This window comes from Rhagoletis pomonella, unplaced genomic scaffold (genome assembly GCF_013731165.1).
Source record: "Rhagoletis pomonella isolate Grant_MI unplaced genomic scaffold, Rhpom_1.0 Rhpom_scaffold_00015, whole genome shotgun sequence".
In the NCBI taxonomy this organism is placed as follows: domain Eukaryota; kingdom Metazoa; phylum Arthropoda; class Insecta; order Diptera; family Tephritidae; genus Rhagoletis; species Rhagoletis pomonella.
The window spans coordinates 6679244-6731493 of record NW_023458569.1 but is presented as its reverse complement, the minus strand read 5'-3'; the positions used below and the strand labels follow the sequence as shown (position 1 = coordinate 6731493).

The 52250-nt window shown below is 39.3% G+C and overlaps 1 protein-coding gene across 1 annotated transcript; it reads right to left on the bottom strand.

Moving 5' to 3' along the window:
* Positions 1 to 37792: 37792 nt before the first annotated feature.
* LOC118749360 (putative nuclease HARBI1) lies at positions 37793 to 38996 on the bottom strand. Its single transcript, XM_036484154.1, has 2 exons — positions 38391 to 38996; positions 37793 to 38317 (listed from the first exon to the last, which is right to left on the bottom strand). The coding sequence occupies exons 1-2, from the start codon at positions 38394 to 38396 to the stop codon at positions 37793 to 37795; spliced, it is 531 nt and encodes a 176-aa protein (XP_036340047.1). The 5' UTR covers positions 38397 to 38996.
* Positions 38997 to 52250: the final 13254 nt, after the last annotated feature.

Here is a 52250-nt window from a genome sequence, read left to right as displayed (position 1 = left end):
GAGCAATGGCGCAAAATGTGAGCGTCGCCGCAAAGGTAACATCAGTTGGCGTTCTTTTGTTGCGCAATGGCATGAAAGCTGTTCTTATTATGACTAAATTTTTTGGTGTTTCGATTTTGGCGTCTACTAACTGCAGCGGGGATATTTGAGCTATGATAGTTGGCAATAAATGCGTGTCGCTTGAAATATTCCTATTTTCAATTACATTGATGGTGACAAGACGATTGTTTAGAAACGATTCAATTGTTTCAAACATCGGGATGCTAACGTCAATACCTAAGTGGTGCTCCCATGCCTGATGTGTATCCTTTGGTAGTTTTGTGGACAAAATATACGCGATCCAGTGATTGCACTCAGACACTGGTATTTTCAAACGTTAAATTCATTAATGCAGACATTAGCAACATTTAGAAAGGATCTGATGTCATCGGAGTGTTCTTTAGTGAGTGACGGCAAGCTGAAGAGCTTATTCATATGATGCATGAACAGCAAACGGGTATTGTCATAATAATAATAATAGATTGGCGCTTACACATATGTTAGTGTTTGGCCGAGCTTCTACTTCGACTTGTGGCGTGCGCTTTGATGTTGTCACACAAAGCGGAGGGACCTACAGTTTTACTCCGACTCCGAACGGCGATTGTATTTTAATGAGAAGCTATTTTTCATGGCAGAAATACACTCGGAGGTTTGCCATTGCCTGCCGAGGGACGACCGCTGTTAAGAAAAAACCTTTTTACTATATTTTTTTGGGATGTCGCTTTGACCAGGGCTTGAGCCCAGGTGTTGATGAATGAAAGCGCGCCCTGCTTACCACTACACCACAGCGGCCGGGTATTGTCATATCGCTTTACAATTAAGCTCCAAGCGGTTGGGTAATTATTTTCAGTTAACGCCATTTGTTGAACATCGCAGTCCTTGTCTGAGGGCAGAGCTTGCTTTAAAAAAATTTAATTTTTGAATCGCGTTCAGATGTGCATTTGTGTGAATTACGCGTTCAAACGCATCCTGAAAAGCCGGCCATTCTACATACTTTACTGCAAACGATGGCAATGGCAGTTTGGGCAACTCAATTGAGGGGGGCTTGTGTGAAATTTGGCCCGACCCTGATGGCTTGGGTAACAACTCGTCATGTGCATCTAGAAGTACACAACGATAATCAAAATAAGCTTCTTCAAACTGCGACGCGATCTTTTCTGTGAAATATTTCAACTGACGCTCGGAATCTTGACATACAAGCAGTTTGTGAGCCTCACTAAACTCCCTTTGTAACAACTCTGATTTTTTCAGACGCACCTGACAATATGATTTGGTTTTTATAGTGGTTGCGTCCTTTCTAAAGTTTCTAAAAAATTGTCTAATGTATTCAAAACGATCTGCTTGCATCGTAGCTAAAGAGTCTACATTCGCTGTTTCATTATCCCAGCTGTTTCATTATCCCTTCACCAGCCTTTCCCATTTTGCCTATTTCACTAAATAAACGATATCCCTAACTCAAGAAGTGTAGCGCACCAAATATTTATACTCAATAAAGCAACAAAATTTAGTGGTAACACACTCACCTTATAGAACTAAACTGTCGAATGGCGCTGCTTCTATGCTGGTAGCGAGGTGATGGTTGTCGCGCTCCGTACGCTCGGGTTGAAGTTCTTGGCTGTAGTATATGCTGCTGTGGATCTCCTCAGCTCTCTTGCGTTGATTGTGTCGTTACTTATTTATCACCGATTTGTCCATGCACGTTTCACACCTGCCGTTTCTTGTTTAGTGACTTTGTCTTCACCTCTGGAATTTCAACGCTTTTCGCACTTGCCGTTTTTCTCTTTTAGTGACTTTGACTTCACCTCTCCAACGCTTGTATGTAATGTATTTGGTTCTTTGTAGTTTTTTCCTTTTAACAGGATCCCCTCATAGGCCACCAAAAATTATGTGCAGTTTGCATAGTTAATGGGCTCCTGTCACTATCGAAAATGTTTATTTTATTTAAAGCGAAGGCTTTATAGACGTAGTTTATAGACGCTGCTTTAAATTATTGGCAATTCAATTTATTTAGATTTACGTTGTGCTAGTTGTACAGAAATTTGTTTACATTCAATATTATTTTTATCACCGCGTATATGCACTTGGCACAACCGAACCTCGCCAAAGTTGATAGATAACTTCTAAACTGCAACTTAAAAAATGCTTCTTCGATCATCGGCAAGAGTTTCATGCGTTTCTTCCACTTGTTTCGTTTCACCTCCGTATTGGTCCCTTCGCATCCTCTCTGCTCTTTCGAAACTGAACACTAACAACTGTGTCAAGTTTGGAAGAAATTGGTGCAGCGGTTACCAAGATATACACATGTAACCATAAGTGGGCGTACGCCCATTTTCCAAAAATTTATAATAATCTCATTTTTCGTGAAAAAATTATTGCAAATATCAATTTTGAGTTAATTATTTTCAGTAGTTACTAAAATATCGAAGTTTTCGTATTTCTGAAAATTTGCCCAATACCAACCGTCCTACGCCCGAAAGAAGTGCACGTACAAAGTTTCGTTAAGATATCTCAATTTTTACTCGAGTTATCGAGTGCACAGGTGGACGGACATACGGACGGACGGGCAGACATTCACCGCTTAATCGATTTCTCTTTTCATTCTGACCATTTGTGTATACATTTGTCTATATCTCTTCATATGGATATCTCTGTTCTCTCTCATCTTACCGAAAAGCTATTTCTAAGATACTTATGATTGACACAACCTAAATATCTATTCTAAACTTAAAACTTTATTTTAACAAGAATGAGTTTTGACTTAGACTAAGACTATGAACCAAAGTGATTAACAATTCTTTCCGATATAAATAGGGCTTTAAAACAGAAATTTGTACTATCGTTAGGATTGCATGTGGCGGGATTTGAACCCGCGGTCTCGGTGTTTTACGTCAGTACCTCAACCTCTACGCGTAAAAATAATAAGGGTATTCATTAAAACTTATAAATGCATTATAAACAGTATAAACTTATAATTGTGTAAACCTTATAAATTACCTGTCAAAATTTATATGGAAACTCGTTTACACATTTCTGATAAATTTCTCCAGCGATTTCACTGAATACACTTGATAAACTGGAGCTGTCTCAACTCTAGCTGTGCGATTATCGCCTGTAAAAAAATCGCCTCATGTAAAGGCATCTTAACAGGGTGCTTAAATTTATTAAGCTGAGCCACATAAAACTTTTGCTTCGCTTTACGTGACAGATTCGCTTTGACAGATAAGATGAATTGTATAAAAATGCACAAAGCATGCCACATAGATCGATGAAGCTGCAGCGCGAAGCGAAAAGATGGCCAACTCAATCAGCCGGTTTAATATCTATTTTCTTTCGTCCAAATTCGAGTTTTCATGTAGAAACATAAAACTTAATTACATTGCTGATATTTTTAAAGCAAAATATATAAAATCCTCAGCAATTTTGACGTGTAAAAAAGCAGTACAAAATTGTTTTCTTGGAGTTCATTGTGGCATACCTTTTGCGTCTGGCGCTTTGCTGGCAAAGTTATAAATGTCACGCAAAGCTACAAAGTTTTGTCTGGCATCAGCTTAAGAATATCTGCTTGATAAAGATATCGATTTTGATGAATACCATTATTATATTTACTTACTTACAATAGCAATACATTCACACTTTTTAACTTCGCGCGAAATGCGTATTATAATACAACGTTCACGTCCGACATTTTGCTCAAAATTAATTGTTATAATTATTGTCAGGACGCCTACGCCACGGAGATAATTATCAGCGTTTTCGACAACTAACCCTGGGATTCAGTAATTCAGTCTCATCTCAAGTCACTAAATTTGAGATTAGCAATTAGTGACTATTTTTGTGACTTGAGATGATTTGGCTATTCAGTAGGAGAGAGTCAAAAAAAGTTCACCAAAAATGTGTGGTGAAAACAAACACAGACAGTCAACTGATAGCCTTTATGTATGCCTTTTGCCGCGCCGCCCGAAGAGTCGCAATGGCCGAGTGGTCAAAGCATTAGGCTGCCGGTTGAGAGGGTCCGGGTTCGAGTACTCCTCGGGCGTAGGGGATTTTTTATATACAGTATATTTTGCTTAGCTGCATATCCTTCTTTGCACGAAAAACTTGTGCACTTAACCGAAAAAGGCACTTAAGCGAATTTTCTTTACTACTTCAATGAGGAAGGTATACAAATCCCTATGAAACCAAATAATGGAGAAGCACTTACCACGTAGAAATTACTGCAAGCGAAATTTTTACCGAATAGTATCTAATTATCTATATAACTACAAAAATTGATAGCCATTTTCGTTGTTCCACGAGATGAGCAAAATAAATAAAAGATTGTAAAATTAGGTAATTGTAGGGTCAGTGCAGGTAAACGTAATACTTTCTTTGATAATTGATACTAGTTGCACAATTTTTAAGGCAGGTATCGCCAATGTGCAGGTATGTTGAATGCATCTATCGGAGCAGTTTCCTTATAAATGTTTAAAATAATGCCTCTGATGCACATTTTGGGGTAGGTATCTTAAATGTGCACTTAAGCATAAAGGCAGCAAAGCAAAATATACTGTATTTTTATTTAGTATTTTTTTTATTAGTTTTATTTTTTTAATAATCTGTAGATTTTAATGTTAAAAAAAATAATTTTTTTTTTCAATGGATTTGTATGATATAGCATTTTGGTTTATTTCCTAACGAATTTCTTATTGAACAAATTTCCTCGCTTCATATTCGCGTTTTTTTTTAATAAATAGAAAGCAATTAACTTTTTCTCCATATTTTTATTTTTGAGACCCGCTCTTAGCCAGGTGACAAATCAGTGACTTTTTTTTGAGACCAGAGACGTGAGACAGCGTACTGAATACCAAATAGTCTCAAAATCCAAGTTCACCACCAAAATTCACTATTAGTGACTAGAGACCGCTTACTGAATGCCAGGGTAATACGTATTTCTTTATTGTCTTGAAAGACTAGGTTTACACAGAGAAACTTTTATTGCTCGTTTTCGGCAATTTCTCTTTTGGTGTTGCCCTTCGCGTTCACACAGAGAAATTCTTTTGTACTGTGCTGCTAGCACACTAGAATACTCAGACGAACGAGAGCACAAAGCGTGTTGCCCGAGCACGAGCAACTCGGTGCACTTCCCCCTTCCTCGTCTCCCCCTCTCCCACAAGTAAGGAGTTGCCGCGACAAAAGTTTCTCCGTCTGAACCTAGACATAGCATTGTCTAATGTAAGCGCGCCGTTAGAAATGAAAGACACAAGATCACGTAAGAACAAGAGAGTGAAAAAAGTCGATTATTTGAGCGGGTTCTACGCCATCTTGTTTCACTGCAAAACGAGCGAAAAGTAAACAAAGCAAAGAAAACAACGAAAACCAAAATTGGCCAAAATTATTGTCAGCCACTTTAAACGCACAATTTAGGTAGAATGATGCATTAAAATGCTTTAAAATGTGTTGAATTAATTCTTCTTTACTTAAATAAAAGTGTAAAATAGTGGTCCTTGTGATGTAAACAAACGCTCAGCTGACGAACCCGCTTTCTTTATTCAGCTTTATTTCAGTCTATGATAAAAATCTTACAGACTAGATTACACAGATTACAAAAATAAGTATTATACGATAATAGTGTTAACATAACAGTACATGAATCTAAGTAAAACGATTCAAGCGTGGACTTAAATAAGGATCTTGATGATGAAAATTCAATATGTATCAACCTTCTTAGAGATGTTATACAATTCCGACAACGTTCTAAATATAGGCGCTAACGAATAGAAGTTTGCCTTAACTGCACTAAGATAATAGGGCGGTTGAGATCGTAAAGTTCTGTGAAGAACATTGAAATTTATCAGCTCAAGTAGTTCAGGGCAATCGATGTTTCCACAGACCTAATCAAAGAGAAACATAGGGAGTTGAACAATTCTTCTTTTTTCTAATGACTGCAAATTTATTAGCTGACAGCGGGCCGCATAGGGTGCAAGCGGGTCGGAAAAATTAGTTTTGAACGTACTAACGAGTTAAAAAGAATTTTCCTAGTGTAAATGACCTTAAAGTCCCTCGCATATCGTCGTAAAAAAGCTAAGTTACTATACGCCTTTGGGAGCAAGTAGCATACATGGTTTACAAAAGGAAAAGCCGAATCAAAAAGTACATCCAGATCAACATGCTGCATTTAGAGGACATAAGACGGACAAGTTACATATTTTACGAAACAATTTGAGATCATCGGCGTAGAGAAGATATCTGCAATGTTTGAAGCAAGCTCAGATAACATTAATGAACAAAATAAATAAAAGAGGGCTTCCTTGAGGAACACCTGACGAAGCAACAAAGGACTTGGATTCATAATTTTCAAATTCTACAAAAAGAGTTCTATCCCTAAGGTAAGAATTCAACCATGACAGAAAAACAGAATGAAAGCCCATATACTGCAGTTGTTTTAGCAAGATAGCATGTGAAACTTTATCAAACGCTTTCAAAAAGTCAGTGTAAATAGTATCGACCTGACAACCGCCTTAAATGCTGATACACAGTAGTGGTATTCATCTAAACCGATAACTTTATCAAGCAGATAATCTTATAAGTTTACGCACTCTGTTACATGAACGACCCACGCTCTCTTTTCGTTTACAATTGCGACAATAGTTGTGTTTTCTTTGGTTATAGAGCTCAGTATCACTAACTTTATACTACTAGCACGGGTATAAAGAAATTATAGAAACTACCTCACTAAATTGGAAACAATTATATTTACGAGATAATATCTATTTAAATAAATATACATATAACATAAAGGCGATTAATTTGAACCAAGTTAGAAGAAACAATGGCAGAATGTCTGTTTGTGTATGATTCATTTGTCACGGCTACCAAAACTTTGCGGCCAAATTATCAGTGAAACAAAACAAACAGACGGGATAATAGTTGAACCAGATCTCTATCAGGATCATATCGTTGTTGTTGAATTTGCGTGCAAAATTTGTATGCGGATCCCGATTATTGTCGAAGAAAACATAGCGAAAGTTGCGACAGAGTTGCATTGGCTTCAGTTTATCAAGTTTATTCAGTGAAATCGCTGGATATTATTATTATTATTAGTACGTCGGGTATACTCGCGCTGCGACCTAAAAGATCTATTGTGCTAAACCCTGATTGTAGTCACTCCAACCTTAGGCTATTCAAGAAATTAAGCACATTGGAGGGTGCCGTGTTCCAAATCTTGGATGGAGAAGACAATCGTTCCCCAAGGTGCATCAGTCTGCTATTCATGATACGCGGGCAGTCACACAGAATGTGCTCCGAGGTTTCCTCCGCCAGCCCACAGAACCTGCAGTCCGTCTCTACAGAAAGCCCCATTTTGTTTAGATGGTACCTTAACTTGCAGTGTCCTGTCAGGTAGCCTGTAATAGTCCTAAGACCCTCCCGGCTGAGTTCACGGAGTCTTTCTGAGTTCCTCTTGGAAGGAGTTATGAATTTCTTTGATTGTCTCATTCCCTTTGACTTACGCCAGTGGGCAGCAATCTGAGATTCCTCCCAACTCCTAAGTAGTTCTGCAGTGTATCCTATAGATGTACCACAGAAAGGCTCGGGACCATGCATTCGCGTTTGGGCCCCACGTTTTGCGAGATAGTCAGCCCTTTCGTTGCCTTCAAACCCTTCATGCCCAGGGACCCACCACAGCGTAACTCTATTATGGGCTCCTAGGCTATTCAGAAGAGTTTTACAACTGTCCACAAGCCCTGATGTCGTTTTAAATGAGTCTAAGGCCCCGTTTGTCCTTCTCCGAAGACATTCTCGAACACAGACTTCGATTGCGAAGATCTCCGCCTGGAATATGGTTGGGTATGAGCCCATTGGCAGACTTTTCTGGAACCTTGGTCCAAGCACGCCTGCCCCAGTACTCCCGTCTTCCATCTTTGATCCATCGGTATACCATACTTGGGACCCTTTGTCAATCATAGATATTATCGCTTTACAGCAGTCCCTTTCAGGAATTCTGACCTTGTAGGGCTTATCAAAGGATAATTTCGGTAGCATGATATCTGTGAGCTTGATAGCGGGATCATCAAGAAAAGGCTTGAGAACCTCCAAGTGACCCCAAAGATCTCCACTCTTCATGCTGGTTACATTGGGCAGCCGTATGGAGCTCCAGCAGGCCTCCTTTTCTATCAGAATAGATAGAGGAGGAATGCCTGTAATTATACCGAGGGCATCCGTTGGACAGGTGCGCATAGCTCCTGTGATGGCCACACAGATCAAGCGGTGTAGCTTGCTCAAGGTGGCACACGCACTTGCTTTCTTCGCTTTTGGCCACCAGGCCAGTGCCGCATATGTGACAACAGGTTTCACGACCGTATTGAAAGACCAATACGTTAGTTTGGGTGATATTCCCCAAGTTTTACCATGGAGTCTCTGGCAGGCATAAAACGCCCTTGTAGCCTTGTTGGTAGTGTTAAGGAGATGTGAGTTCCAATTGAGCCTTTTGTCCTGAGTTACCCCTAGATACTTCGCCTCTTCTGAGAACTCAATTTCTGTCCCTGCCAAAGTGGGTTTAGTCAAGTTGACTTTCCTTCTATTGGTAAATGGGACAACGGTGGACTTCTGCGGGTTTATTGACAATCCCTTTGAAGCACACCAGTCTTCCGTTAGACTGAGCGCAGCTTGCAATCTGGAACAAATTGTGTCCTCATGCCAGCCGACAACGTAGATGACTAGGTCATCTGCATCTCCATATGCCTTGAATCCATTGCCATTTAGCTTTTCAAGAAGTTCGTCAACAACCAGTGTCCAAAGTAGGGGCGATAAGACTCCCCCTTGAGGACAGCCACGGGTGGCATTTACTGCTTGCCTGTTGTCTCCTAGTTCCGCTATTATGGTTCTGGACCTCAACATGCTTATGATCCAATTCGTTAGAAGGACAGGAATATCCTTTCGTATCATAGCTGTCGATATTGCTTCATAAGACGTATTGTCGAAAGCACCTGATATGTCCAGGAAGGCACACAAAGCTATCTGTTTATACCGCAATGCCTTTTCAATGACTTGAGTTAGGCTATGTATTGCAGTAATAGTAGATTTGCCTGTCTGGTATGCGTGCTGACTCTGACACAGAGGCTTATTCCTGAGAAAGTTATCCCTTATGTGAAAGTCAATAAGTTTTTCTAATGTCTTTACTAGAAAGGAACTGAGGCTAATTGGCCTATACGCCTTTGGGAGTTGTGCTGAGTTTTTCCCCACTTTGGGTATAAAGACCACTTTGACTTCACTCCATGTTGTTGGTATGTGAGCAAGTAAGAGACTTGCTCTCAGCAATCTGACTAGTGGCCCAGATATTAAGCCCAAGCTCTGCTGCAGCAGGCATGGGTAGATACCATCTGGACCAGGGGATTTATATGCACTAAAGGTTGAAATGGCCCACGATATCTTTTCCACACTGACGATTCTTCCTGCTAGGCTTCTAGTCCTCCTGTTTGCGCACACAGCGTTCGCCGTGTTTGTCGAAGGACATGTGCCTTGTGGAATACATCCCGGGAAGTGGGTTTCTAGCAGAAGCCTGCTGGTTTCTTCCGGGGTGCCAGTGTAGGTACCATCTGGTCTTTTCAAAGTGCATAGGACTTTCAGATGATCTAGTTTAAGGGCCTTCTGAAGGCGATGCACCTCTGGAAGAGAGGAAATACTTCCGCAGTGCTCACGCCACGTAGCCCTTTTAGACCTTCTGAGCTCACAGTTGTAAGCGGTTAGGGCTGACTTGTAGGCGGTCCAGTCACCTGTTGACTTTGCCCTATTGAAAAGTTTCCTGGCTCTTTTCCTTAGTTTTCCGAGAGAATCGCTCCACCAAGGGACATCCCTTTGAGACTCCTTGGTTCTCAGTGGGCAGCTCTCTTCAAAACCTTGTTTAAGAACATCTTGGAACTTTCTCGCCTCGTCCTCAAGTTCATAGACGGATGAAATTGGTGCGGTAGAACCATTCACTTCCCGCTCTATGTGGAGGCGAAAGAGTTCCCAGTTTGTTTTTCTGGGATTTCTGTAAACATGGTTTGTTACTCTTTGGGCTTCTATATCGAATCTAATATGCCGGTGGTCCGACATAGATACCTCATTTGAGACATGCCAGTTTGAGATAAAGGTCGACAAGCTAGTTGAGGAAATTGTCAAGTCTAGAACCTCCCCTCTTATAGCATTGACAAAGGTCGGCTCATTACCCCGGTTAAGAATAAATAAGTTGTTCTTAGTGATAAATTCAAGAAATGACTCACCTCTAGAATTGGTGTCCGAGCTGCCCCAAACACAGTGATGGGCATTGGCGTCACAGCTCATTACTAGTTTCAGCTTTCTCCTTCTGCAGTACTCCTCTAGGGCTATTACTTCCCTTGTGGGCATCTCACAGCTGTCGCCTGGGAGGTAAGCTGAAGCGAGAACGACCTCTTGTTCTCCCATTTGAGTGGGCACTTTAGTCCATACAGCAGCTAAGTCCTGTTGTGTCAACTCTGAAATGGGAACAAAAGTCATGTTATTACGTAGTAATATGGCCGCTCTGGGCCTGCAGTGTGTGGTATCGTAAATTATCTTACCATCACAGTCGTTTAGGCCTTTAATAGCCCCGGCGAAAACCCACGGTTCTTGGATGAATGCGACATCCAAGAGTTCTGTTTTGAACCTCCTGCATAAGACGTCAGAGGCCGCCTTTGCATGATGGAGGTTCACTTGCAGGCACTTGATGTGCCTAGGCTTATCGCTTGGGGGGTTTGCCATTTTTCGGCCTTGAAGCCCGCTTGGCCATCTTTTTCCCCCTATTGGTGGCCATCAGGGTCTTCTCCTCCATTGAAATCTCCCCTCGACCTTGTCTCCGATTCGCATTTAGCGGAGGACGCAAGGGATTTTGGACGAAAGGGGCCTTTGATTTCTCTGGGCTGGAAGGTACCCTCTTTTCCGTGCCAGGAGTGTCTTCTGAGCAGCAGGGCCGCTCTATGGACTCCTGGACAGGTGCTTTTTCCTTCTCCGCTGCCCCTGACTGCTCTGAAGGTAACCTTTGCAGTCGCTTGGGTACGTCCTTGGAACCGCAAGGTCCCTCTTTGAAGCACGCACTTTGTGCAGTGGAGGAGGAACTGGCTATAGCAGGCTGTGCACCCTTCGGGTCTGACGACTCAGTCGTCTTCCCTTTTTTATGGATGCGCACCCTGCCATATCCATAATTGGCTAGGTATCCCAGCCTGTCGAGTGTCTCCGCTGAGTGCGGGTCAACCGCTAGAGTGAGCTCAGTGGTGGGTCCCTTCTGTACCCTGTTGAGCACCCTCCAGCTACCTACCCGCAGCCCTTCGTTCTGACCCTCGACAAGGCCAAGGATACTGTCCACTGGAGTGGTTGATGGCTCCGGAAAGTACCCAACGTATACACTGGGTTTGGGCACGTCAGTGGCATTCATTGCCACAATTTCCGCGCCCTTCCAATGCTTCAGGGTTTGGGATACCTTGCGCAGCCATTCCAGCGTTACAGCGTCTCCGCAGCCAATGGACATCCATCCCGGACGGAAGGTGCAACCGCTAAACTTGGGCTTCACAGAGCCCTTTCGCTGCCGCCTCACCTCCTCCAGGATGGCCGTCTGAATGGCCTGTAGTTGGTCTAAGGACCAAAGTGCCTTAGGGTACCCTTTGGGGAGTAACCCTAACTTAACCCCATTACCAATGTCCGCCTGACAGGTCGGCGCCTTTGTGACATCGGCAAAAGTTGCCTTAACACTAGGTACCTTTGGTCCCACATGGGCCCTTTTGTCAGCTGGACCTGGTTTCCGTTTGGAAAATCGCTGGATAAATTTATCAGTAATGTGTAAATGTGTTTCCATACAAATTCTGACAGTTCATTTAGAAGTTTTACACAATTATAAGTTTATACGGTTTACAATGCATTTATAAGGTTTGATGAATACCCTTAATGTGCAAACCACATGTGTATAAGTATATGTATTTATATGTACATATTTACAAGATCCAACAATAACTTTGTATGTATTTTCTTGAATTTGTATATTTTCGTTTTGATTGGCAGTTTTATGCGGTTTTTTGAATTTTATGTAAATGTATATATATGTGTATGGAATATTTTATCAGCTATAACTTCGAAACGATAAGCCACATGAACTTGAAATTTGGTATACAGGCATATCTGCGGAAGGTGCTTATAGAAAGGTATATATGAAGGAGTTTGTAGAAGGGGGCGTGGCACATCCGAAAATAACGCTAAATTAGTGACTGTGGAACGACCACAAACGAAACCATGTTGCTGGGGCTCAACTATACTTTTACAAACGAAAGAAAGTGTATCCTTAACCACCTTTTCTAACAGCTTAGAGGAAGCCGTTAGTTTGGAAATGGGCTTATAATTAGATATATCGTTTCGGCGCCCCGATTTAAATATCGGAGTGATGGATGCCACCTTCCACCGACTGATAAAAAGACCTGTAGAAAGAGAGAGATTAAAGATTTTATATAAAGGAACACAGATGGAAGACCAGCACTGTTTCAAGAAATATACACAAAGACCATCATTGTCACATTTAAGGGACGACTTTATGAAAGAAATTGCATTTATACTGTCAAGCTCCGATATGGAGAGCGATCCAAAGTCTAGCCTTTGAGCTGGACAGATGGGAGGGAATGTATTACCAGATATATCATCACAGAAATTAAATTTGAAGAAAACCGCGAAGATGTCGACTGTATCAGCTAAAGATTGAGAACTATTGCTATTAAAATTCATCCAGGTTGGTATGTTTGAACAACTTTTTTTGGAGCGAATGAAATTCCAAAAAGCTTTCGGATTTTCTCTTAGCTCAAATTCAAACCTACTAATGTATTGATTATAAAGAAATTCATCAAGGACATTGAACTGTTTCATGAAAGACACATACTTATCTTTCAAAATATTGTCATTTCTATTAGCATTTTACAATTTGTGGTATTTATTCATTTTGTTTTTTAAATTTTTAAGATTCGGGTGTGCCAAGGCAATTTGTGCATTCTGGGCCTAAGGATAGAAAGATAATTAGAAATTATATTTGATATTATCTGCAAAAAGGTTTCGTAACACTCACTAACATCTACTACACACATCACTAACATGGTACAACCCAAAGCAAGGAGATCTGCATTCCTAAATTCGTAAGACACCGGTTTCTTGGGTTCCACTGTAATACCCTCAAAGAAATTCAGTGTTAAGCTAAGCGGATTATGGTGATTATCGGTCTTACCGATTGGCGAATCACATTCACAAAAATCGCAAATTAAATTTTCATCCACAAAAACAAGATCCAGTATTTTAAACAGCATATTAAAAATAGTACATATTAATTTGGATAAAATTCAAATTAAAAAAACTATCCAACAGGTGGATTTCATGAGCTCTATTAACTTTAGTTGGAGTCAAGATACCCTTATGTTGTAGATCAGACCAGCTAATGTCTGATAGATTAAAATCCCCTAGAATACAAAAATTACATTTATCATTACTATCACAGAGGCTAACAATATTTTTTATGTGATCATTATATAAACAATCGGGACTATTAGGTGGAATGTAGGATACACAAATGAAGAGTTTACCAAAGGAGCCAAAAATGCGAACACATAATTGATCCAGAAGAGAATCTTGGTTAAAAAGTTGAAGCAGCGTAGAACTTAGACTGCGTTTTACAGCTATCAAAACTCCGCCGCCTTTTAAGCGACCAGTTTACATCGCATCTCTATCCTTGCGATATGTCTGGAACAGGCTCGGATCCTCGTCAAAGAAATCGTTATTGAGCCAAGTTTCGACCAAAACGTAAACATCATATTCGACACGTGACGTAGCTAAATATACATCTTTTGATTTTGTGCGCATGCCAGACATGTTTTGGAAGTAGATTTTCAGACCTTTGAACGTTGATTTATAGGAGCTACACGATACGCTTATTTTGTCGGTTCTGAGTTTCCGACTTTTTGAAAAAAATTAAAAGGCCTCACATTAATCTCCGACGGCAAACATTAAGATTAAGGACTGGGTCATAAAAAGCGGGCTCAACACCAAATTTGAAATTAATACTCCGTAGATTAGTCATATCCGCATCCATACTTAATAAGCTTATGGAAAGCAAGATGTATGCTGTCGATTCCAGAATGTTTGGACACGTACGAAATTACACTATCCTCGCTGACGGTCGGCATAAAGGAGGAGACATGCACCCACTTCTTTCTAACAACGACATCACGTTCAACATTTTCATTGCGACCAAAGATATTTTTTTGCTTGGAACCTTTTTTATGACGCACAGTATTCCAGTTATTTTTGACAGCAACAAACACACCAGCCGGAGCGCCAGAAGCATTTGATGCATTTGTTGCCTATAGAGCAGAATCAGACAAAGCTGTGGGACAGCCAGTTGGCACGCGCACAGGTGCAGTAGACGTTGAGCAAAGAGTAGTAGGCAGCGCAGCCGACGCAGCAGCTGATATAGGCAAATAGGAAGTTGTATAGATAGCTGGGTTAGGTGCAGAAGCAGCAGCATAAGAGGGATTTGTATTGGACGTTTGCACAGAGTGAGACGTTGAAACAGAAGCACTAACTGGAATAGCAGCAATCATCTGAGTTGGCATCGCAGTCACTACATTAGTGCCAGTAGCAGTAACGTGGGAAGATAGCGTCGACGCTGCATGCGCCGCAGTAGCAGAGCGAGGTGGCAGTTTAGCACTCCCCACGCCAGCGACAGAGACACTATATTATTTTACTTGTTCGTTTTCGTAAATTTCTGAATTAGCAGAGCGAGGCGGTAGTTTAGCACTCCCCGCGCCAGTTACAGAGTCGCTATATGAGTTATGAGCAGCAACAGAAGCCGAAGCAATAGCACCACAAGGCAAAGAGCATGAAGATGACGATTTTATTTGTTTGTTTCCGTTAATTTCCCAATAAGAAGAGCGAGGCGGTAGTTTAGCACTCCCCGCGCCACTGACAGAGTCTCTATATAAGTTATGAGCAGCAATACTGGGCGAAGCAATAGCACCAGCAGGCAAAGAGCATAAAGATGACGATTTTATTTGCTTGTTTTCATCAATTTCCGAATTTGAATTTTGAGCAAGACAGCTAGTAACAACAACGCGCAAAGCTTTTGTTGCTTTAGCAACAAGTTTAGTGTTCCATTCACGAATCTCCGCTTGAAGAGTGTCAGACTTTTGCAATAAACACTTATTTTCATGAAGGGCACTGACAGCAGACTAAAGGAGAGCATTAACCGCTTTAATTTCGGTAAGCTCATCGGCCGCAGTAGGTAAATTTTGTTGTTTAATTACGTTTCCATGAGAGTTTGTATTTTGGCACTCGGCACTCGTATCCACACCCTCTGGTGGTGGAGGAGAACGAAATGACTTACGGCGCACATCCAAACAAACATTACAGAAAAACGACTTATCTATGCTCAGCAAGTACTCAAGATCAGCCTGTTGAATGCCGACGCATTTGAGATGAAAAAACTTAATGCACTTAGAGCACTGCACTTTAGATTCAGGGCGCTCAACTTTCTGCCCACAAACACAAGGCATATTAAATGGATTTACCAAAAGTTTATTCACTTAAATAAATCCAATTCTAATAAAATAGTCACTGTCTCAGATTGATTAATATGCGCCATGCCAATAATTAGCAAGTACATAACTATATGATTTTAATCAAAGAAAATTGGAGAGCGGAGAGAAACACGACTGCTCGCGCGAGCGACGATGAGAATTTTGATTTCGCAAAACTTTTTCTCAAAACCAGTTACAAATCCAACGTGGCGTTCTTATGTGATCTGGTATTTTTGGTTCATGGATGAGGCCGCTCTTGGAGTATTCGAGAGAAAGATTTCGCGGAAGATTTACGGCCCTTTACGCAATGGCGACGGCGAGTACCGCAGACGGTGGAAAGATGAGCTGTATGAGCTTTACAACGACATAGTGCAGCGAATTAAAATACAGCGGCTCCGCTGGCTTGGCCATGTCGTTCGAAGGGATACCGACGCTTCAGCTCTGAAAGTATTCAACTCGGAACCCGCTGGTGATAGCAGAGGAAGAGGGAGGCCTCCTCTGCATTGGAAAAACCAGGTGGAGATGGACTTGGCTTAACTTGGCATTCCCAATTGGCGTCAGACAGCACAGAAGAGAAATGACTCGCGTGCTTTGTTGAACTCGGCCACACAGAACCAGGAAGTTGAAAATTTTAGATATCGGGTGTTGGCTTTCCATTACATCGGTTTTTGGGTGTTTTCCTCAAAAATATCACGAATTTTGTCTTGAAACTTGGAGGGGATGTTAAAATCGTATATATTTACCTTATTTTTTTTTCAAAAAAACTTTAGAAAACCGTAGTAGTAATCGTAGCAAATTTCCAAAGAACTGCATTCTGCCTCACGAAAATTTTACACAAGAAAATTTCTTAGCCATTTCTTGTACGTCATTTTATATGGAGTTTTTGCTTTTCTTGAGAGCTGCATACTCGCCTTAAATCAATTAAATTTTTCTTATAGCCAAATGTATTGTATCAGATATTTTTTCATTCTGAATAAAACTTTGCCTGACATAAGTTGTGGACCCAGACAGCTCGTCTAATTCATAGACTGAATTTCGGAGGTAGCGAATTCTGCGGCTCATTGCTAGTTTGTCGGTTTTCCAGTTTTTCCGGGGTTGAAAACGAAGCAGACAAAATGTCTGGTGCAATTGCGAATATAGAGAAGTTGGGCAGCGAAAGTTATGCGGTTTGGAGTATTCAAGTCAGGAGTTTGCTTATTACTCTTGATCTTTGGCAGACAATTGAGGAAGCATGTCTTGTAGAAGAAGGTCCAAAGGCAGTTTGGTTGAGTCGTGACCAAAAAGTTCTTGCAACTTTAATTTTGACGGTTAAGTCGAGCGACCTTATTCATGTTAAGAATTGTAAAACGGCGAAGAGTGCATGGATATTCTAAGTTCACTTTATAAGGCTAATACAGTATCTAGAAAGGTCAATACGTTCAAAAAGCTCTTGCGTTTTAAGTTAGACACACAAACCAAATTCGCGACACAGATAAATGTTTTTTGTTCTATCGTTAATGAATTGAAGGAAATTGACATTAATTTAAATGATGGTTTTTTGTGTATACTGCTATTGTGTAGTCTTCCGGATGAGATGGAGAATTTCGTGGTGGCTATAGAGAGCACGCATTTTTTTCCTAATTTCGATGGGTTGATTTCAAAAATGTTGGAAGAAGAACAACCTAAAGGAGCCAGAAGTGACGGTTTGGTGAAAGTGCGTTTGCGGCAAATTTACGAAATGGTTAAAAGAAAGACTCGCGTTATAAAAACAATCGGTTTCGTAAAAATACAGACAGCTTTAAGAGTGTGAACAATAATAAAAAATGTTTTAAATGTGGCAAACTTGGACACACACGTTCTCAGTGTAAGCAAACATTCAATGTGGGAACAGCGGGTGAAGCGGCGTGTTCGTTATTTACAGCAAAAGAAACAAGTAATGATGTTTGGATTTTTGACAGTGGTGCAACGTCCCACATGTGTAGAAATGCGGAGTATTTCGATTTTATAGAAGAGAAAGAACAAGAAATTATATTGGCATCGGGTAAGACTATATACGCGCGGGGTAATGGAATAGTGAAATTGAGATCGGATTTCTCAAATATAACATTAAATGATTTATTGTATGTTCCGGATTTACATTCAAATTTTTTCTATATCGGTAAAGAAATTTCATACGGGTTTTCAGTGACATTTTCGCACAACATGGCCAAAATGAAAAACAAGAAAAATTTAAATGTAATATCTGCGTTTTATGATACGGGAATATTTAAAGAATTTTGTTTTAAAAGAGAAACTAAATAGCGAGAAAGATATAAACATTGAGTAAATTGAATAATAAAAATATTTGTCGTGACTTTCATGTAAAATTTCCAAAAGACATTGACTATTTAACATGCGCAGTATGTAAAATACATAGTAAACCATTTAAAAGCTATCAAAACATTTTCACAAAAGATATTTTGGAATTGGTACACATGGACTTATGTGGACCTATGGGTGTAAAATCGGTGGGAGGATCGTTATATTTTATTTTGTTTATTGATGATTACTCACGATATACCATGGTTCATTTTCTACGAAAGAAATCAGATGCGTTTGATGAATTTGTGAAATTTGCGGTTAATGCGGAAAGCAGAGGACCGAAAGATAAAAATAGTACGCAGTGATAATAGTAAGGAGTTTATTAATTCTAAATTCGATTAACATTTTCAAAAAATGGCATTAAGTATCAAACTACGGTGAGTTATACACCGCAACAAAACGGTGTTGCTGAAAGGGCTAACAGAAACATTGTGGAAATGGCTCGTTGTTTACGGGAAGCGTCCAAACTACCACAGAGTTTGTGGGGATAGGCAGTGAATGCAGCAGCACACATTCGGAATCGATCACCTAGTAAATGGATGTAACTCCATTTAAAAGTTGGTGTGATAAAAAGCCATCGGTTAATCATTTTAAGGTGTGGGGTTGTGACTCTGTTGTGCTGCATAATGGGTAAGCCGATGAAATTTGTTGAGTATCAAGACAACATAAAAAGATATAGGCTGTACGATGTCAAAACGAGGAAGATTGAAATCGTGATGAAATCTTGAACAAATATGTTGATGTTGCAGGGGTTGAAAATGTTAATGGAAACGTCGAAGAGATTCATAATGAGCAACCTTCCAGAAACACTGAAACGGGTAGGGTTCGAACGATACTATCGATATTGAGTAAGCATCGATACTGAGGGTATAAAAATGAGTATTTTAATACTCGATACCTTATTTGGCGATTTTACTCGATACTTTGCAAAGTACTCGTAGTATCGAAAACTTTTTAAAAAACACACTTTTTAAATTTTTTCTTCCATTGGCAACCCAATTTTATTTGCTTATATGGAGTACTATCATAAAAATCATCACTTAAAATAAACTGGTGTGGTCTGTTGCATAACATAAACCAAATAAGTTAAAGTTTAATGGCCTTATTCATAAAAAATAAAGTAGGTTTAAAAAGCTTAATACAATTACGTTTTCTTACTTATTTCATTTATTTTTTATGAATAAGGCCATAAAGCTTTACGCATAGTTCACGAAAATGCAGAATTTTGATAAAATTTTTGGGTATGCAGTTTTGTAACCTATTAAACTTTACGTGTAGGCTTGTACCGTTGACTTATAATTCAAACTTGCACATTATTATTCTAAAATTGAATAGGCTACAAAAATGCATACCCAAAAAGTTTACAAATATTCGTAATAAAATTTGAAATTCGTGAGAGTATATATGTACATTAAAGTGGTCCAAAAATGTATGTAAAAAAAATAAGGTCGGATTTTTAATGCCGGCACACCCTAGTATTGTTCTATATCGAAAGAAATATACCCCTATTTTTTTATTTTGAATCAAAAAATATTTAGGGGGTGCTCAAAGCGCTCAAAGTTTTCCATGTATTTTATATGGAGAAAAAACCAGTTTTCGTAGAAATGGTATAAAACTCTTAAAAATCAATATTTTTCGATCGGAAAACTTTTCTTATCTTCAGGAGATTCCCAGTAATAATACGCAATTGTCTCTTTAACCATTATTTCATAGTAACTATATTTTATAGGTCCTCCAAACCCCTAGAAAATGCAATGGAAAAATCTTTAATCATAAAAAATGGTTAAATAAACAATTGGATATTAATACTGGAAGTCTCCTGAAGAGAACCACAGTTTTCCGATTGAAAAATATTGATTTTTAAGAGTTTTATACCATTTCTACGAAAAATGGTTTTTTCTCCATATAAAATACATGGAAAACTTTGAGCGCTTTGAGCACCCCCTAAATATTTTTTGATTTCAAAATAAAAAAATAGGGGTATATTTCTTTCGATATAGAACAATCCTAGGGGGTGCCGGCATTAAAATTCCAACTTAATTTTTTTGGAACACTCTAATGTACATATGTAAGTATGTATGTACATTTAACGTTAAAATTAGTTCTAACGTGAAAGGAAGTTCTGCAATGAAATGAAAATCAAATATTTTCAATTTCTATTGTTTTAATTTCAGGAAATAACTAGATATACGATTGAAGAATAAAATAATTTTAGTATCCCAAACAACGTATTTCAATGAGTCCGATACTGAGTAGTATCGATACTTTTTACCTGATACTTTTACAGTATCGGTACCGTAAGCTCGATGCCTGAATGAGTACTCAGTATCGATACCAAAGTCTGAAATTTCGAACCCTAGAAACGGGAGAACAATGAGGAAAACGAAAGAGAGGTCGATCAAAAATAGTTAGAACAAGTGATACGGGCAGACCAAGGAAAGGTTTTTGTAGTGAAACAGGTCCCGAGATGTTAAATGTAATTGTCGAGAATCCAGGTACAGTGACAGAAGCATTAAATTGAAAAAATGCTAAGTACTGGAGAGGTGCAATGCAGGTTGAGTTTTCTTCCCTTATCAGAAATAAAACATGGGATTTGGTTGATAAACCAAAAGACAAGAATGTTATTAGCTGTGAATGGGTGTTTGCCATTAAACGTAAAGCTGATGAATCAATAGAGAAATACAAGGCAAGACTTGTTGCACGCGATTGTTCACAGAAGTTTTGTGTCGATTATCAAGAGACATATGCTCCTGTGGTTCGTCACTATACCATTCGACTTTTGCTAGCATTGTCTGCAAAATATCGTTTGATAGTAAATCACGTAGACATTGTTGCAGCTTATCTGAATGGTGAACTGCAAGACGAAGTATATATGCAACAACCTCCAATGTTTCAAGACGACAACCATTGTCGTTAACCCAACCAGACGTGTTTTGGTTTTGCTCTGTCTACTTTTCATATTTTCGGCATTGTCGAGAATATTAAAATTTATGTAAACAATAAAAACTTATCAACTCTTAAATTGTGTGCGAATATCCTGAAATTCTTTTCATAATATCAAGTACGGCGCGCATCAATAATTGCATTTTGTTGCTTAAAATAAATAAACCAAATAATTTAATTCCCCGCTTGTTTGTTTGTTTGTTATGCCGGTCACTGCTCCCCCCTCACAAAAACGTCGGCTGAGCAAAGGCTCCCCTTCCGCATAGGCAACTAAGGTTGATGAGGGCACAGTTATCACTCTCACAGCGGTATACAACAAGCTGAAAGAGGTAGAGCAGAGGGTGCAGCAGCAGACTGAACAATTGCGGCCGCTAATCGAAAGTGTTTCTCACAAAATCGTCGAAGTGGAGAACAAAATTACAAAGCGAATTGATAAGGAGATTTCGTCACTCACGACTGCTGTAGCTGAATCAACAACGGTCATTTCGGCACTGAAGGACAGAGTGGAAAAGTCTGGGTTGGAAGTTGAGTGCTTGATAGCGGAGTTAGCGAAGGCAGTAAAACAGATAGTTTGTTGCAGTACACTAGGACATAGTAATAAATAGTATGAAGTTACAGGAAGTCGTTCCCGTACGCAAGAATTTTTCTGACTGGGAACACTTTTGAGCGAGTAAGAGAGCAACTCTTCCCAGAGAGAAGTTACAGGATTTTGCCTGGAGTTTTTCTTCCTGAAGTGTCGAACGATAGGCAAGATTGCATTTGTAAACAAACACAGAACGTGGTGCGATCAAAGATGGAAGTAAACAACGAAATATTTGAATATGTACGCAATTATTCTTAATTGTATAGTTTTTAATAATATTTACTGATTTTCAGCCAAATCAGTGTTCTACCAATGACATGTAAAGAAACCGACTGACGTTTGTGCAGGAAATAGTGCTTTTTGCGTTCCCGTAAACTTCTGTAACTGTTCCCCTTTTACTCTCACTTGAGAGAGTAACATTGTAGTTTGACAGTTCCACAGGTTTTTGCACGAAGAATACTGGAACAAACTAAGAGATTGACTACTGATTTTGCTGCTGACGCCGTTGTTTTCGGCGTACCATTTATGGAAGGGGAAAACCTGAAGAGTACATTCAATCTGGTCTGTTTGTCCATCGACTTCCTGGCCCCGCAAATAAGAGACATCTTTCGCACAAGGCCTTCAGATGCTGGTCTTAACGGCGCGATTGTGATAATATTCCATTCACCTCTTGATCGCAATCGTACTCTTCGCGCCTTCGGCGAATATCGCAAGCGCATGAAAATTGCTACCCCTTGGCATACAGGGGAATTTTCAATTATATGAAAGCCTATGCTGCAAGCGGCCATAAAACTTCGGCGGAAGGGGAAATTGTGGTCTGCATCCACCATCCGCGGCTGTGTGCACGTAAGACAGACCGATGATAAAAGTTTCGTGCGAAGATGATTTGGAGCAGTTTCGCTAGTTGTAAGCCTGTGTGTTTGTTTGATTGTATGTTTGTTGTTCTGCTTCTTGTGTTTTTTGTTTACTTTTGTAATGTAAAGATAGTGCAACTCTATTTGTTTTGTTTGTTTTTTCTGACATGTTCTTGTTTTCGCTACCTTCAAGTTCCCCTAAATTCTGCTGCCCAAAATGAGTGCGAACAATAGAAGTCCGAATGGCATTGCGGACAATATCCTTGCAATGCTGAATATTTTGTGCAGGCGGCAAAATGGGTTCTATGTTGTGCACTTTAATGCGCGCAGCTTGAATAGTGAAAAGTTGGATGAAATTAGAGGAATATTTGAATCCTTTTATGTTGATGCCATTTGTGTTTCCGAGACCTGGTTTAGACCTGAAGTAAAGGATGCCCTTTTTGACATAAACGGTTACACGATTTATAGGACGGATAGAAAGGTTAAGAAATGTTGTCGCTATGGACTGTAAAAACAACTTAAAAACTCGTTTTATATCAGGAACATCTGATAGCGCTACTGAGCATCTTTTAGTTGAAGTGTCTAGTTCATTTTCCAAAGTCCGCCTTGTGTTTATAACCCGCATGAATGTTGTAGTGTGAATGAATATTTTACTATGATGCCATCTGTCGCTGTTAATTATAATGATATTTTTATATGTGGAGATTTTAATGTGAATCTGTTGGGTAATGACTCGTATTGCTCTCGTATGTTAGATTATGTATCTGGTGTTGGTCTAGATGTGGTTAATTTATCGGTACCCACAAGGTATGGGCAAAACTGTTGTCCTTGCCTGCCCGATTATTTTATTGTGTCTGATATGTCTAGTTTTAAAATTTGACCAAAACTCATTTATCTCGGACCATGATCTTATTTTCTGTGCGTTTGATATAAAGTTTGACCGACATAGTACTAAGCTCAGTGCATGAGAAAAATTTGAACCAAATTCACTTTGAATCCGGCATTTGGTGTTCTGTGTTTCACTTTCCGAGTTTCATTTCCACATTTTTTCCAAAATGAATTTCGAGTGAATTTGGATGTTCTGAAACGAGTCCGCGAAAAAATCTTCGGATTTAATTCACTTGTGAGTAAATTTTAAATTATTATTGAGATACATTAATATTAAAACTAATAAGAATAAAAGAGTAACAAAATAACAAACCTTCTCCAATTCATGGAGAACCACCGGGACATCGCTCGAGGCTTCGTGAAAGGTGACAAAGCCAAAGTAGATGCACTCTGGAAGGAGCTGGCAGAAGATTTGAATGCCCACGGCCCACCACATAAGGATATGTCTGGCTGGAAAAAGGTGAAGAAGTTAATTTTTTCTACGTTAATCGACCTTTTATAATGTAAATATTTTAATAGGTTTGGATGGATTGGAAGGCCTTCGTCAGGAAAAAGTAGCTCACAACAACACCGAAGCTAAGGCAACCGGAGGAGGTCCATTCAACAAGCATGTCCCTACGAAAACAGAGGATGCAATTGCCCGTTTATGTGGCAGACTTCGGTGCACCAACTGGCAGCAATGAGATTTCTTCGGAGGCTTCCAGTGACGATATACCATCTACTAGTGCCGCTGCTTCAACACGGTTCCGAAGGCGTGAGTCTGCAGTTTTCGACTCACTTAAAGCAGGGATCACACGATTTGTACATTTGTACGCAAAATGCCAAATTTTGATTTGTCCACATTTGCGCATTTGGATAGCGATGTACAAATGATTTGTTTTGCGATCAGACGATTTGTCTGCCAAAGATCCAAATGATTTGGCACATATTTGCGCACAGCAGTAAAGTGACAAATATTGTCCACATTCATTCACACGTAGGGACACGATATCGAACCGAAAGTATCGATATGGTACTCATTTAAAGCATGAACGAAAGACACAAGATCACGTAAGAACAAGAGAGTGAAAAAAGTCGATTTTTTTAGCGGGTTCTACGCCATCTTGTTTCACTGGAAAACGAGCGAAAAGTAAACAAAGCAAAGAAAACAACGAAAACCAAAATTAGCCAAAATTAGTGTCAGCCACTTTAAACGCACAATTTAGGTAAAATGATGCAACAAAATGCTTTAAAACGTGTTGTCATGTTGAATTCACTCTTCTTTACTTGAATAAAAGTGTAAAATAGTGGTGCCTGTGCTGTAAACAAGCGCTCAGCTGACGAACCCGCTTTCGCAAACTTTTTTCTCAAAACCAGTTACAAATACAACGTCGCGTTCTTACGTGATCTTGTATTTTTGGTTCATGCATTTAAAGTATAGCTTTAAAAATATCGGGTACCCATTAATATCGGAATAAAAAGACTCGATATTCCAAATATCGATACCAAAAACCAAAAAATGTATCTGAATATAGGTCTCGCATATAGGTCACTGGGGTGTAGTGGTTAGAAGTGCGCAAACCTTGAAAATGAAAAACAGTTTCCCATAAAATACAATCGCCGTTCAGAGTCGACATAAAACTGTAGGCACCCCCTTTGTGCCACAACATTAAGGCCCACGCGACAAATCGGAGGAGAAGTTCGGCCAAACACTAAGATATTGTGTAAGCGCCGGACTTTATTATCATTACAACACGTAGAGATTGAGGTGTTGACTTAAACACCGCGGCCGCGAGTTCAAATCCCACCACATGCAATCCCAACCATAGTACAAATTTCTGCACTTTAAAGCCCAATTTATATCGAGAAGAATTGTTACATGCCAACCTTATATCTTCTTCTTCTTCTCTTTTGGCGCTGTTACCGCCTAAGCGATTTTAGCCGAGTTCAGCAAAGCACGCCAGTCGTTTCTCTTCTGTGCCAACTGACGCCAATTGGAGCCAAGTCCTTCTCCACCGAGTTGAATACTTTCAGAGCTGGAGCGTCGGGGTCCATTCGAACGACATGACCAAGCCAGCGGAGCCGCTGTATTTTAATTCGCTGCACTATGTTCATATTGTTGTAAAGCTCATACAGCTGATCGTTCCATCGTCTGCGGTACTCGCCGTAGCCAACGCGTAAAGGCCCGTAAATCTTCCGCAAAATCTTTCTCTCAAACACTCCAAGAGCCACCTCATCGGATGTTGTCATTCTCCATGCTTCTGCGCCATATACCAGCACAGGCATGATGAGTGACTTATAGAGCGTGGTTTTCGTACGTCGAGAGAGGACTTTACTCCTGAATTGCCCACTCAGTCCAAAGTAGCACTTGTTGGCAAGAGTGATTCTGCGTTGGATTTCAATGCTGGCATTATTATCGGTGTTAATGCTGGTTCCCAAGTAAACGAAATTCTCTACTTTCCCGAAATTGAAACTGTCAACAGTGACGTGGGTGCCAAGGCGCGAATGTGCTGACTGTTTGCTTGATGACAGGAGATACTTCGTCTTGTCCTCGTTTACCACCAGACCCATTCGCTTTGCTTCCCTATCCAACTTGGAAAAGGCAGAACAGACTTCGCGGTTTTTGTTACCGATGATGTCGATGTCATCGGCATACGCCAGCAATTGCACGCTCTTGTAGTAAATTGTTCCTGAGCGGTTCAGTTCTGCAGCTCTTATTATCTTCTCCAACATCAGATTAAAGAAGTCACATGAAAGGGAGTCGCCCTGTCTGAAACCCCGTTTCGTGGCGAACGGCTCGGAGAGGTCTTTCCAAATTCTGACGGGGCTGGTGGTATTGCCCAACGTCATTTTACACAGCCGTATGAGTTTTGAGGGGATGCCAAATTCAGACATAGCGGCGTATAGGCAACTCCTTTTAGTGCTGTCAAAAGCGGCTTTAAAGTCGAAGACAAATAGGTGGAGAGTGTCGATCCTTTTCTCGCGGGTCTTTCCCAAGATTTGGCGTATTGTGAATACCTGGTCTATGGTGGATTTGCCAGGTCTAAAGCCACACTGCTAAGGCCCAATCAGTTCATTGACGATGGGCTTCAGTCTTTCACACAATACGCTCGATAAGACCTTGTAACCTATGCTTAGAAGGCTGATCCCGCGGTAGTTGGCGCGAATGGCGGGGTCACCTTTCTTGTGGATTGGGCAGAGCACACTTAAATTCCAGTCGTCGGGCATGCGTTCATCTGACCATATTCTGCACAAGAGTTGATGCACGCACCTTATCAACTCCTCGCTGCCGTACTTCAATAGCTGTCAGCTCCAGCGGCTTTGTTGTTTTTCAGCCGCGTTATTGCTATACGTACCTCGTCATAGTCAGGCGGTGGAACATCGATTCCGTCATCATCGACTGGGGGCTCGGGTTCTTCATCCCCCCAACTTTCCGTGCTGCTACCATTTAGTAGGGCGGAAAAGTGTTCCCTCCATAATTTAAGTACGCTCTGGACATCAGTTACTAGGTCGCCATTATTGTTCTTACAGGAATACGCCCCGGTGTTTAAACCTTCCGTAAGTCGCCTAAATCTCTGGTAACTTTTTCGGGCATTCTTCCTGTCGGATAGCATTTCAAGCTCTTCGCACTCACGTATTTCGGCCTCTCTCTTCTTATTGCGGCAAACACGTCTCGCTTCCCTCTTCAGATCCCTATAGCGGTCCCACATAGCGCGCGTAGCGCCCGATCGTAGCGTGGCCCTGTAGGCGGCATCTTTTTTCGCTGCAGCTTCCTGACACTCCTCATCGTACCAGTTGTTCTTTCGGGCTCGCTGAAATCCGACTACTTCATCGGCGGCGGTACTTAATGAGCGGGAAATGTGGTTCCACTTCTCGCATATGTCGGTTTGTTGAAGAGTGCTCTCTGAGAGCAGGTGTGAGAGTCTAGTAGCGAAAGCGCTGGCTGTCTGTTGTGATTGCAGCTTTTCGACGTTAAACTTTCCTTGCATATTTAGGCTGCACAGAGGCGGGTGCGTATCTTGGCTGCAACAAGATAGTGGTCTGAGTCGATGTTTGAGCCTGGAAGCGTGCCTTCCGTCTTTCACAACATGATCGATTTGGTTTCTCGTTTTTCAATTTGATGGATCTTTTTGTGCTTGAACCTAGTACTGCATACTACCATGTTTCGGGCCCCGGCGAAGTCGATCAGGCTCATTCCGTTGTCGGACGTTTCGCCGTGAAGGCTGAATTTTCGGACGGTGGTTCCAAAGATCCCTCCTTGCCCACCCTGGCATTGATATCATGACGGGGGCAGCGCTCGTACGTGCCCTCCAAGCGCTCATAGAAGAGATCCTTGGATGCCTCATCCTTCTCTTCCGTCGGGGCATGGGCGCAGATGAGCGAGATGTTGAAGAATCTCGCTTTGATGCGGATTGTGGCTAGACGCTCGTCCACCGGGGTGAACGACAGTACTCGGCGACGGAGTCTCTTTCCCACCACAAATCCAACTCCGAATTTGCGCTCCTTTACATGGCAGCTGTAGTAGACCACGCAAGGCCCCAGACATTGCTTGCCTTGCCCCGTCCAACGCATTTCTTGGATGGCGGTGATGTCAGCTTTTGTCCTTACGAGGACATCAACCAGCCGGGCAGAGGCACCTTCCCCATTAAGGGTCCGGACATTCCAGGTGCATGCCCTCAAATCGTAGTCCTTTAAACGTTTGCCGTGGTCGTCATCATAAGGGGGGATCTCATCCGAGGCTTTGCCTTGCTTCTTCACTGGAAGTGGTTTTTACGTGGCGGGTCCCAAGCCCAGCGCACAACCCATTGCTGGGATGGGGGTGGTTTCGCAACCAAATACACGTTTATATAGCGAGCCACTTGCTCCAAGCAGACACCCGTTTGCAGCCGCACCTACTGGTGAACAGACACTGCAGACTTCAGTGAGCCCTTAAACCGAATAAGTCGGAGTGGCCCCACCGAAACTCCCTCTCTTTCTGCCGTGACCCAAGGCTCCACTCGGATTGGTTACCGCATCTCGCACATGGGTTGCTCACGTTGCCCAGAGTGCGCGAACGAGGACGCAAGAGTCAGATTGAGTATAGCCATGTAACTGTAACTGCATACCCAGCGCAACGACTATACCCCATTGCACTCCTTGCCAACCTTATATGCGTGCGTAAAAAGCTAACTCAAATTCCAAGATTTGTCTTGCATGACATTTCGATTTGACGTTTATGCTCAATTGGCATTTTGGCGCGACTATGAATTCAAATTTTTCTCAGAAAACTTCTGTAAATTTGACAGTAATGCAACTCTGAGACATCACGCACGCAAATTGATTTGGGCTTATCAAATGAGAAAAACTTGCGTTCGTGCGTAGAAAAACTCTCGCCGTTAATATTTGGTTGAGCTGTTAATAACATTATCCTTTACTGAGAAAAAAAACCCGTTTTAAGAATAAAAGTTTTTTATTTGATTACCGTTTAAAAATGTTCGTATTTAAATCAAGTGAAAAGTCTTAACAAAATGGATTTTTCCATTATACATACACTACGTACATATAAATACGCCCGTATTAAAATGAAGCATTTTTCACTACACGGATGGCGTTTTGCACGTCTCTGATGCTTTTTCATATGTAATTAAGAAATTATATGTATACAAAGCATGCACAGCGGTGACAACACATACACACATACATGGTATGACATAATGCACTAATCGCGCGCTGTGATGTTGATTCAAACTCAACATTTGAAAACAGCTTTACATGTATGGCTGTAGCTGAGTGTGCAAAGACGCTTGATACAATTGGTTGCGGCCAAGCGGGTCCGGGTTCAATTACCATCAGACGGAACATAAAATTAATTTTTTTCTTCTTCTTAATTACGAAAAAGCATCTGTGCACTTCACAACCACATATTTTATAACGTATATACTCAAAAACGAGTTGGGTTGGTGCTCTTCCATATGCGTATTTTTTTCATTTAGCACGTTTTTTTTAATTCTAAAATTTTTTCCCTCTGTGTTGGAATGTGAGTTTATGACATTCGATACGATACTAGCGTTCTGGTACTCGATTCCAAAAAATATCGTTTTAAAACTATCGAGTAGAAAATATCGGAATCGAATGCCAAAAGTATCGATATGGTATCGTATCGTATCGAAATTCGTGTCCCAATTCACACGATTTAACCATTTGGTCATAAATACTTAAACAGATGATCCGGTGTCAACCATACTTTTGCATTTATGATTTCGTGAGATTTGAAGTGAAATAAACAAAAATAATATATACGCACAGGTACTCAGAATTTTGAATACACCCTCATCTGGGCTGAAGGTAAATAGGTTGAAGCATATAACGGGTGATTTTTTTGAGGTTAGGATTTTCATGCATTAGTATTTGACAGATCACGTGGGATTTCAGACATGGTGTCAAAGAGAAAGATGCTCAGTATGCTTTGAAATTTCATCATGAATAGACTTACTAACGAGCAACGCTTGCAAATCATTGAATTTTATTACCAAAATCAGTGTTCGGTTCGAAATGTGTTTCGCGCTTTACGTCCGATTTATGGTCTACATAATCGACCAAGTGAGCAAACAATTAATGCGATTGTGACCAAGTTTTGCACTCAGTTTACTTTATTGGACATTAAACCAACCACACGAATGCGTACAGTGCGTACAGAAGAGAATATTGCGTCTGTTTCTGAGAGTGTTGCTGAAGACCGTGAAATGTCGATTCGTCGCCGTTCGCAGCAATTGGGTTTGTGTTATTCGACCACATGGAAGATTTTACGCAAAGATCTTGGTGTAAAACCGTATAAAATACAGCTCGTGCAAGAACTGAAGCCGAACGATCTGCCACAACGTCGAATTTTCAGTGAATGGGCCCTAGAAAAGTTGGCAGAAAATCCGCTTTTTTATCGACAAATTTTGTTCAGCGATGAGGCTCATTTCTGGTTGAATGGCTTCGTAAATAAGCAAAATTGCCGCATTTGGAGTGAAGAGCAACCAGAAGCCGTTCAAGAACTGCCCATGCATCCCGAAAAATGCACTGTTTGGTGTGGTTTGTACGCTGGTGGAATCATTGGACCGTATTTTTTCAAAGATGCTGTTGGACGCAACGTTACGGTGAATGGCGATCGCTATCGTTCGATGCTAACAAACTTTTTGTTGCCAAAAATGGAAGAACTGAACTTGGTTGACATGTGGTTTCAACAAGATGGCGCTACATGCCACACAGCTCGCGATTCTATGGCCATTTTGAGGGAAAACTTCAGAGAACAATTCATCTCAAGAAATGGACCGGTAAGTTGGCCACCAAGATCATGCGATTTGACGCCTTTAGACTATTTTTTGTGGGGCTACGTCAAGTCTAAAGTCTACAGAAATAAGCCAGCAACTATTCCAGCTTTGGAAGACAACATTTCCGAAGAAATTCGGGCTATTCCGGCCGAAATGCTCGAAAAAGTTGCCCAAAATTGGACTTTCCGAATGGACCACCTAAGACGCAGCCGCGGTCAACATTTAAATGAAATTATCTTCAAAAAGTAAATGTCATGGACCAATCTAACGTTTCAAATAAAGAACCGATGAGATTTTGCAAATTTTATGCGTTTTTTTTAAAAAAAAAGTTACTTGCTCGTAACTTTATTTTTTTCATTTTCATTTATTCAGATACACACAAATAAGACCTAGTCTTTTACAGTGCAGATATATAGTATACATGTTTGAAAACTTAAATCTATGGATACAAATTCTTAAAATAAAATTAGATATAAAACAAGATACATTTAGGCGAAGGGAAAAAGAGTTACATGAAGGGTTGAAAGTAATCGACTAGAAGGTTAGAATAGACAGAGAGTGTAAACTGCAAATTTGAAGCGCCTTGGATTGCATTCTAATTTTAATTCAACTGGTAACAGGTTCCATAATTTTACGGCTCTAACGAAAAACATTTCTGACGTCACTGAGTACTTGGACTGTGGTACAATGAGGTTACGCGTGCGACTGGACTGTGCAAATGTTAATTTAGAGAAAAGATATTTCGGGCATCGGCTGTAGATTAGCCTATGTAAAAATAGCACTGAACGACGGTCGAAAAATTTTGACAAGCTACAACCAAGAATATTTATTGAGAACTCCGAAATGTGGTCAAACTTCCGTTTTAAGTAAATATATCTAGCAGCGTTATTAAGAACTAATTGTAACTTATGCAGGGAAGCTTTGTCTAAATGACCATAGACTAATTCTTGGTAAGATATTATAGGCACTATTAAGGCCTTTACAAGCTTCAGTTTAGTAGTTTGCGGAATATAAGCAGCAGTTCTCCATAGCTGCCTCAACACAAAGTATGACTTGCTTACTGACGTATTGACATGGTCCTTACATGTAAGAGCCCCATTTAGTTTAAAACCTAGGGTTTTAACAACACTCTCATATTTTATAGCGCAGCCATTCAAGATAATTGGCGAGACGTCTTCAAGATTATATTGCACATGGGATAAGGCTAGAGCTTGCGTTTTAGATGCATTTAAGTTTAGCCTGTTTCGCTTTGACCATAGGGAAATTGATTCTAAGTCTTCATTAATTCTGACTATCAAATCCTCTGAGAGACCTATTGGCGCAGATAAGTATATTTGTACGTCATCTGCATATATATGAATATCAACATTTTTACAACATTTTACTATATCATTAATGTACAAACTAAATAAAACTGGACCAAGGATAGAACCTTGCGGAACACCAGATGTTATTGCCGATAACTCAGAGCGGGATCCTTTCGATACTACTCTCTGCCATCTATTTGACAGATAACTTTTCATTAATTTTTGTGCATTATGGCCGAAACCGAAATATTTTTCGAGCTTTTCGAGTAAAATGTTGTGACACACAGTGTCAAACGCTTTTGAGAAATCTAACAAAGTGAGGATTGTGAGGTGTCCTTTATCGAAGTGTGGCCTTATATCCTCAAGAACTTTAAGCATTGCAGTAGAACAGCTATGCCCCCGCCGGAAACCTGATTGGTATTCAGAAATAAGGCACTTTTCAGACATATAACCCATAATCTGGCTTAAAATTAGTTTTTTCAAAAACTTTCGATAATGACGGCAGAATACTTATAGGACGATAGTCTGAAGGCAAGATTGCATTGCATTTTTTCGCGACAGGTATTACATTAGCTACTTTCCAACTGTCCGGAAACGTTAGCGACGTTAAGGAAAAATTTATAATATGAGTCAAAGGTGAAATAATGTACGGCAAAAGAAGTTTAATAAATCTTAAGCTGATTTTATCTTCACCTATCGCATTCGACTTAATGGATAAAATACATGGTATAACGTCGGATTCCATCACATGAGAAAAATCAAATTTGCTTCCCTTATCACACAAAAGATCACGGTCAGGTTCAAAAGCTTTACTTTCTGAAGTTCTTATAGAAAAGTAGTCATTCATTACATTTACGTCAAGTTGGCATTCCGATATTGAGCTAGATTTTACCCCAAGATGCTTTAAGTTGTTCCACAACACCTTAGGAGGGAGACTACAATCAAGTTTGCTTTGGTAATAGCTTTTCTTGGCTTGTCGCGTAATGGAGGTGGCTTTATTACGTAGAACTTTAAAAGCAACCCAATTTTCATTGCATTGATCATTTTTCCAGACCGAATAACTTCTGTTGCGAATCCTTATTGCCCTAAGCACCTCTTTTGTAAACCAGGGTTGCTTGTTATTGTTAATTTTCCATTTTCTTATGGGTACATATTTGTCAAATAAATAATTAACAAGGTTGGAGAAATGTTGCACCTTTTTATTAATATCGGCTAAAAAACCAGCAATCATTCCATGGAAGAGCGGAAGCTTCAGCTGCTAAGTTATTTATATTTATTCTATTAAAGTCTCTAAAATACAGCAAATCAGGTGACGGACTGAGGGGGGCACTAAACTTTAAATGATAGCACAGAAAAAGTAAATCGTGATCACTTATACCACTCAACGAGAGCTGCTCAAAGTGCAAGGCACAGTACATATTGGAGACGCAAAACAAATCAAGTAAGCTAGGTTTACAATGAGGACCAAAACGAGTAGGAAATTTATTTATTACATTTAACCCGACGCTTGACATATTGTCTAATAAATTACTAGCACGTTCGTTTTTCGCAAGCAAATCAATATTTAAGTCACCACACAGAAAAATGTGTTCATAGATTGCACTATATTTAGATACATTTGAAAATAATTTGCTTAAATCAAAATACTTGCAAGGGTTATATACACAAACCAGAAGGCAGCGTTGTAATTTATCAGCAAACTCAACCATTAGATATTCTACACTATCCAGGGGATCAGACTTATGCACAATTTTAGACTGCATTGAACCTTTATGATATATCGCAATACCGCCTCCTCGCTTGTCACAATGTCTATCATTCCTCACCAAAGCAAAGTTGCATAAATTATATAAGCAATCGTCATGGTCATTCCGAAACCATGTCTCTGTCACACATACAACGTCAATATTAGTAGTCTCAAAAATATAATTCAAGTAATCGAGTTTGGTTTCATTTAAACTTCTGGCATTTAAGTGGCATACCTGAAATCCGGGATGATAATCACTTACTAATTTCAAAGTCGTTTTTAAGTTTAAATCATTAGAGCCAAAAACTGATTCATGGCCAGTCATAATATTCAAACATTGTGCTTTGCACCTCAAATTGGCAGTGAATACATACAGACGAGATAAAATATATGGAGGTAGCTGAGGTTAAGCTAGAGCAGATTATATGGAAGAGAAAGGGAATAAAGAGAAGGTAAGAGAATATACAATTTGAGCCTAACTTACAATAAAAACTAAGCATAATGAGAAGAGAAAAAAAAATAAAAAACATATGTATGTAACGCAATGATTTTTAAAGTCCACAATTACGTTTTACTAGTACTAATAAGAGCATTTAATTCGGCTCTCGTTTTCACAATTTTGGGCTCTTCTTTTGGCTTTAACCTCACAAAGACATTACCGCGGATGGAGAGTGCTGACGCCAGTACCTTCTTTCTCTTTAGCTCAGAAGCATACGACATTACTTCCCGCAATGTAGTAGGCAGGCTCTCATGCACATGAATCTTTCCATACCCAGGCTGTTCAATATCGGCAAGTGAAAGCGACCTCTTCTTCGATTTGCAGAAGGCAGCAATTGATTTGAATAGTTGACTTCGATCGTGTGCAGAGAACAACTTAACAATTATGGGCGCATGATTGTTATTTTTCTGCGCAATGGTTTTTGCTTTTCGCAGTCGAAAAACATCACGCAGCGGCGGAGTTTTGTGCTGAACAGCATCGCAGACTTTAGAGAATACACCAGAGAGGTTCTCATTAGCTGCTTGGGGTATACCGTTGATAATGACATCAGTGGCTACTGCGCTGCTTTCAAGCTCTCCGAGTTTTACCCGAGCAGCAACTAGTTCACTGCGTAGGGTTAGAACGTCAGCACACGTAATCTCAACTTTTGTCACTCTCTTCTCAATTTCTGCTATGCACATCTTTAAATTTGCAGTTTCTGCAGCTAACTCACCAATTTTCTGCATTACCCTTTCCTCGGATTTTTTTCATTACATCAGTCAACTCTGCGACAACGGTGGTTCTCAGCTCGTCAATTTTTCGCTCAACTTTATCAACGATAGTGGATGAGGGAGTAAGCGGAGTTTTTGGTGAGGTTGGTGGTTTGCGTGAATTCTTGCGCGTTGATTGCATATTCAGGTGCGAAAGACAATGAGTCTCAGGTATAAAGCTGATCGGAAACAATTCGTATCAGAAGCGCACGCGGTGTAGCACCAAATCAATAAATGGAAAATATCAGTGTAACACACGCAAAATATGTGAAAACTCAGGAGCACCGCACAAACACGTCCTACTCACTTGACATTTGACTGTTTGTCCGAGGAAAAATACTTATTCTGAGTATTCTGAGATAGCGCGTTGTTAAATAATTTTCTGAGATAGGGCGTTTTCGCATTGGTTGCCGAGATAGGTCGATCTTCCACTCAGCCATCGATATACTCTGTAAGGAATCAGTGATCGGACTTCTACCACATTGTTGTAGATCTGCCACTTTTTTGAGCACACCTACCACACAAGGTCTGAAATCTACCACATATTCGCGTTTTTGAGTAGTTTTATTTTTGCTCAACTTAATTTTCTTAATTTTAAGAGCAAAAATTGTCCAACACTAAACACTAACAACAGGCAGAATGGGAGGATAAAATAAACTGTAAAATAGTAAATTTTCTCACTATTCAATTTTACGACATCAACATGGTTTTATTGTGTTAAATTGCAAAATATATGATTTATAAAAAGAATTAATAGCGAAAATGATAAAAACCGGCGATTTTTGTGAAAGCATTAGCAAATTTCAGTGCATCTCAAATTTCTAAAGCGTTGTTTACTTTTACTTGAGAATTGTCAAAATCGGCAAATAACAAGTAGCATTTCTGGAACGAGCCACATTTGTTCGCTACATCGTGATGTGATAAAAAGAAAAGCTGGCAGCACTCTGCAAGGTTGCAGAAATCTTTCAAAATATGTTCGAAACTGTCAAGGAAAAAAATTGCCAAAACCAACGCAATTTTTATCAAGTTCAATCTTGCACTTTATTATACTAAAATTAATTTTGTTTTATATTCTAATTAAAATGTTTGCAATTTAGGAGAAACCTTGCAGATTTTTTTTAATTTTTGTACAAAGTTTGATCCAAAACCTGAGATCTACCAAATTTTTTTGAAATCTACCACATTTTTTTTTTAGATTCTACCACACAAATTTTTTTTAGTCCGATCACTGATTCCTTTGCCATTTCTTAAGATAAATTATCAATTTAAACATTGTTGTAAGCAGCGAAATGTCTTATCTTGAATCACATACATAAATACGTATTTTTCACTGGGTAAACAGAAATAAAGTTACGAGCAAGTATACCTGTGCGTCACCCTTTGAAAAACGCGGTTTTTGACCTTAAGTCTAGATTTTGAGGGTGTATTTAAAATTCTGAGTATGCAGATTTTACTGCTTGAATAGACCTACAACAAGTGTGAAACTATATAAATTTTTTTTTGTCACCCAGTGTAATTTAGATCGCCGTTAATAATCTGTATATCGTCGTTTAAAGTACAAAACCGCGTACCAACAAAATACGAAGCCGCCTATGTGAGGTTGCATAAATTATTATCTAGATAGTAAAAACACTCATATTTCAAAATGGTTCTCTTTTTTATAAAGCAATCGCATTTCTGGATAGTATATTTCAAGACGAATGGATAAGGATTGAGCCAACAGCTTCTGGAAGCAAATTCAATTTTTGGCAGCAAATGTCAGTTACGTGATTTTGCAGAATGACGATACGCGGTTTTGTACTTTATACGACGATATGCATGTATGTATATGTGTATAGCCAGCAAAAACTGCGGAAAGAGATCCGAAAACTGAAAGAAAGGTGAATAGTAAAGTGCCTCGAAGGGGTGTGAAACGAATACTTTTCCGGTTGGTTATCTGAAATTTTTCATTCTGAACTTCAAATATGCTTTTTCATAGTTAATTATACTCAGAAATTAATTACATACACTTTTAATATGTTCGTCTGCCGGCATAAGAACCTGGAACCTCATGAAGGTTACAAATAGTTGCACGCTTCTCTGCACACTCAGCTACTGTCGAACTTTTCAAATGTTCAGTTTGAGCAAATATTTTAAAATTATTGTTTTCAAATAACGTGATATTTTTCGATAGTTTTCGGATACGAATATTATATTAAAATTTTACCAAAATTGGAAAATACAAAGGTTCACAAGCACGAAATGGCAATACCGCTCAACAATATTTGTATATTTGTCACTGGCATTTGTCATCAAGTGGCAAATCAGATATTTGGTCATTTGCATAATTTTTATTTGGCTTATGTAGCAGCATTGCGTTCACACGATTTGGCCACCAGGGTTGTTTTTCATTTGCCACAAGAAGGCAAATATTTGGCTTTTCTGATAAATGACAAATGTAATTTAGCGTTCACATGATTTGTCTATGAATTTGACAAATTTTTAGCCAAATGTACAACTCGTGTGATCCCAGCTTAAGACTAATATTGGGGAGCAGACAAGTGCCATGAAAAGTTTGGTTGATGGATTGCAGGACAATGTAGACGCCACAAACTAAGTAAGCACCGGCATACAAATTCTATGCGAAGCTGTGAATGAAATGACAGTTGCAATACAAGAAGGTAATCAGGAGAAAAAAAGGAACCATCTCCGAATGGAGAGGCTGCGTCACACGGAGAATGAGCTCAAACACAAAAGAGTGTGAGTTAGAGGAGTTAAAAATGTACTTGAAATACCACTCCAAATCAAGTAATTAGATACACTCTCCACCTTTGTAAATATCCAGTTTTATGTAAATATCTATCTGTAAATAATTATCTGTAAATATTTTTTGTAAATAGTTTTTTAATGTACATATGTTATTTTTTTTAATAGGAAATTTAACTTTTGTTTCAATAAAAAGTGAACTATATTTTATTTTAAATATAAATGTTGTTTTATTTAAGGAGATGAATTAAATTTTCAGGTATTTGTATGAAGGTGAGTGGCTATATTCTCTCGTATCATTATCGCCTCATCAAGTGTAGACTCGGTTAATAATTCCTCAGCAACAGCAGATTCATTTTCATCGTCTTCAATGTCAAACTCAATTAACTCTCGCACTTTGTAGTGTTTGCAAACATTATGCAAAGCGCAGCAAACATTTGCTATTTGTACCACCTTTTGTGGTTGGTATTGAAGACAGCGAGCTAGGCATCTAAACAGGCTTTTTAAAACACCTATCGTTCTCTCAACAACGTTGCGTGTCGAAGAATGTTTTTGATTAAAAGTATGATGTGCTGTGCCAACATGTGGGTCTCGGTATGGTGTTAGCAAATATGGTTGAAGAGCATAACCAGCATCACCCAAGAGCCAAGACCGATCTCCGTTTTCGTATCGCCGCTGGGAATAGTCCTGAGCTCTACTAACACTCCAAATTAAAGCGTCATGGCTTGATCCGGGGCGGCGAACATCAAGTGCTTTGATAACCATATTGTAGTCACAAATCTAAAACAAATGGTTTCAACCATTTAGCTCAAATACACAGAGAATCATTTTCTTCAAAAGTTACAACACTTACGATCATTGCATTGATACTAAAATATCCTTTTCAGTTATAAAAAAGACTGTGCTCTTTATGTGGCTTTGTTATTTGTATATGCGTTCCGACTATACATCCAATAACCCCCGGAATGCCAAATTTTTGCTGGAAATGTTGTTTCGATTTAGCCAGCTCATCTTCCGTCAATCCAATGTGGACATAAATGCCTTTCTAAAATTTTGAGCAGTCGTTTTGTTACTTTAGCCACCGTACTTCGCCCCATTGCAATGTAGCTATCTTTTCCCACTACTTTCTGAAAACCGCCTTCAGCTAAGAATCTCAAAGTAGCTACCAGTTGCAGTTGCGTTGGAATGGATGTGCCTTTTATGTGAGGGTCAACAACGTTCAACAGCATAATAAAGGCATCTTTGTTGACTCTGAATTCGACCACGAAACTACGAAATTTGTTGAACATTTGAACTTCTTGCAAATATTACATACTTACACCGATTCAGGAACCTCTAATCGATTGGAATGCTCCCGCAGTATTCTTCTATTAAGGGCTTCTTCTGCATGCTCCTCAGTTTCCATAAATATGGTAGCAAACGCAATTAAAGCACTCATTTTTAGTTTTTCATTTAAATCTTTGTTATTTATTTGTGTTTAACTGACAACTTTGCTTGCTAAAAGTTTGTTAGATTGTGTTAAATTGGCAGATGTCAGATGTAAAGTTTATTATTAGGGTGAATGCAATCCGAGTGCGAAAATGAACAAATTTTTCGGTTTCCAGAACACCAAAATTAAATTCACTCGGATTTGGATTCATTTCCAAATTCACTTTCACTCGGATACCAGAACCTACCTGAGTATCACAACATCATGTTTCCCTGATGCGTGGAAAGTTGGCACGGTTCCACCAGTTGCTAAAACCAAGGCAGCGTGTAATCATAATGATTTTCGACCTATTAGTATCTTACCCGCACTCTCTAAAGTCTTCGAGTTATTGATGTCTGAACAAACTCATTACCATACCCCGTTTCAGTCAGTCTTGAGAGCAAAGCATAGCTGCTCCACGGCAATCTTAAAATCCTTAGATGACATTAGAGGACCTTTCGACAAAAGCCAACTGACTTTTACTGCGGAGCTACTTATCGGGTGGAACTCAGTGTGTCAAAATTGGAACTAATACCTCTGGTCTTAAACCACTGCTAGCTGGTGTACCCGAAGGCTCTATCCTGGGTCCACTACTGTTCAGTCTTTTTATAAATTACATATTTTCTGCATGCCTTCATGTATATATGCATGCATATGCGGATGACATCCAACTATACCTGTCTGGAAATAATGAGGAAACAGGTGACCTCTGTAATAATAATAATAATAGATTGGCGCTTACATACATGTTAGTGTTTGGCCGAGCTTCTCCTCCGATTCGTGGCGTGCGCCTTGATGTTGTCGCACAAAGTGGAGGGACCTACAGTTTTACGCCGACTCCGAACGGCGACTGTATTTTAATGAGAAGCTGTTTTTCATGGCAGAAATACACTCGGAGGTTTGCCATTGCCTGCCGAGGGGCGACCGCTGTTAAGAAAAAACCTCTTCTAAATTCTTTTGCGATGTTGCTTTGACCAGGGCTTGAACCCAGGTGCTGCGGAGTGGAAGCGCGCACTGCTTACCACTACACCACAGCGGCCGCTCTGATGGTGACCACAGAGACAAGGCTTAATAATGACTTTACATCCATCTTTGCATGGGCGAAGAGAAATGAACTGTGTCTAAACAGTGATAAATCCAATGGCGCATATTCATAGTCACATTTAGTTCACAACTAAGTCGAAACTATCCTAAGTTACAACTAAAGCTATTCATAGTCGCCTTAATTTCGACTTTTCTGGCTAAGTACCAACTTAAAATTTAGTTTCGGCTGAAGCTGCAATTAAGTCGTAACTAGGAAGAAGTATTTTATTAAATTAAGGAAAAAAAGACGAAATATTTAAAAGATAAGTTCGCAGAGCCTGATTTTGATAATATTGAGTGATCTCAAGTTGAAATTTAAAAAGAGCGATCCATTTGAATCGGAAGATGAAATTAAATGCGTATTACAAATCGAATAAGGATGCATCACAATTTTATAATTGGAATGATTTACATATATAAATGCTCAAATAATAAGACAATTTCAAGCTTGTTCGTTTAAAGCAACTTAGTGCATTACATTTAGATATGTGTTTGTATATTTCACAGCATGCTTTCGATAAACATCGACCTTACATCATTGCGGTAGTTCTGGCAATTTCACACAATTAACAAGAAACTTATACCTTATTCTTTTGCAAAAGCATGCAATGAAAGTAAAAATTACATAAAAGGATGAGCAAACTTAATATTATTTATTAAAAATGTAATTTTTCCAAAATATCGTATAGAAAAATCGATACATTTTCACACTCGTTTTGCAATATCGTAAAACTAAGTTAAAACTACTTAGTAGAAGTCTGAAACGCAACTATAAATAGAAGTGAATTTTAAGTTGGTACTTAAATTTAGGTTGCAACTTTATTAGTTTCGACTTAGTGGCTGGACTATGAATACGCGCTTTTATGTAAAGAGACATAAAAACAAAATAAGTATTATAGCGCTTTATGTTGCGTGCCCGAGTCAGCGTGAGATGGAAGAAACACAGTATATACAGTAATAAACCTTTTCGAAACACAGTATATACAGTAATAAACCTTTTCGTAGTTTTTCACCATTTGGTCCCCGAGGAGTACTTTTGGATTGTGTGCAGCGTGTTCGTTTTGCGCGCACGGTAACACTTACTGTGGGGAATTTCGCCTCACGATTAGAAAAAGTACATTTCGAGCATGATTCAATAATACAAGGTTAGATAATTATTGACAGCTGCGGTTTGACACTCCCTTACAAAAGGCTGTATTTACGAAGGACAGAGAAAGGGCAAGAATGCAATCCCTTGTTTCGAAAACGGTAGTAGAAAAGTACGCAAAGTAGGCAATTAGTAGGAAATTCCTTTCGTAAATTCTAATGTATTTGCAGGAAATCTGGCATTTTAAACGATGAACGTAATATTGATATATCCACGTGAATTACGTAATTTATATGCTATTTAGCCGTATAAAAACTGCAAAATGACTCAAAATTAAAATAAGACTACTATGAGATTGATGTAAACATCCAATGCTTAGGTTTTTATCAGTTAAATATGCTTCATATGCATATACAAATAAACATATTGCACAAAAGCTTATACTTTTATTTCACACCAAAGCTACACTGTTTCCATGTAAATTTGCAAAGAAGCAACACGGTGCCACTGCTAAGGGAGTGGTGCGAGAGAGACAACTGTCAGTTTATCGAACCTTGTATTATTGAATCATGCATTTCGAGGATAAAATATACACAATTACATATGTGTTATTTATGAACAAAATGTAGGTTAAGGCTGTGTGCGAGTACGTCTAAATTGCTACCTAAATAGAGAAAAATCCTAAATCACTGGAAAGTGTCGGTAACGCAGTGAAGAGGAACAATTTAGATTTTCTGCGAGCATACTTTTCAACCTAAATTGAACAGTCAAATATATTTGAGCGAGCGATTAAGTGAACAACGATTTTTTGATGTTTTAAATAATTTGTATCATTGCTATGGCACAAAAAAGAAAATATTCGGAAAGATGTAAGTACAAATTTATTTGATTTTTGCATTCAGGGTCAGAAGAGCAAACGGATTCTTTTATAGATGCCAGGATGGAACATTCTCCTTTTCTGTTGCAAATTTATTATATTGTTAAATAGTCCCAAAGCTACCGCAAAATTATTCATTTTATAGATATATTTATTAAAAGCAACAATTTAGGTTGTCGAACGAACACGCGCAGTTTTAGCCATGATACAAAAAAGAAGGTAGTTTCATTACACTATTTTTTGATTATAAAGCAGATTTTTGACATTTCTCCAGATGTAAACATTAAGCATAGCTTTGCCACATTGAAATTTTTTGAGAGGGAGATTTTCTTTTAAATATTTGGGATTTAATAAAAGAGTAAAATGTGCATAAAAAATTAGAAGTTAATGTGTTCTACAGTCAAATTTGAACGTTGTTCTCAGGCGTTTAAAAGACCCTTTGAATAATATCGATGTGCAGAGATATAATAATAATAATAAAATAAAATCCAGTTTTGAAACATTTATTCATTAAAAAACTTTTTTTTCATTTTATTTTAAGCAAAATAAATATATTTACATAACAAAACTCTTTTTTTAATAGTCCGAAAAAGACGTACTGTTAGCTATTTCGTCATTAAAGCATAGTCCGAAACCAGGCTTCGGAGAAGGTTGAATGGAAGGTTAAAGGAGCCAAAATTCAGAGTTCTCCCGAAGTGAAGTATCTAGAAGTAATTCTGTATACGAAACTATCGTGGAAATCTAACGTGGAACACAAAAACTCTAAAGAATTGGCAGCATTTTTGCAATGTAAACAGGTATGGTGGAGCAGATTCTCAATCAAGGGCATGGAAAGTCTGCTTGCAAAACTTCAAAGAACTACTGCCGTGTGCTGTACGGAAGCTTTCTCTACAACACGCGGCGCTGCTCTGGATGCGCTGCTGCACTTACCGTCACTTTGTTTCTTCATACGTAGGGAAGCCTTAAAGGCCACCTGCAGACTAGAAAGAAACGGATGCCGGTATAACACTGTGTGGGGCGAGCTGGAGGGGAATGAGTTTAGATGTCTGCGGGGACAGACAAGCTGCACTTAAGGCATTGGGCTACCCTCTAACTACTTACTTCCAAACTCTGGATGCCAGTTCAATCGGGAATAGCTCCTCACGTCCATAATCATATTATCTTTCATATCATGAAGCACCGAAATTAAAGCCTTACTGCAAAGCACATCCAAATCCTTTTCTGTGATTGGCTTTAGAATAAACGAATTTAATAATAACTAATTTTTGCGGTGGACAACATATTTAGCAGTCTTTTGTTTCAAAGACAAAGTTGGTTGGTTGTTTCTTAAATATGGCGATGTATGAATTTCCATTTTCGTTATTGCTCAGATCGAAGACAAATTCCTTTTAATTTTGTAAATAATTTTTTCAAAATAAATAAATGATTATTGATGACTAGGTATGGCAGCACGAAATGTCACAATCTGCTTAATTGTCAGGTAGTTAATATGGCGTCCGAAAAGTGACAATGAAACTACCTTCTTTTTTGTATCATGGTTTTAGCACCTGTTTTCCTAAATTGTAGCAGTGCTGGAAATTCCCAGTGGAATATTAGTTTAGGTACTAAAATTTAGGTAAACTCGCACACAGCCTAAGTATAATATTCATCTTTAATGTATGCTGATATTCATGCGTAATGAAGAATAATATCAAAAGTTAAGTACATAAATAACGCTTGTGTTTTATAAACTGGAAAACTCAAATCGTAATTATAGCATTGAATGGAGTTTTCTTAAATGTAAGTTTAAAATAAAAAAAAGTCCATTGTAAGATTAAATTATTTATGAAAACCGTAAATTTTGTGAATTTATCAAGCCAAATTCTAAATTTCCGAATATATTTAAGTCTTTATAAAAAAAGCAAGGTTTGTATAGCTATACAGATCCCAATGACTGCCAGCACATCCGCCCAGACAGTCCATTAAGCACACCCAAGTTTGAGTGATCTACAAGTTACAAGCGTTTTCCACAATTAACAGTTCATTATCATGTGCGGTGTAATATAACAAATTATACACTGAACTATGATAATCTATACCAGTATCTATAATAATAGACAAAAATTTGCTGTTTTTACACTTTTGCCATAGTTTCGGGCACTATTACACAGTCATGACTTGTGCCACTCTGCCATAGTACGGTTTTTGCTCCCTTTCATACCCGAATAATTTTGTATACAACTCTGAATCAACAAAATTCATGATCCTTCTCATTATCAACCCTGATCAGATTTTACCCCCGAGGAGTACTCAAAAAGGTTTATTACTATATATACTGTGGGAAGAAATAAGCGCAAATCTTAATAAGCATATGGAAGCGGCTGATCGAGATCGTTTTACTTAGGGATGGAAATCGACAGAAATGGGCAAGATGGCGATATAATAATTCATCAGAAGCGGTATACTGAAGAGATTCTTAAGCGTTGGGGTATGTCGGATTGTAAGCCACCAACAACTCCATGGGCATCAGGCATGCTACTGAAGAAATGTGATAAACAATGTGAATATTTGGATATAAAACGATATCAGAGTTTAATGGGTGCTCTTATGTATTTGGCTGTCATTTCGAGGCCAGATATTGCTCATGTGGTTTCAAAGCTATCGCAATACAACACTCATCCACATGAAGAACATATGCAAGCAGCGAAACATGTTTTAAGATATCTAAAAAAAGCAACTAATTGGTAAAATATCATTATATACGGCGACAATCAAGGTGCTCAGTTTATGGTGAAAAATCCGACAGTTCAAAAGAAGAGCAAACATATTGACATACGTTATCACCACATCCGAGCGAAGTACGAAGCTCAACAAATTCAAATTTAATACGTGCCATCAGAGGAGAATACGGCAATGTTCTTACCAAAACATTGGCAAAAGGGAAACATATTAGTGGTTGTAACCTATTATGCGATATATTTACGGTACTGCTTGGAATCACGTCCATTCCAACAGCATCGAGAATATGCTATCTTAGTTAAATATACATAAACTATTATATAGCTTAGAAGGAAAAATGTACCAGGTTAACATCTTTTAAGCATTAATTTTAACTTTACTTTTAGTATATATTGCAATACATAATTCAAATGTATATACGTGAATGCATATACATAGGTCAAATGAATGTAATAAATAAATAAATAAATACTTGTTCATATTATACTTTGCAATTCAAACGTATTGTAAATCGATTCCATTTTTCTTATAGTCAAATGTAGGGATGCCCAAATCAGCACATATGTGTGCGGGCGACTGCGCGTGCAAAGCTTTGCACAGCGGTGTTGGGCAAGCGCGGAAGCAAAAAGTTATCGGAAGGGGAAAACGAAATCAACAGAATAGTGAGATTTAGTCTGTTCCAATAGCAGTCCGGTTTACAGGATTTAGTCAGAACTTACAGGAAGTCGTTCCTATTGACATAAAACCTGTAAGTGGGAACACATTTGAGAGAGTAACTGAGCAACTGTTCCTAGTCAGAAGTTACAGGATTTAGTCCGGGGTTTTTTTTCCTGTAAGTTCATGAAAAGTGTCAAACGATCAGCTGATTTGCATGTGCAAACAAAAACAGAAAGCGGTGAAACCAAATAACCTTACATTTGTAAAAAAAAATGGAAGTAAACAACGAAATATTTGAATATGTATAGATTTTAATAATTAGTTAGTGATATTTCAGCTAAATCAGTGTTGTTCAAATGACATGTAAACAAACCGACTGACGTTTTTACAGGAAATAGTGCTTTTTGCGTTCCCGTGCACTTCTGGATCTGTTCTCCTTTTACTTTCACTTGAGAGAGTAAAATTGTAGTTTGACAGTTCCACAGGTTTTAGTCCGAAGTTCAAAGGAACAGACTAATTGTATGTGTGACAGTGATGGAAAATGAGTGTGCATTATGCCATTTTTGGCCCTTTCGGAAGCAGTCGGCACTTCAGCACAATCGATTGATTTTTGGCACTATTTTTGCGTAACTCAATGCAACTAATAAATATTTCTTTCGGATCCGCAATTAAAAATATTTTTTTTTACATTTAATCGTATGTTCTTAAACTGATAAATAATATAAACATAGAAACGCAAGCAGAAGAATCTCGCTTCCACATTCTGCATATGCGCGTAACATTTTTGTTTAAACAAATTTGTCGAATTTCATCTCTAAAGCAAATATTAAATATCATTTAATATATACTTTAGATTTAAATAATCATTTTTAGTGGTGGGCGAGTCCGAGATGTTTAAATGATCGAGATAGTACAATCAATTCGCGTAGATTTTTCAAATTTGTGTAAAGAAAATGCAAAAAAATATTTAAAATCAACATGAATCCTTAGCTGCACTTTCACTTTATAATACAAAATTGAATCGACTATAAAACTGCATACCGTCAGTTGGTGTCGAACACTCATGCGGTGAGGATGTCATCGCGCTTTTATTGATTTTATTGCCGTCAACAAGCATTTGCGTAAAAGCGCTAGCACAACCTCATCAACAAAGTTATTTTTAATGGATAAAAGAGACATCTTTTTGGATTCGGTAATAAGTTTTGACATTTTAATAGCATTTCAAGTGCTTTCCAAAACTTTACGACGCACACATATTGACAAGATTTGACCATTTATCTTAATATTATGTATTTTTTTATAAAAATACTGTTTATACTTAAAAAAAAACCGTACAAATCCAAGCTTTCATCTTTTTACAACATTAAAAAAATCAACACACTTTCGTAAAAATTTCGAGCTTTTTAATTAGATTTCCTAGTGCGCAACACCGCAAACAGAAAAATTTAAAAAATAAATGGTATTTTTTAGACACTTCAAACTTGCACCTTATTATACTAGAATGAATGGGCTACAAAAATGTTAACCCAAAACATGTCTATAAACTCTGAACAAAAACTGTGAAAATTTCATGAAACTTTGTTGATTTTTTTCAATCTTTCAAGTTTGGATTTATTTGCAAGGTTTTTGTTTGACAATGAGCTACAATTTTATAAAAAAAAAATAATTAAAATTATTTAAAAGATAAAATAAATATCGGGTGACCCTGTAATTTTGTCAAAGATGAAGACAATGATGATAAAACATTAATACACTATATAGGTCAGTTCATATTAATGAACATAAAATGAGATCACTATCGATAAAATGGAAATCCTCAAGGGAAATTTTTAAATTCAACGCATGGAATTTACATACATTTTTTACTTTCAACCCCAGAATTGCTCAATTACTTCTATTTCTGCAGGATCGCCATTAGGTAAATTGCATTTCCAAAGATTTTTTCAAAATAAATAGCGATGAGGGATATTTCACCCGCCGGTGATAAGAAATCGCAATCACCATAACGCACATCACTAATATTACTGTTCACAATCACGTTTACATTCAAAATTACAATTCATAATTTCGTTTTATAGCAAATATGAAATATAGGTATTTCCATTTACTTAAATGTAAACGGATTAAGAATCAAAGTGCTAGAAGAGATTTGAGCGTTTGGTACAAAAAGTATTATTAATGTTGAAATTGTACTTAAAATCGTCAAATTGTACTTTTGGACTTTTTAACATTAATTGTAATGAAAAAAGTACAATTGTACTTAAAATATCAACACTGTTTCACTGGCGTGACAAAGTACTTGCTGCAGCGATGCCAGATTAGAGCGCACCCAATTTTTTACCGATAATAACTCATGCGAGGGATTTGGGTATTGGGCATTTTACAAGCCTATTAGGAAGTATACATATCTGTGTTCGTATAGAATAGTTGTTTATGTCGGAAGACTGGCTTTAGTATAATGAACCATTCGCAGCATACGATTGCGAAAGACTCACTGGCGCCGAGTCGTTGAAGAACTCTTGGAAAATAAACGTAAAAGAGGCAGTTGCGATGCTACCTAGTCAATATTCGTATAAAGTCTCATAAACAAATTCCTTGTGGTTTAAAGGATATAGGAAATGGGACATTTTACTAAAGCCAGCCTGCCGACATAAGCTACTATTTTATACGAACACAAATATCGCACGTTTAATAATATACAGAAGTAGAAGTAGAAGTTTGATCAATTTATACAGTTGGTGTACAAAAATGCCGTATACCCATATCTTCGCCGTTTTTGGAAAGTTTAGCCATCTGTTAGGCTGAACATGTTCTAATTAACAAGCTTATTAATTGTATGATGTAATCCCCAAAAACGTAAATTTTGAGTTACATCTGTATATTATTAAACGTGTGATATATTCGTCTACAAATAATGTTGATTATTTTAATTAACTCCTAGGATGGTTTTTGTGAATCTTATCAGTGTTCTATGTAAGAACCAAAAATCAATCCCCTCGCCAATTAGAACTTTGGCTTTAAAAGAAAAATATACATAGCGCATTTACTCAATACTTGGCCTGGCTCCACTGTTTGAGCATTGATGTGCTCAGCTCACTGTTGCCAGGGTCGTGCATTTTGCACCAACCAAACCAAAAAGCCAAAATAATTGGAATGGTGCGTTATTTAGTGATGCTTTTTTAATTTAAGCACACCGAATGCATAGGTACATATGTATGTATGTATACATTATACTGTTACGTTTATCCTCGAAACCTTGAGGGATTACCCAAATATACTCGGGCTCGTATCGCTGGATTGTTAAATAAATGCAAACGATGACCGAATTGTAGTACAATTAACTTTATTGTACAACAAACAATTTACAATACTTGCTAATACAGTAAAAACATTTTACAATACTTGTTAAAGCAATAACAACGCTTTACTACTTGTTAACACAATTAAACTTATAGCTTGCTTATTCGCAACTCAATTCTCCGCTCACTTTACTTGTAGCTTGCTGACTTGTAACTAACTCACCTCGCGGTGGCGGCGCCCTTATATACCTGCGCTGGCACTTATGGCAACTCTAGAACATTCTGAAGTTTATCGCTCATTCTCTTTCTCTCGCTGTTCGCAGTGTTCATCCAACTTGACGTTTCTCTTTGTGGAACATTCTACGTCATTCTTCGAACATTCTGCCTATTTTTCGTTGTTCGCTTTGTGTTGCCGCAGTATTCGCCACATCGCCCTCCACCTAAGTCTGATCGTCCCGATCAGACACACTTGCGGTTCCAAACGCTGCAAGCCTTTCTAAGTGGACCACCTTCATCTTGTTTCTTGATCTCCCAACGGTCTGGATCCGATACACTACGTCATTTAGCCGTTTTACGACCTTATACGGACCTTCCCAGTTGCATTGTAGTTTTGGGGACAAACCATAACCACAAGGACGTATTTGTTTCCCTGTGTGCTCATAGGAAATGGACCGGCTACATCCATGGCAATCCGCTCGAAAGGTGCACCTGAGTTATATTGCTTCATCTGGCCATGACTTCTGGATTTCGGCCCCTTAGCTGCAATACACTCCGCGCAGTTAGCACTCTGCGACCGATTGCCGACAACCAACCCAATAGAACCTCTGCTTAACCTTCTCCAGGGTCTTCGCGATTCCCAGGTGCCCTCCACTAGTACCATTGTGGAATTCCTTGAGTACATCCGGAATTCTTACCCTTGGAACTACTATCAGGTTGCGGGAGCACTGGCCATCTTCGCTTTCCCATACCCTATGCAAACAGCCAGATATTAATTTTAAGCTGTTCCATTGTGCCCAGTACGCCTTTGCGATGGGGCTTTGCGCTGCCATTTGCTCCTTAGTTGGCCTCCTGTCCACCTCCAGTCCATGCATTAAAAGCTCCAGATCTGGATCTTCCTGCTGACACTTTCGTAGCTGTTCTTCCTTCCACTCTTCCGCTGGTGTTATTGTCGTTAGACGGACGTCTATAATGTCCTCTTTTCCCTCAGCCTTTGAGCAGTGTTTACATTCCAGGCTACATGGTCGGCGGGACATGGCATCAGCATTACCGTGGACACTTCCCTTGCGGTGCTCAATAGCGAAGTCATAACTTTGCAGTCTCTCAATCCACCGAGCTAGCTGTCCTTCTGGATTCTTAAACTGTAGTAGCCACTCCAGCGCTGCATGGTCCGTTCGAACTCGGAAACGTTGCCCATAGAGGTACTTGTGGAAATGTTTGACGCAGTTCACCAACGCTAGTAGTTCTCTCCGGGTTACGCAGTAGTTCCTCTCTGGTTTTCCAATCGACCGGCTATAGTAAGCAACTACCTCCTCCGCCCATCAATTACCTGCGACAGTACGCCTCCTATGGCATAACCACTAGCATCCGTATCCAAAATAAACGTTGCACCTGGAACGGGATACGCTAGCATAGGTGCAGTACATAGTCGCTCCTTCAGAGTCTGGAAAGCCTTCTCCTGCTCCTTGTTCCACTCGAAGGCTCTATTTTTCCTAGTGAGCTCGTGGAGGCTATTAGCAACGCTGGCGAAATTCGGAACAAATCGGCGGTAGTAGGTGCATAACCCAAGAAAACTTCGTAGTTCGTGCAGGTTCCTAGGTCTTGGCCAATCCTTTACTGCTTCTATCTTTTCCTTCGCAGTACACATGCCCTCCGTTGTCACCTTGTGCCCTAAGTAGTTCACCTCCTTCCTGAACAGTGAGCACTTTTTAGGACTTAGCTTCAGACCAGCGCCAGCTATCCTCTGGAAAACTTCTTCCAAATTGTTCAGATTTTCCTCAAAGCCTTTACCCAATACGATAATGTCGTCTAGATACACCAAACATGTTTTCCAATGCAGTCCTTTGAGCACATGGTCCATAAGTCGTTCAAAAGTGGCAGGAGCGTTGCATAATCCAAAGGGCATCACCGTGAATTGCCACAGACCGTCTCCAACGCTGAAAGCTGTCTTCTCCTTATCCTCGTCACTTACCTTCACCTGCCAATAACCGCTCTTAAGGTCGAGTGTTGAGAACCACTTTGTTCCAGTCAACGAGTCCAGAGTGTCATCGATCCTGGGAAGAGGATAGCTGTCCTTTTTCGTCACATCGTTTAGTTTCCGGTAGTCTACGCAGAACCGCATTTGACCATCCTTCTTCTTCACAAGTACTACCGGCGAACTCCATGGACTCGCTGATGGTTCAATCACACCACTCTCGCTCATTTCGTTTATTATTTGGCTAACAGTTTCAGGTTTGGCAAGTGGAACACGCCGAGGAGCTTGACGGATTGGCCTGGCATCGCCAGTATCAATGCGATGTTTCACAACGTTAGTCCTGCCTGGTTTGTCGCCATCCTTGTCGAATATGTTGCAGTATCTTCGGAGAAGTTCCTTAGCCTTGTGCTGGTATTTTTCTTCCAACCCTTCCGTCCATGCATTAATGTCTTCCGCAATGTCATTCTCGCCAATGGAGTCGCTTTCAGGTAACTTTTCGCAGTTGAAGATTGCCTCTACCTCTCGACATTGCCACAGTACAGTTCCTCTTAGGAGTTTGACCGGTGATTTGAACTCATTGAGCACTCGAACTGGGATGCGTCCATCCTTTTGCGTCTTAGCCAGGGTTTTACCAATAAGTACGTCCGGTGTAGAATTTTGTGTCGCTTCAACAACCCACAATTTGTTTGTCCCACAATCTCCATCAATCTTTGCCCACACAACAGCTTCTGACTTCGGTGGAATCTGCTCGCTTTCCTCTAGGATCACTCGCTTGCTGCTGTACGGACCATCATACCCAAACCTAAGGGGCACTTCCATGTTGTCGTACGTCATGATCCTGTTCTTCATGTCGATCTTCATACCTTGACCAAATAAAAAGTCTTATCCAATGATGACTTCATCCATAATCGCCGCGACTATGAACTTGTGTAACACCGTCACATTCCCTATTGCGACCTTGCATGTTACCTCTCCTACAACTTGGGTGTCCTCACCAGTTGCTGTCCTCAACCTTGCTCCAGGTAATGGCCTTACATCTTTAGTGACCAAATCAGATCGAATGATGGAATGTGATGCGCCCGTATCCACAGTTAGTACTCGCTCATGTCCGTCCACATATCCACCAACAGTAACGTTGCTCGCCTTTCTGCCAATTCGCGAGACGGAGATTATGGGGCATTCAATTGCGGGAGCCAGCGTGCGCCCCTTGCTGCTGGCTCGTTTTAGTTTAACGACTGGTCGGAGTTGGGCTCGTCATCCTCAATCCTGCGTTTACGTACTGCTGAACTGTTTGACCTGTTGGAACCCGTCTTACATTCGCGTGCGAAGTGGC